Source organism: Motacilla alba, chromosome 1 (assembly GCF_015832195.1).
Source record: "Motacilla alba alba isolate MOTALB_02 chromosome 1, Motacilla_alba_V1.0_pri, whole genome shotgun sequence".
Classification (NCBI taxonomy): domain Eukaryota; kingdom Metazoa; phylum Chordata; class Aves; order Passeriformes; family Motacillidae; genus Motacilla; species Motacilla alba.
This window is the reverse complement of record NC_052016.1, coordinates 102344441-102405388: the sequence shown is the minus strand read 5'-3', so window position 1 is coordinate 102405388 and position 60948 is coordinate 102344441. Positions and strand designations below refer to the sequence as shown.

At 34.2% G+C, this 60948-nt stretch overlaps 1 long non-coding RNA gene across 1 annotated transcript; it reads left to right on the top strand.

Moving 5' to 3' along the window:
* Nucleotides 1-228: 228 nt before the first annotated feature.
* LOC119704520 lies at nucleotides 229-40673 on the top strand. Its single transcript, XR_005257985.1, has 3 exons — nucleotides 229-385; nucleotides 23712-23763; nucleotides 40262-40673. It is a non-coding gene; the product is annotated as an uncharacterized LOC119704520 (long non-coding RNA).
* The last annotated feature ends 20275 nt before the right edge of the window (nucleotides 40674-60948 follow it).

The window sequence follows — 60948 nt, the reverse complement described above, 5'->3', positions numbered from 1 at the left end:
ATTAAATTTCTTCTCAGTAGCTGGTATGTGTTTTGGATTCATAGTGATAATGATGCTGATAACACATTGTTGTTTGGGTTTTTTGCTAAGTTGGATTTATCCTAAGTCAAGGACTTTTTTGTTTGGTTGGGGTTTTTTTGTTTGTTTTGTTGTGCTGTTTTGTTTTAGTTTTTCTTTCTTTGGGTTTTTTTTTGTCTCATGCTCTGCCAGTCAAGAAGTACACAAAAGAAAAGTGGGAGAGAGCATAGCTGGGACAAGTAATCCAACTGGCCAAGGAGATATTCTACAACTGTAGAACATCTTGCCCCATACATAACTGGAGGAGTTCCCCAGAAGGAAGGCCCATCTGGGTTCAGGAACAGGGTCTGGCATAGGACAGCAGGTGGTAAGCTGTGAATTTTGATTTGAATCATTTGTTTGGTTTTCTTCCCCTTTCTTACTACTATTATTATTATTATTATTATTATTATTATTATTATTATTATTATTATTATTATTATTATTACTATTATTATTATGTCACTTTCTTTTTAATTAATAAGTTGTTCTTATTTCAACCTACAAGTTTTACTTTTGATTCCCCTCCTCATTCCTCCAGGGTGAGGGGGAGAAAAGGGGGCTGAGCGAGTGGCTCTGTGGTGCTTAATTTCCAGCTGGGAAAACATGACAGTATGTTGCTATGTTTATATTAACAACATATTTTTCTTTTAAGGTAAGAAGAAACAAGATAACATAGACTTGCTTTTCCAGAGGTTTTTTATGTGTCACCAATGGGATACATATTCTATTAAAACAAAACAAAACAAAACAAAACAAAACAAACCCCAAAAAACCAAACCAAAACCAACCAAATAAAAATCACCATTTCCTCATTATGATTGAGAAATGAGCAAAGATATAAAAACAACCAGTATGAGATGTCTGATTCCAGTAATGTAGTAACATCTAAACTGGAACTTGTACATGAATTAAAAATCCAAATACCAAATTTTCACTCCAAAATATTCTTAATTATTAACTAAATCCAGAAGTATTTAGACACTATATGCACTGTACCACCAATGTGTAGTGTAGTATACTTTGTTGAAGTTATTCCATCTTACTGCCAGCTTGGTACATAATTATCCTGCAAGAAAAAACATATTGTATTATAAGGACAAACATATGTTAACTGAAATGTTTTTGTAATATGTAGGTAAAATTTAAGGTGTATGAGGCCTGAAAAGTTCTTTAAAATGGACAAGACTGAGAAAGTGAATGGAAAAGGTAGTAATGGAAGTTATATGAGAATTACTACATCATAACAGCATCAAAACAGAATATGTAGTTCTGTGGTGGAAGATGTAATAATCAGCTAATATATCTTCTGAAAGATGTTAAACATGACACATCAGATCTGTAACAACTAATCTTATTAAGTCAGTCAAAGTAAAGATTACATTATAATAAATATATATAATAAATATATATAATAAATTATATATAATTGAAGAATATTAAAAAATAAGATATTTGAGAGCTTGCCTGGGTCTTGAAAAATGTATGAGCAAATAAGGGTGGGTGCATATGGGAAGGAGTCATATAAACAAAAGTCTATTATTCCAGATGAAATATTCCACTTCAAAACTAATTTTTAAAGAAAATTATGCAGGCAAAAAGGTAAGTGGGAGAAAAACCTTCAAACCTCATAAAATTCTCTGAGGGTTTCAAAGAGAAAGTTCATGCTAAATTTTAAAAGTTAGTTCATTTTTTAGAGAAGAATGAATAGCGCTAGTCAAATATTTAATCTCTTCATGGGAAATTTTAAGTAAAGTCTGTGAATATGGGTATTGACACCAGAATGTATAACACTATTGAAACTGAGGAACTGGAAATGACTGAGATTTCTGTTGGAATAGTACCAGACTAGGAGAAAATATCTACTGGAAGTTTTTATGTGTCTATTTTGGGGCACATCTTGCTTAATATTTTCTCACTGATTTAAGATCCACCAGAAAAGAATCAATTTTCTTGTTGGCATAAATTTAGGAGATATTACTAAAACAGAGGAAAATTCAAATGTTACACAGAAACATCACAATGAACTTAAAAACTGGAATCATAAAAATAACTATTTGAAAGCATACAGCTGTGGACTTAGAAGAGTTACACGGAAATTGTTAACACTGAATAATTTTTTGTGCAGATTCTCTCAAACTGGCCTTCAGAGAAAAAGAATTAACTGGGTCACATATCATCCTAACATCAGAAGCATTTTTTTTCTACCTAAGGCACCTCTTAACTGATAAGTTCTTAGGAGGACACAATTTTACATGTCTGATCTGTACGTACCTGCCAACATCAAGGGTTCATGTCTATAATATTTACATAAATGTCTAAAACCCTTTTGAATTATAGTCAAATTAAGCTGGGTATGACCCAGACCTGATGTGAATGCTGCACTTTATAACAGCATTCTAGGGCATGCAAATTGGAGGGGGAAATAGAAAGAGAGCAGATTCACACACCTTTCTCTTTGTGAATATTATTCTGTTTGTTGGACAGCAAGTTATCAGCACATCTCCCTCACACTCAGGGCTGCAGCGAATGAGCAGGCTTTGCTCTTTTTGCCCTGTTCCACAAACATTAGTAGCAGATGTGAAAGCTCCTGAAATTACATGATCCTTAATCATTGGTTATTTCTCAAATACATTTGTTTCCCCTCTAATATTACCTTGTGAATATACTGCTACTGAGGGTTCTAAAGAAAATATAGACTGATTTCATAGTAGACAAACATCTCTGCTACTGGTTTTCTTGACACTTTCCCAAGCAATAAGCTTTATGTTTAGAGTTTTTGAACTCTATTCATAAAATATTTTTATTGATCATGCCAGTCAACTGGGTGTTACTTTTTGGCACATTTTTACTATATTGTGGAATGAATCTGTAAAGTTAGCACTAGTTTTTCAGAATTAAGATTCTAAATTCAGATCTCTATATGTATCATGAGTAGATACATTTATTTATGTTAAAAATTATAGCTAAATATCTAGTTAAATTTTAACTAAAATAGGTGATAAAATGGTATCTTTTTTCTATAAAAAATCAAGTCTATTGATTTTATTAAAGGAAGAATATGATTTTTAAAATAGTGTTCCAACCTAATTTTAGTTCTAAAAGTTTTTTAGAATTGAATATATTATTAAATTGCTTGAACAGTCAGGGTTGGTAATTGGATGGGGGAGGGGGGATATCTATTCAGAGCAATTTAATATTTTATTTTAGGAGAGAAAATTATGAAACTTTGGTCTCTCATTCCTATGTTTTTGTATTCCCACTAAGTAAGTTTTCTTTTGAATTTAACTATATCATTTCAGAAAACTTCACTTATGCTTTCATATGCGTTGCATGTCTCTATACAAAATACCAATTCTCTATTGAATACAGACCACTGTGTCCCAAAATCCACTACCTACTGGAAAAGATAATGAAATAATGGTAATGTTCCATTTGAAGTACATGGGCTTCCACATTACCCATTCAATCAAAAACAAATAAAAAAAAATAACAGCTTTACTCTCACACAGTTTATTTTATTTTAAATCTAGCATTTTTTTTTACTTGGTCCATTGCAGTGCACTTGTCCCTTAAATGTTTCCCTCACACACACACACAAAAAAAAAAAGTTTAAAAAGTTATACACAATTCTTTTATAATTTTATTTCTTCAAGAGAGGAAGATATTTCTTACGGTGTTTTTTTTTTTTTTCCTGGCCTTGAAAAAACCTAAATAAAAAAAAGAAAAATAAATAGAAGAAATGAACAGGTATAATTCTCACTGAACCTCACAAATAATTTTGAAATCTTAAGCAAATCACTCAGTATCAGTTTTCTTTACCAGCTGGAGTTCTACTGCATTTTTCAAAATGCTAGGTTGAGGTTCATAACCATTTTGAAATCCTTGACCCTACCCTAGAAAATGCTTTTTTTTTTTTTTGCCAGGAAATGTGTTTACCTATGAAATATGAAAGAAAGAAGGCCTACCAACCCCTGCTCCTGAACCCTTTAATTGATTTCTGTCTTCCATCTTTCCTTTGGGAATGGGAAAATGCGCAGCATTTAACATCATACCAACACTGACTATGCTGTAAAGCCCTAGAAGGGTTCAGTGCAAGTCACTGGGGACAAGCAGTATTTCAAGCCTACATAATGTGCTCAGAATGCACCAAAATAAAGTGCAGGTGTGGGTTTCATGGATATTTACTTTAATGTGTGTGTGTGTGTGTGTGTTTAGGCTTGAGAGAGATGAGAGTAGAGGAGCTTTTTTTAACTCTGGAAATATTAATTGGGAATTTTTTATCAGTATTAAGGAAATAACTTCATATATAAATGCACCTTTTTCTAGGACCTAGCTTTTTGTATCTTCTGAACAACTATTAATAGCAACTATCATTGATAAGAGAGCAGCATTTTTTCCCTTCCTTTACTTCCTAATAATCCTAGAAAACCCATCAATCCAATATTTCCTATCGATCATTAATTAAAAACCATATAGCAATAAAACTGGGATCACATAGCAAAATGATTAATCTCTAGAACACAAAAGACATACTTTTTAGTGACTGACTGCTTCCCTGATTTCTGTTTGAGGAGTCCAGGTAAAAATCTGATTCAAAAGAAAATCCCTGACTAAGACAAATGCATAAACTGATTTACTAAATAAACTAATCAAAAAAGAAAGCATTGTAACTTCAAAAGTAAATCTTTTTCCCCATATGTGGTATCAGATGCTTTAAGTAAGAAAAGTGGGCTAGAATATGGAGTATGTAGAAAACAGCCTAAAGCTGCATTATTGTGTTGCTGTCTTTAACACCATCCACTTTCACTCATCATCTTAATGAATCTGGCAGCAGGCCAGCTAACCTGTTACAGCTGCTGTGAAGAGTTTGCAGTATCCCATGTAATGAATTGCATCCCTCCCCTATTCTTTCACCCTCATGGCAAAAGCAATAATGATGTTTTATTTTTCCCAGAGGTATCATCTACAGTTTTGTCAATTATAGATTACATGTAAGTGTTGTCAAAAACACAGAAATGAATAACAAGTTAATTGCAGTGATATCATATGCAAAAGCTAAGAATTTGTTTAAAATTTGGGGTAAATATGTCCTTTGAGACCTGATTCACTAACTTAAAAAGACCCAACTGAAAAAAAAAAAATAAAAGGCCAGATCTGCATTAGTTATTCTGACAAAGAGAAAGTTTGGAAACACGGTGAGCAGAGACTATTTCTTCACACCACAAAGCTAATATGAGGATCAAAATTTCATTTACTGTAGAGATTTTCATTATTGAAGTGCTTGTCTTTTTAATAAAAGAAAACTCTTCAGAATTTTCCTTCTTAGGGATGTGCAAATTGCCTGTTTAAAATAACAAGCTAAAATGTGTTATTAGAGGTCTTGCTTGAGTCTGGCTTTTTGTTTGTTTTTATATTTTTAAAAATTTTTTTGCTATGCTCCCAAAAGTTTTCTGGTATTTTCATTTCTCACAGACTCACCTCAAAAAGACTGTGGTAGAGTCTTTTGTTTTTGTGAGACAGATATAAATAAATCTTGCTCTCATTTTCTAGCAAAACCATTCCTTCTATCTGGTAGGAAGGTAGGACAGAAATTAAAGCAGATTCTTTTGCCTTTAATTAGATTACTATTACAACAGTAGATAGTGAATACATCTATTGACATGGTTTTTTAAATATTGGGTTTAGGAGTTTTTCTGGACTCCTAAATAAGAATAGTCCTCATTTTTCCGTATTGCCCACACTTATGACATTGAAGAGGAGTATTGTGATATTGATATGATTGTGAGGAACTCCCTTTCAATTCTTAACCTTTAAATCAGAATTCAGCCAAATGTTACAAAATCACTAGTATTATTAGCATAAGGAATAGTCAACATTATGGAATTTGACACTTGGTGTAGACAGACTTTAATGTAATAATCTTTAATTCAAATTACTTTCATTAATTTTTTCTAGACATTCTTTTTGGTTAAAATAGACAAGATTTGTATGGAAAAATTAAATTGTATATAAGTTGTTTTTAAATTATTTTTTTAAAATTAAATTGTTTGTAATGCTTCTGTAGTTTAAGCTGGAACACATAGGTTAGAAGTGGGAAGAGAGATCCTATTTTTTTGGACAGTATTTTAAAAATTAAAGGATGGAAAATGGGATAAATGCAAGCTCAAGTCTGTCTTAGTACACCAAATGTCCTTAGATTTCCTGTGTTGAGGTTACACATGCCTATTAGAAATTATAGAAGTATTGAAACATGGCAGTCTTGTAGGACTTTTGGTGTTGTAGCCAAAAGGATTAATCCATAATGGCTGCAGCAAAATTGTCTTTTCTTATGACATTCTACCTATTTAAAAGATGATTCCTACTACCATTTTCCCACATTTTTCTACCTTTTTCTACCTTTCATTTAGTTTACCTTAGACCATGAATGTCAGGATCTAGAAAGTGTGCTTCTCATTTTAGTTGTACATCACACTTCTGTCTCTGCTAAAAAAGTCTTTTTTATTGCAATGTTTCAACTACACATATTTTTCTTCCCCCATTCTCTGAATGTGTAGGGGCCTTCACATGAATCTCACAGCAGGCACAATCCACAGTTTATTTTTCACATATTTAGTATGTTGAAACTTACCACAATCTTCATGCATTCTCCAAGAATCCCGAGACTGTTCCAATATTTCTTCTACATCTCCTTTGTCTACAAGGCGTTACTTTATTGATTTTTAATTTAAAAAAAACCCAGTGAATAAAACTAGAGAAATATCGCTACTGCTTAAATTCTTTGAAAAATACCATATATTGAAGGGAGAATAGTCAAGGATTTAACTTTCTCACTGATTTTTTTTCAAACCAAGTTTTTTTATGTACTTACATCATCACGGCAATTGTGATATTATCAACCTACTGAAAAATATATTCAGAAACTTTTTTCACATTTATCGACAAATTGTGCCAATTCAATCCATTTATATTTCAGCTATTTATATATAAAAATTAGGATATTATCTTACCCATATAGCCCTCTTTTTAGAAGGTGTTATAGTGGAATACCACAGTGATCTGAAAATCTTCACAGCCAGATTAGGTGAATATTCACAGTGATCTATTCAGAGCATAGGATAAATCTTGAAAGTCAAGTTTAGTTGCCTTAAAGAACAGATGGAACTTTTCATAATCCTCATATAATATGATTTGTTGCCAGTAAATAATCATACTAAGCCACCGAGAAATCCCTTAAATGGGGAATTTTTTTTGTTTTCTATCATAAAGACATTTACTAATAAAATGAGTATAGTATTCTAATGAACTGTCCTTAATAAAATAATGCAAATGTTTTTTAAATGCCTTTTCTAAACAAAATATTTTTAGGATTTTTTTCCTCCTTTTTCAGTAGGAAATGGAAAATATTTTTGCTTTATTTCATAATATAGAAACAAGCAATTCTGTTACATGTTTATATAACCATTTAAAGTAGGCAAAAGTAAATTTTACCAGGCCATGTGTGGAAAAATGTTCTTTTTCTCCTTAGTACCTGAGTTACTACACATGAGTTCCACAATCTGAATATGGCTATATGGGTTTGCTGAACAAGACAAGGCACATTAGTAAAGTATGTGATAGGCACGACTAAATCCTAAAGTACGGTAAGATAAACCAATATCATACAAAGTCTGATGCTTGCTTTAGAGCAGCTACTCAATAAGTCCTTCTATTGTTTCCATTATTATGTTCCTTCTTCCTGGTCAAGCAATTAAGGCTCTCCTTTTCAATCAATGTGAAAGAAAAACATGTTTAGTTTTTCCAATCTCTATGCATTGCATATAAACTAATATTTTGCATGAATATTAAGTCTAGAACTCAAAATTATGGGTTGCCATTATAAGCTGATCTTTCTTCATTTTTGTGGCTCTTGCAGGCTCTCCTTATCCATCCTTTGTGGTAGTGACTATGCAATACCTCTTTCTGGACCCAGGAGGAAATTCTGAATTATGAAAAACTTTCTAAGTGTTATGAAAATTTTGCTTTTTTAAATAGCTCTTAGGAAAAATAACAGTTACATAAAATTGATGACACAAATTATCAGATCTCTGCTTTTTTTCTTAGTGATGACCAGACCTTATATAGTTTCCACATTAGGATGTTCAGTTATTTCCAGATATGTTAAAGTATCATGGCAACACTTATACGCTTAAGACGTCAGAAGTGAAAGTCCTGCAATTAGCAATAAGACAGGTAAAAGGCAAGGATAGCTAAAGTGTAGCTGAGAGAGGCTGATGATTACCCACTTCAATTTTCTGATGTAAGGGCCACCCCCTTAGGGACATTTTTTATTGCCAATGATGTCAACATGAAAGTCAATAAAATCTTTTGTGTTTTACAAAATAAATGTTTAAAGACAGTTGGAAATCTAACTAATAAGTAGTAAAATTTCTTTTTATTCATATCTGTGTATACACGTTACAAAAAATTAAAATAAGAAATGATTTCATAGTCGTTTTTGTCACAATTGTAATTATCTAATGAAGAAAAGAAAATTAAAAAGTAACTTAGGGAAGAATAATCCTTAGTCTGTCATCAGCATCAATCAACCATTACTACAGATTAATAATCTGTCTTCCCTTCCCCCCCAACACCTCATTCAGCAATTAATCATTTTCACACCTTCTTTCACATTCAGCCAGCTTCCTTTATTCAGTGTCCCAGAAGTAAGATCTTATACTGTATCCATCTGTTTTTCTCACTTTTATTCTCAATAACATTGAGAATAAGAGAGCAATGATGTCCTGTATTTCAATTCTGGTAACCACCCTGGCAATCTCTTGCTTGTCAGATATACATACTTCATGCAAAGTCTCATTCACTCTATTCAGCTCTGGACTGAAACATTGATGATGAAGTTTGTGTAAATAATTAATCTCCTAGAATGTACTGAAATTCCTTCTGCATTTCTGAATATTGAGATTTTATTAAGTTTCATGTCTTGGTTAAATGAGTGTGGAATTCCTGAAGAATAGTAAAATTATGTCAGGCTACCTTGACCATCTGTTAAACAATTAATAACAACAAATTTTTCTTCCATTGAAATTGGCAATTTTTTTTCAAATGTGCTAACCATTTATTTCCTACAATGTCAGGCTGCATTATTGTAATAAAATGGATATTGCAGAACAGAGTGGTGGGTTGAACCTGGATGAATACCAGACACTCACCCAAGCCACTCTGTCACTCCCCTCCACAACTGAATAAGGGAGAGAAAGAACTACAAAGGGTACGTGAGTTAAGGACTGGGAGAGATCACTCATCAAATACCAACATGTGCAAAACAGACTGAAGTTAAGAAAATCAACAGAACTTATTACCAACAAAATCAGAGCAGGATAATGAGAAGTAAGATAAATCTTAAAAATACGTTTAGCCCATCCCTCCCTCCTTCTGAGGTTCTGTCTTCTCCCCCCAACTCCCCCCTGTGGTGCAGGGAGACAGAGAATGCAGGGAATGGGGTCTATGCTCAGTTCATCACACATTATTCCTGCCTCTGCTCAGGAAGACAATTCCTTCCCCTGCTCCAGCATGGAGTACCTCCTATGGAAGACAGTACCCCATTAATTTTTCCAATGTGAATCCATCTCAAGGACTCCATGAATTTCTCCACTGTGAATCCATCCCAAGGAAGACAATTCTCCACGAACCTGCTCCAGCACAGGTCACTTTTTTCACAGGATCAAGTCCTTCCAGCACAACCTGCTCCTAATTGGATCCTACACAGGGTCACAAGTCCTGACAACAAATCTGCTCCCATGTGGGCTCCTCTCTCCATGGGTCTGCAAGTGCCTGCCAATAGCATCTTCCAGCACAGGTTTCCTGTATGTTCACAGGTTCTTTCAGGCATTCTCCTCCAGGAGGTATCCTTTGTAGGTTTCTCGTGCATCTCTGCACCTGTGTGGTTCTCCATGTGCTGCCAGGGCACAGCTGCCTCACCTGGGCTGCAGAGGAATCTCAGCTCCAGCACCTGGAGCACCCTCTACCTCTCCTCCACGACCTTGGTGTCTGCAGAGTTGTTCCTCTCACATATTCTCACTGCCCTCTCTTCTGGCCACAATTACATCTGCATGATAACTTTTTTTGCCTTCTTACATGTGTTATCACAGAGGCCTAGCTACTATCTCTGATTGCCTCGGCCTTGGCTGGCGGTGCGTCCCTCTTGGAGACAGCTGCCATTGGCTCTGCCAGACATGGAGGAAACTTCTGGCAGCTTCTCACAAAAGCTACCCCTGTATCTGCCCCCTACCAAAACCTGGCCACCCTAACCCAAAGAAAATCTTAAAAGAAAAGTGCACATTTTAGCAGTTAACTTATGACTGTTTCCTAATGCTAAAAATTATTCAAATTTTTAAAGAAAATGACAGCATAAATAATGAAAATTTGATCTTTTAATAGGAACTCAAAAGAATCATTAATAACAAGTAGTATTAGAGGTAATATTTTTTAGGTACTGCCTAAAATGTATATTTCAGTAGTTAAATTACAAAAACATAGATTTTTTTTATTCTGTACAGCTGGTATCCTGGGTTGAATTCACTTATTTCTAATGAAAAGAGACAGGATGGGAACTGAATATGAATATTGTGTGTGGATTAATGTAAAAAATTGGTAATAGAAGATAAATTAGAAAAGAAGGAAAATAAGATAAATAAGGAAGAAATATAATGATGCAAAGACAAAGTGGCAAAACAAAGTGGGAACTGAAAAGGTTGACATTTGCAGAAAAAAAATTATGTAGGATGTGATTTCATTATATAACTTTTTTTGTCAGTTGACAAAAAGCCCTGTCAGATCAGAAGACCTGTTGCTAAAATAAATAAGCCTCAGGGTATGATAGAAAATCAAAATCAAGATGAACAAGAGATGAAATATTGAAGGTATTTGTCCACAATTATGATGCAGTAATCATCTGTTCTGTCTTCCAGATTTGTCTTCAACGACAGTTCTCAGATTCTACACTATACACCCAGCTTTTGCCCCAGGCATAAAATTTTTACTTATTGGCACTTATTTTTTGAATTTACCTTTCTTTGATATGTATGATGTTTTTAGATTCTTTGAAACCAAATTCTATTTTACTAAGAGTTTGAATGGCATGTCTTGATAAAAAAATACCATATGCACTGTTAATTTTCTCCAAAGATCTCAGTATAACAGGTGAATCATTGTTAGCCAACAAGCATATTCAATTATTAGTACAGAAACTATGGTGACAATACAACTTTGGGGTTTTTTTGGGGTTGTTAATCCTAAAATGGGTAATGCTTGCATTGCATTAAGCAGTATTAATTCAGGGCTGCCACCAGAAGAATTAAAGAAAATTTTTAGAAGACCACTTTCCAACTAAATGCAGACAGGCTAACAGAAAATGAGACATAAGAAATTTGTTAATTGTAGTGTAACTACCAATGAATTGAAGAATGTTACCTCTCTGCTGCATTGTAGAACACAACTGTCCCTTCAGTACACACACGTTTAGAAGGGAAGAATAAATATCTGTTAAATATTGCTGATGGTGTGGTTTAAATACATTTATAATGCCAGGGCTTGTACACTTATATTTGTACTTGTATATCTTCAAAAGAAAGACCTATGCTTCATGATTAATGGTCTTCTATGATCTAGGAAACAGGAGAAAGGCAAAGAACAGGACATACCACAATCCCAGTGCTCTTTCTGTTAAATCAGTCTTCCTGGCTACTAAGGGCTCAACAGAAGTACTGATCGAACTACAATAATTACATTGTTGTGCATGCAAGTTTTTCATTAACTTCATGTTTTTAACAGTCTGAGATGACTATAAATTTTCCTTGTCAGTAGCTTAAAAATTTAACCTCCATAATTGATGCCATAAAAGTATTTTGAAAGATATTTGCATTTTCCAATGTGGACTCACATCAAGGAAATCCAGATGACATGGATTGAAGCAAGGCTATCCATCTTTTCCAATGCTTTATAAAGACAAACTGCAGAAGAAAAATATATTTCTTTGGTATGATATAGCTAGCAACCTATTTGAAAGGACATTAAGTGATCAGAGGAATTTTCTTTAGCCTGTATACCAGTGAAACATCTATTTCATGTTTCTGTTAAAGTTTTTATTTATTGTGTTTTTTATCTCATCATCTAGACCTTTATCTACACCAAATGACTTTCATTTTCAGTGTTTCACATCCTGAAGATGAAAATAAGATGAAAAAGAGTTATATTTAAGCAGCAAGTAGATTGATATTTCTTCTGGGACAAAAGCTATCACAGAATCACAGAATTGTTAGGTTGGAAGGGACCTTCAAGATCATCGAGTCCAACTCATGCCCTAACACCTCAATTAAACCAGGGCACTGAGTGCCACATCCAGTCTTTTTTAAACACATCCAGAGATGGTGACTCTACCACCTCCCCAGGCACACAATTCCGGTACTTTATCACTCTTTCCACAAAACACTTTTTTTCTAAATTATGTATATCTTTCAGGCAGAAAAGAAGGAATTTCAGTTGCTGCTGGATGCATGAAGTACTTTTTTGAACTTCAAAATTGTTCTTTTTTAGTAGTTTTATTCTTGGAGCACAGAGAGGAGTTAGTGCTCATCAAAAAACAAGGAGAGTTTATGCACAGTTTTTTAATTTGTGAAGAGTCCACAATAGCTACATAAAATCTTGTTCTGATATGTCCTTCAAGAAAACAGACACAAGTGCATTTCTGCCATGTTTCAAATCTCATTTGTTTGCATATAAAAGGATTTAAATTTCTACTCACTCATTTTATGTTTGCAATATTTTGTTCCTTTATAAGGAATAGAATACAAATCAACACTGGAAATAGATAGTCTGGATGGGAACATGCATGAAGTTTTATGAAGTGAAACAGAAAACAAATGTTCTCTGATCTAAATCTTAATCACAGCTATTTCACAAATATTAAAGTCATAGTTAGTAAAATGCACAATGTAAAAGCCTGGAAATAATCAATCTAAACACAATAGCCAAGTCTCTGAACTATTAACCAAAAAATCTTTACTCCCTTTACTTGTACTCATACATGATAATACACTTACAAAAATGTGTTGCTTTTAAAACACTTAGCATGTAACTATATTTTGATTGCCTCAATTCAAATTCTTAAAAAAACCCAAAAAACAAAAAATGTTTCTGACTAGGTCAGTCTTAAAATTTAAGCATCACATATTATGGGGATTGGATTTCATGACATCACTTTACCCCTTTACAATAATGCTGCTATCAGACAGTTTTCTTATTTTGCTTTTTAATAGATGTTCATTTCAACATGACAGAGGTTTTAACTTAAATTGTAAATCCTACAATAAATATGAATAGATATATGTTTTACGGTTTCTTAATCTGTTAAATTTCTGACAGGTTGGATTTTGAATTTTTATTTTCTGTATAATAAATTTAAGTAAAAAGTTCTCTTAGTTATTGACTCACTAATTTTCTGAACTCCAAACCTTATTTGAAACATATTTCTGCACTTGTTGTAAATAACTTTCCATTTATCCAAGTGCATTGAAAATATAAAAACATTAAAAACATAAAAACATTGAAAACGTCTACTGAAAGATTATTTTAAAAACAGTAAATAAAAGAGAACATCATAATTCAGTAAGTAAAATTTTCTTATCTAGGTTAGTTTCTTTACTAAATCCCTGGGTAATCAGTAGCAAAAATTGGAGATGACTCTTTTAATTAATGCTGAAATTCAAGTTTCGCAGTTCTTTAAAATAAACTAACAGAAATTCTTCATGGGCTAAACTCTTCAAAACCAGCCAATAGGTTTTAACCCTCCTCTCTAAGCAAACAGTTTTTAACAGAAAATGAATTGAACTAGATTTTTAAATTGCATCTCTCGAAGACATTCAGTCAGTTTGGAAATAAAGGAAGATTTCATTTATGACAGCTTTCTTCCTCCTTATTCTGTCCTTCAGAACAAACTAATGCTTTCATGTTCTATTTCATTAAATTGTGTAGTATTCTGAATGGCAGCAAATTCCCACACAATCATCTCCTAAGAATTTCTTAGGAAGGGACATCCTTCAATAGCATCCAAGACACAGCTTTTTGTTTTTTACAGATTTCAGCAATCTCTTAATTCATGAGCAAAAATTTTCAGCTCTTTCCTCTGATTTTCTCTGTTCTTTTCTACATTTGGAAGGGAAACCAAATTGCTTCATTGGCATTCTCCAAGGGCCATCTTTCAAAACTAAAGAATTACTTGGCATACAGATTGCCACTTGAATGTCTATTCATGTTAGCTGAAACTTGCAAATGTATTGCTCTAAAACCCAGAAGATTTGTTTCCCAGGATTTTTTTTTCTCAGTGTCCTATTTGAAATTGATAAAACAGCCCTTGCTTTACTTAAGTTTCATACGTGTTCATGATAATATATTTACAGGGTTATCAATTGGTACAAGTCTGTAATGAATTATAATAATTAAATCTAGTAATCAAACATCTTGTCTCCTCTCTTCATCTTTCTACAATAAGGAAGGCATTTGACCCCAAAGTCTAAGTACCACTTGCATACGCCCTAAATGGCTTAACATAAAACTGAAACATGTTGTCTTGCCTAAGCTGAAGGATTTAGATCCACTGTGGTGTAAGAGAATGAAAAAGTCTTGCTTATGACAAGGAATTTTTCTTCTGGTGAAATATTTCCACCATATGTAGTGTAAGACTCTTAATAGTACGAGGTGCAAGTCTCTCAAAGCCAAAAAAATCCCAAGACCTAGTCCTTGTGGAAAACAGTCCATCATTACTATAACTGTCACTGAAATTATGTCAATATCCATTGAATTCATAACAAATGAATAAAAGTTAAGTACTGACACTAATTTAGATAAAATCTAGAAAATGCATTATACATGCTACAAACTGTCTTTTGAGGTGTCTACCTGCAGCTAGACTATGCATCATATAAGACCCAAAAAAAAAATTCTTACTTTTTCAAAGTAATTCCCCATAAACAAAAAAAAATTACATACTATATTATAACATTATTCATTAAAGATAAGAGAATGATGTATTCTTTTTTCATATTTTCATTTCTTGTAAACCATGAGACTATTTTAATGTGAAAAAATCAATATCAAAGTTTCATTTAATACATGAACATAAAAATATTATTTTATTTGTTGTCTTTTCCCCACCATATTCTAAGATATTCAGTGAGGCTGAAATTCCCTTTTTAAATGTCAGATAAAGAAAATACCTTTTCTTTTCCTTTTTAAAAATTATTTTGCAGTGAGAGTTAATGATGTATATTCCACACGCTGGTGTTTGTCACATTCGCTCTAATACATTAATTTAGTGCAAATCTTTAAGCCTAGTCTCCATCTTTCACAAATATTCAAGTACAGAACAAAAAATCTATTTTTTTATTGCAAAAGTGAATTTTGCATTTCTACTAAAGAAATTTGATGCTGCATAACTTAAGGCATTAATGAAAATACATGAAAGAAAGAAAAAGCTATGAATATGCCTATCTTCCTAAGAAATGCTCAGACAAATACTCTTCAGGGCAATTAAATCATTCACATGGTTGAAACACATATTCAAACAAAAACTGAAAGAGTTGCAGATGATGTCTATACGTTACACCAAGAACAAACAAACTTGATGTCAGATTGTTTCCCCATTATCTTTAGCCTCTTGACGAGGGTCCTGACTAATACTAGCCAAAAGGCGCAGAGCCTTGTAAATTGGCAGCTTGTGACAATGGTTGGGCAGAATCACAGTGATTTCCTAGACCTTCAGACAGAAACACTGGAAATAGATTGATATTTTTTGGAGGAAAACCAAACAATGAGAAACAGAATGTCCTTGGGAAAGGAAAGTACAAAGATTGTTCAGTACCTCAGAGTCATCTTTACTAAAAAAAAAAAACCAAAACAAAACCAAAAAAAACCCCAGAATTTTTTTAGCTGGGAAATGCTAACTTTAATCAGATGATGGGGCAAAGTTCTAAAATGACAAAACAAAACCTCATTAGATTTAATATAACTGGGTTTTTTTATTTCTCCTATTTTTTGTGCACTTCAGATGGCTTATGAGTTTCTCTAGTTAACAAATTCAAGGTGAGGAGGGGAGTTTTCAGGGGGTTGTCTTGGTTATTCTTAGTCATATCTTTAGCTGTAAATTGGCCAATGGAAAAACAAGAACATGATGATCTAGATCATCTTTAGTTGAAGTAAAACCAAGCTATTCCTTTCCATCCTCTGTGTTTATCTTATCTTGAAGTTCAAGCAATGGAATACTTCACCAAAATTTAGGAAATAATGGTTTACTTTTCCCTGGTGTAGAGTTTAATTCAGATTGCTCTGGAGTGGAGCCTCATGAAAAAAAGATATTGTATAGTTTATATTATTAACCATTTTATGGCTTCAGAATTATAGAATTTTAGCTGCAAAACTTTCTCCATGGTTCATGTGAGCTTTAAGAACAAAAACATCTCTGACTATGGGAGTTCAAAGAGTATACTTTTTTATTAGAACAGGGTAAGAGTCCTTGCAGCTCTGCAAATAAATGTGAAAGCTCAGAAATCAACAGTTAAGCATTGCTTTCCTTGTTTGAATATGTCCAAATATTTCTTCAACTAGAACAAACAGATTCACCTGCCGAAATGGGCATTTTCTTTGCAATTACAGATTAAATCTGTGAGAATGTGCAGAACAGCCTCAAATTTCATTTCCCAAGTTAACAGTAAAAGGGGGATGTCTTTAAGTAAAGTCAAATATATTATGTAATAAATAAAAAAAAGCTTTATCACATACCTTGTTTAGTGTACTTATCTAAAAAAAAACCAGCTGGATGCATTGAGAAAAAAAAAAAAATTATTTTGTTTTTCCAGTGTAGAGTGAAGTGGCAGATTGGTAAGATGGATGACTAAGAGTGACAGAGTAAGTCTTGGTGCCAAAATGTATATACTATGGAAATAAATGAAGAGAATTGTAGATCACTGTAGTGGGAATAAAGTGCACCAGGACTGCTGCCTACAGTTAGTCATAGCACAGTCCTCCAGACTGCAGTAATGCAGATGTTGTTTCTCCCTCTACATCTTGTAGCTTGGGCTTTTGACAGGATCCTGAGATCCTTAGAGCTTTGAGGTGGCTGTGCTGGGGCATCTCCTCACAGGACACCAAAAGAGGTTTAAAATAAGGACAGCCAAATTTTATTGGGATAAGAATGAGAAACGTGACTCTTAATGTAGAAAAATCTCAGGGGAATTAGGCCAAGAAAGCCAGAAAATAATATGAAAATGCCCTATACACAGCTGTGTCCTATGGGGGCAGTAATTTCTCCCACCTCAATGCCCCCTGTGCCTCCTCTGCCAGCCCTACCTGCACCAACACCTGTACCTCTGTGGCAGTGCCCGTGACAGCTCCCTCAGGGAAGGGCCAGTCTCCCTTTTCATCCCTTTTCATCTCTGTTTGTCCACATAGTCCATTTGAGCTTCCTGGTCCTTTCAATGAGCAGAGAAATATACAGAACAAGGAAGCAGATAGCAAAATATGGTCCATTACCACTGGAAATTACTAATGCACAACTAAAGGAGAACAGCTAGAATCGACTTCAACATAAGTCATGGATATTAAGGAATTTAAATAATCTGTCACCCTTTTTTCAAAAGAAGCTACTTAATGTTTTTTGAGTTAACACCTTTCTGTACTAAGATAGTCAATTTGGCTGCACATATTTCAGGCTGTATAATTCTTATAAAATATTTTGTCTATGAAAGATTTGTTTTGTTTTGTTTTGTTTTTTGCTAGAGTGTATGTATAAAATTCATATTAGGAAAAGAAATTTCATTATGCATATAAACAAGTTTACTTGCAGAACAAGTGTTCCTGACCCTCTCTGTTGGTATTGATTTGAGCTTGCTGGTTGTATAATGCATTAAATGTAAGCAAAGTAAGCAAATTATGTGCCATAAATAACTTGTCATATCATATACTATATTACCAAGTATTTCCAAGCAATTTGGACACAAAATGATGAGTCAACAAAAATTTTATATGGAAAACTAGATTCTATTTACTTATGCTAAAGAAATTACTGGATAAAATAGAAAATAAAAGATAAACCCCTAAATGAATGTTTTTCCTTGCACAGAACAGAGATTTGATTAACTCTAACTTTCACTCAAAGCTGAGTGTGTTTTTTATAGCTAAAAAAATATATATATTTAAACTGTACCACTTTTTAGTGATAGAAATCATAGAAAACATCAAATGTATAGAAAATATCAAAACCCCTAAATATATTTTATTAAATATTTATATTTTTCTTTCAGAACTGAAAGTGTTAGATGCAATTTTGTAATACAAGAAAACTTAAAAATGTCATATACATAATTAAAAAAAAAAAGAAGAAAATTTTAAATTTGTTAGCTGTACTTTACCTAAAACCTGTAGTCTGGGAACATGCAAAGATCTCTAGGACTGATTTTTCTGTATTTTATCATTTTGGTTTATAATAAAAATTATTCTGCTTGATCTGAAACTGGGTGAGGTTAACTTGCCTCCATATTTATTATGTATTGGATTACGCCTTTTAAGGAAGATTTGAAAAAAAATACAAATAAACTTCATCATAGTATTTCATATTCCAATAGAATAGCAATAGTAACTGAAAGCTGAAGGAAAGATAAATGAAAGTAATAAAGTGAGACAATAAATTCAGGCTTATTATTGTCCATGTTTTCTGGATGTTTTGAGCAGAGCTTTGTTAATTCAAAATCACTCTAGATAAAAATCATTGTTTGGCCTTTTGAATGTGAATTGGGAGGTTGCCTACAGGAGGTTGTTTCTGTTAATCAAACCAGAAAGTCATAGCTAGACATACAATGTGATCTGGAGTAAATTCTTAGGCCATTTTTTTTAAACCAATTTTTAGCATTGAAACATTTCTTTGGGCAATTGTGCCAGCATGGCAGATATCTTAGGGCTGTCAGGATTCAGGTATGCTCCCTGATATCTCAGTACACACCAAAACATACCCGTAGCTGTATACCATCAGAGGCCTATAGACATGCTATACCACCACCATCCCCTCACTTGTGGTGGCAGCTTTCTTCTTGATGCATGTAGGTAAAATGAGAGCCTGCTGTGTTAAACTTTATGAGACCAAGAAAAGTGTGATGGGACTGACACAGATTTTAAGGTATCCTGTACTCTTGGATTTACCACCCCACTTGGCATTATCCATCTGTTTCTTAGTTGCAAAAAAACTACACTTAATTAATAATTAGTCTTTACTTTTTCTTTGATTTGGTGTGTTTTGTGAATAGTCATTGGAGACTTCTCAGCCCAGCTACTGCTGGATGCATTTGTCTGCATACCTAATATTTCCTGGTAACAAAATTACTCCAAATTGATTTGACTATACTGGGGTTAAGACCAAAATTTGTTTGTTTATTTATTCTGTTTATCTGTGTTTTGTCCTAGAAGGGCAATATAGGTGAGGAACACATTTTGTTTTTGACTAACCAAATGAAACTGCTATAGATTCCTACATACTTCATCCAGCCCCACACACACCATCAAAAATATGCTGATTTATCAACAGAAATTTCCTTTAGCTGTCATGAAGAAATATTATGGTGTAATCAATCACCAAAATCCTATAATGAAAGAAGGATCAGAGAAGATGATCACAGACAATGTGCTAGTGATACTCAGGGGAAAGTACAGGGAGTGACAAGAGCTGTTTTAAGGAAAGCTGAATGTAAACCAAAAAAAAGAACAGATGGACACCTTTGTTTTAGTAAAACGTTTGAGCTGGTCAACTCACTGTGTAAATGACCTTAATGGTTTAATGTCTTTCTGAGCCAGCTGGACCAGCATGGGGGAAGTGTCTTTGTGGCTCAGCCCAACACAGACTATAAAAGCTGAGCAGCCAACAGGATAAACTTTGGAAACAGCAAGAGACTTGAGCTTCCACATTCCCTTTCCAGTGACTGAGGGTGCTGAGCACTGCCACAGCACATGTATAGGGGTTGATGATGGGAGTTATGGTTATGATGGGATCCAGGTGAATACTGCAATCGCTATCGATGTACTTGTTTAGAACCTCAGTATGCTGCTGCATGCCATGCTAAATCAAAGTCCCACGTAACGTCCAGTATCTTCAAATAAGTAATTTGGTATTAAAACTTTAAACCTTCCTTGTGCAGAGTATCTGAAACAGCCTAGTCAGAGTGTGTTGGATTCGGACACAAGAGCGAAACCATTGACATATTTGTCAGCTGTAGTGCAGGAGGTCTACTTACAGGAATGATCTTCTTATGAGGTTGCTGAGAATTAGCCTACTTTGAAAAGGTCAGAAGATGTATTTAGTTGGCAGAGACAGAATGATATTTTCAATGATTGTCTCATGAAACTCCCGCTGTGAATTTGTTAAAGTTCTGGATTTTGCTATGCCACATCAGGTTGGATTAAACCATATCTGAATTTCCATTTCTCATTTTCACAGTTTCTTAAAAGCTACTGAACTGATCTTGCTCATCTGATTTTTGACAGCATTCACATCTACATGCTAGCATTTATTTCTCATGTTAAGAATAATGGGGGGGGGGGGGGGGGGTGGGGGGCAAGCTGGAAAGCAGGTTATCCTCTTTGGATTAAAAAAAAAAATTAAAATGTATTGCATATATGATTTGGTTTTTACATTTTCAAATCAGCAAATCTCCTACCTGAGACTCACTTTCTGAATGGACAGAAGTCATAATGATTTCATTGACTTTGTTGGCGCTGAATGCAGCTTAATTTCCTGTCCACAAGTAGTATTAATGTCTTGGCACCAATGACTTGGCCAGCTCTGCAAATCAGAGCCAATGCATTAATATTCAGCGTGATGCTGTGCCAGTTAGAAAATGCAGTACAGCATCTGAGCCCAGGTGGACAGTGCCCAAAAATGCCACCTGTTGGTGTCCTAATTCTTGGCTATTCATGAACTGGAACACACTGCTGGTCCCTTCATTGCCAGTGTTCTACCTCAACATATTCCCACTACTGAGAATAGGACAGGAGTCTTGGTCTTGTCTACATCAGCTTAGTTCTCTCTGTCAGTGGGTCAAATTCTGTGGAATGTTGCCCTGCAGAAAAAGGAATAGAGCAGACTATACACATTACAAAATTGATTTGTGTGATAGAAAAATTTTGAGTTTTGTCAAGATTTGATTTGATCAAATTTAATTTTTCTTGTTACCACCCATCCCCACCTCTGAAAACCTCCAAATAGTAGAAGACTGTTTTTTTAGTATAACGGTTGTTTATGTTTTTATGTCCTGATGATCTTTTGACTTTTTTAATAAGAAAATTCTTCCTTTTTTGTTTGCATCCCATGTGGTACACAGAGATGTTACTAATATGACCTAGTTCCATACTTTTAAGTTTTTTAAAGTCCATTGGTTTTTGGGGGATTTTTTAGGCAGTAGGAGTAATCATAACTTGGCCAAAAAAAAAAAAAAGGGAAAGAAGAAAATATTTATTAAAAAAGACATATGAGTGATTAAAACAAAGTCACTTAAATTAAAACAAGAGCTAAAATATCTGTGCCTATAATGCAAACAATTAATCCCAGTATAGCTAGCCATTCTATCAGAACAAACTAATTTTACAAGAAAATTTCTCTAACCATACTATATTATCTAATCTGAAATATGTAGGAAGCAAAAATCATACAGTTCACAGATAGGATTATTTATTCTTCCAATTCTGAAACAAAAATAGGCCATAAAAACAGTTTTAAAAGAATCAGGATACATAGAGATTTTTGTTAATGATGGAATTTAGAAACTCTTTTAGGTCTCAAAGAACATATTTTCTTTTATAGACACTTCTTTGAAGAAAGTTACCTATTAGCTCTTCATGCAGATATAGATCTGTAGGCATCAGAATGAATGCAAATACATAAATTATAGACTGACAGACATTCTGTGTTCTGGGATACATGTGCATAGCAAGATACTTATACAAGTTTAATTGCCTAGAGACACCTGAAAGACACCTGTGGTTTTCAAAGTAGGAGGAAGATGATGCAACTGGAGTTTTATTGCAGGAAGTAGAGTCATAAATTACCATAAAAAATTCCTCCACCACCACCACCATCATTTGAGAACTTCTGTTAATCCAGACATAGTGTTGGACCACAGTACTGTATATTACATACTTCTAATGTCTCTCTTGCAAAACAGGCAGTTGCCACAAATTGCAGTTTGAATACTAAACTAGTTTGAGCAGGAGTAGACCATGATGATACACACAGAGAAACATGAAATTCTGAGATCTTTTTCCCTATGCAGGACTTTATTTTTTACATGTTTCATGAGGTGCATGCCATTCATTCTGCCAATTTTGATCAGATTTCCTATTAACTGGAAGCTGAAGAGGTGATTACTTGGCCCTGGCTCTAGAGCTGTTGATGATGACTCGTATTTTCAGCATCCATTCTTTGCTTGGTCTGTGTAGCATATACAATGCACATGCAGTCCCAATGCGACTTTTCAGAACCCCATAGTTGATTGTGAAATTATAAAGCACTTGTGAATCTATGACTTTCTCATAAAGGGACGATTTTTTAAAGTAAGACACTGCTAAAATAGTCATGTAATAAATAATTAAAGATCCATCTTGATATTCTACTAAATCTTGCTTATATACATATTCAAGGAAATAAAAAATACATGACTTTGTCCCACAGCAGTTTGCAGAAAGAGATAAGATCCTGTCTCTGCTTCACAGTAAAGCACAGAAGTAGTTCAAAAGGAAGTGTGTTACTTGCATGTAAAACACATATAAAATATGAAAACTAAGCCCTTTGAATAAAGATCTTTGAAAGTCAGTGTCAGTTTTGTGTGAAGTTAATGAGTAAAAACAGCTGATTGGCTGCAGTTGAGGAGATATGAGGGATTAAGTCCTTTCTTGAACCAGTACACATTCACAGATGACCAGCAAAACTCCTGACTCAGAAGTAATAGAGATCAGAGTCAGAGAGAACTCATTATAAAATGAGAGTAGAGGAAGGCAGACTTTGTTGTGTATTTTGCAGACTAAAGTAAATTAAATACATTGAATAAATAAGGAGTAAACAATGGCTGTAACTTTACAGAACTTTTCTTTCTAACAATGAGCTAGAGATGACAAAGAAATCATTAGGTCATGAAGAAAAGGATACCAAATTACATTCCTTTCCTTTCCGTTCCATCAATGTTTTTAAAGCAAACAAAAAATCCTGAGAGCTACATCTGGTGAGCATCCAAAGTCTGCAGACACTAAACTGATGGCAAAAGAAAAAAAATGTGCTAGTTGTGCCTTGCTCATTTTTTGAGGTAATCCGGTCAATGAAAGAATGTTACTAAAGTGCTATGTAGAAATCAGCACTTCTTGCAGTGGAAATGACCTTTAACATATATTTTGTCTTGAGGAGAAATGCTTCATTTAATAGAGGAACATTTTAGTAACAAGAAACGCTATGACTAGAAATAGATGTGTTTGTGTTGTGTTTGGTATAATTACTGTGATATGCTTGCAGAGCAAATTTGAGAACAAAGCATGCACTCAGGCATTCTAATGAGGATGTTGATCTTTTTGTTTAGGTACTGTAAAAACATCTAGCCAGAGTCATCTAGAGAACAGAGTTTGTATCAGGTAAATCTGATTTTTTTTCCCTTCTGTTTTATGTCGAGGATTTTCTTTCCTATTTAGATTTTGCTTCAGTTTCAAAGTTATTTTTCCATAACAAGACAAAAATCAGAGCAAGGATGGCAACAGGTAAACTTGACATAGTGTTACCTCTTGCAACAAGAAGCTTTGGTCAAAACAAAAATTGTTACAAAAACAATTGTATTTTGTCTAAGACTATCTTATTGTCTATTTTTTCCCTTAGCATCAGAAATTATGCTTGTCGCTTTATATATTAAAGAAACTGTAGGGATTATGTGCCCTACATGCCAAGGTGCTTCATCTCAGTTAATAATTTCTATATTCTCTCTTTCAATCTTTGCTGCATCACAATTTGTGTTGTAGTCAGGAAACCCAGATCTCTTAGTTTTGTATTCAAAATATTGTTATGGAAAAAAAAATATATATATATTGTCAATAACAAAGCCAGTTAAAAACATTATGCATACATGTTTATGTGTACCCTTGCAAAGCCATGTTCCATCTTTATCTGCTATGTATTTTTCATGTACATCAGAAAATTGTTCTTTGTTTCTTGCCCGAGTCCCAAGGTTGCATTTCTCTAACCGAGCAGTTGGGAGCTATTTATAGTACCAAGGTTGCCTGTGACAACCTGTGCCTTTGTTTGGTGTTTTTTTTTGTTGTTTGCTGTTTGTCAGTTTTCTTCTTTATTCATCCTGTGTTTACAGTTCTCTGCAGTATGCAGAGAAACATATCTGTCTGTATATGTAATAAAAGCTGAGATACCTTCTCTACAACCAGGTCACTTGAAGGAGCAATTAGTAGATGAAAATATAACAATATATTTTACGGTCTCTCAGGACATCAGGGAAACTTCCACTGCAGCTTAAATACTGTCACAGCAAAGCTGGTATAACCTTTAGAGTGACCTTTCTCTGTTGTTTAATAAAAAGCAACTATAACTGGATAGAAAACAACATTAGCATGCACATAATAATAAGCAGTATAATGACTCTTTAGTGCATAAGCTACATTAATATCTTGCAAGAAGATTTAACTTACATTTAAATTTCACAACTGCTGCATAAGCCAATATCATTACCACAAAGCCAGACACAAGGAAGCACAAACATATTGGAGTTTATGTTTTCAGTATAGCCCACCGGCATACATTGAACAGGAGTTCATAGCAGTCTATTGGAGGGTTATGGAAGAGTATCTATGCAAATACCACGTATTTTCTCTTGAATTTAAGGTATGTGTTTTCACAAAAAATACCTTTTATACATCGATTTGTAATTTTATTTTTGAGGAATACAGAATGTCTTCTCACTAAAGGGAAAAAATAGGTCTCGTTGATGAGAGTGAGATGAGTACTTATATATTTGTGTGACAAGTACAAATAAGCCTGTAATATTTCTCTTATTCATGGGACTCAATGCATCTGAAACTAAACTAGATATTTATTAATGGAAGAGTCTACAGAGACATCATAACTTGAGATAGTATTTAGTTTATTTATACAGATTTACTTTTCAATTCTTTTATTTCTACTCTTCCTCACAGTCTTCTCTATTCAAATTGCATGCCATAGAGCCAATGGGAAAAATCAAAATACAACACCTTCATAATTTTCACTAACAGTAAGTCAGTAAGCACTAAGTCCTGTGTCTCAGTACTTAGAAACAAACTTTTGCAAAATTTGGGGCCTTGTAGTGGTACTCAGGTGTCCAATATCTAGTAACATTGCAGTCAAGTGCATGGTAACAAGTAACCAGACAGATTTTCTTTGGAAGTTCTTCCGCCAGTATTTGAGATTTATCCAGAAAGAAAAAGAAGAGATTTTTTTCTTCTGGATGACAAAAGTGCCTATTTCACTGTTCATGACACCTTGTTCCAGAGGTAATTAAGCCTGACCAGTCAAGTCAACTTTTCATCTTCAAGTAAAAAATTGCAACAGACTCACAGCTGTTCAGACATTTATTTGCTAATATTTTGGACAAAAGATCAGCTGAGGAAACTAACATTTGTCATCATAAGCTATAATAATACATTATAGGTTCTGTATTAAAGGAAAATATTTCCTTGTTTGGTTTCTGAACATATATTAGTATTCAAAAAGTCAGCAAAATTCTTTAAGTTCATCAGAGAGAACCTGATCCTCCCACACTCACTAGGCAGACTTCCTGCTGTCCTTTTGTTCCACTTGCCTCTACAACTCTTTTGGGGGATGAGACCATCTTGCTACAAAGACATTAGTTCTTCAAGTTAAAATTATCACTGAGGAGATGGAAATTCAGTTTTTCTGACAGAGATCATAACGATTGAATTTTTAAGATGATGGGCTTGTCATAAATGGGACAGAAGACATGAAAAATTGCCAAGGTTTAACTGATAAGGCAATGTTAGGTCACAGGTTGGACTCAATCATTTCAAAGGTCTTTTCCAACCTAGTCTATTCTGTGATTATGTAAAAATGAAAACAAAGAGGAAACCTTTCTTGAAACTTTTAGATCAGAAGAAGGTAATGGTGTTTTGGAGAAAAAATGACCAAAAAAGGAAGGACACTTCAAGAAAAAGGAATTTAGAAGGGAGACATAATCTTGTACGTATATTTGAGGCAGATTTTGATGTACATAATATCATCAGAAATATTGCCAAGGAATCATCTTGCATCAGAACCAAACAGGTAAGGTAGCCTTTATCAATTTCAGCTTCATAGCTTGTTATCTGGTACAGGGACAAAATCTGCTCCTGCGTATGACCTATGGTCTGCAATAAAATGGCATAACTGTACAATGCCTCCACATTGATATTTCTCATTGGCAATTCTTATTTAAGAAAAATAGTATTTACTCCACTTCTATCTCTAGTTTGTTTCTGACTTATGTTCCCCACTAAGTTGCTTTGACTTGATCATTTGCAAGATGCATTAGATTAACAAAAGAAAATAATAGAATGGAATGAAATAGAATAGAAACTTTCAGTTGGAAGTGATGTTATAATGATCATCTTGTCCAGCTGCTTGACTAATTTGGGGTTGACCATAAGTTAAAGTATGTTGTTATGGGACTTATTCAAATAATAACTCAGACACTGATAGGTTTGAGACACTGACTACCACTCTTAGGAAGTCTGAAACCAGTATTTGAACACCGTCTCGGTAAAGAAATATTTCAAAATGTCAACTCTGAGCCTCCCTCAAAGCATTTTTGAGCCACTGCCATGAGTCCTTGATCTGAAATAGAAGAGTTCAGCACCTCCTTCTCCACCTCCCCTTCTCAGAAATTTGTACAGAGCAATGATGTTTCTAGAAAAACATTTCCATATGAAATTGTTCTGCATCTGGAAACTTGCATTTTATGGCAACCTACATGCAGTAGAGTATTTCTGAGAGACTATGGTCAGAGATCCTGACCTGCAATTAAATGCAGAGGGAAGCAACACATGGTTTGAGTGATATGGAGATGAGAGAAGTTTGTTTTTATAGACACTGCCACACTGTTATTTTTACAATTTGAGCCTAATTTTATCATAGGGTAGCTAACAAAAGGTTGCTGTAGAGAATCATTACTATCCCAGCTGTGTTGCAGAACAGTATTCTATGCCAGCTTTGCACTAGCTTACACAGGAATCTATCTTTCATAACCTAAAAGTGGTCTTGTTGCCTTGTCTTGTCACAGATTGCATGAAATCTTATAAACCAATACTAATATAACTGGAGGCAGAAAATGAAATTTTCCCATACATAATTGCAGAAGGGTTTGAGGAGTTGCAGTGTTGTTCAAAATTTCATATACTATCCACTGCCTTCGCAGCGGTAATATGTGGACCAGAAACCGTTCTATAATATATTTGAGTGATTTTAGACACAATTATCTTTAATCCCCCTCTTCCCCAGCACTATGAAAAAACCCCAAAATGAAAAAAAATCTCAGCAATTGTGTTACTGCCAAGCATATAGTGTAATCTGCAGGCTCATTTACTGTAACCAATACTTTTACACTGTCTAGCTAGAAAAGTCACAGGTGCAGTGATTTAATTACTGGTCAGTCATTTTGCATTGATTCAGTCAGCAACAACATGTCCTTTCCAGGAACTGCTTCAGAATGATTTTAAAGCCATTGTTCCAGCTGCCATAGGTCAAGTGCTGAGAATCAGATTCAAAATTGCAAAGGCAGACACTCACATAGAGAAGAAAATTTGCATGAGAGAAGTTGATGAATTTGTTTCTTTGGCAAAAAATTGAGTGTGGCAGGGCATAGTGGATAAAAAAAAAAAAAAGAGTTAAGGATGTCAATTATTTAAGTAGATTCTGATAAATATATTTTTAAAATATTTTCTATTTTCCATGAAAAGAACAATGAAAAAAAATATACTATGAATTGATCTTGCCTCAAACCTGAGAGAAACAGATCAGTGTCATACCCTGAAAACATCAGTCTGGTTGGCAGCAACACATCATGGGATTCTTTCAGAAACTTCATCTGTAACTACGTCCTCCACATGCACACAAAAGAGAGATTAGGAATTTTAGAGGCACAGCACCTTTTGGGGTCAGAGAGAATATAAAGCTAAATTCTAGACAGAATTGCTAGATAGAGCTAATAATAAGTTGCATCAGTTTTCTAATTCATTGTTTTAGTGTCATCTGAGTATTTCTGATCCTTTCAGATTGATTGGTTTGTTCATTGGTTTGGGTGTGGTTTTTTGGGTTTTTATTGCTGTTTTTGTTTTTTCTTTCATTTCTTTTCCATTTAGGAACATCAGTCTGTCTTGAGAGTTTATATCATTGAGTTCATAATGAAAACAATTATCTTCTCTTCAACCCTCTTCCATATTTCTGAGTGATACCTTCAACGGGTTCTCCCCAGCTCATAGCATGCAAATTCCTTTTATGCTAAAATGTACTTTTGTGCACTTCTGTTAAATTTTTGGGTTATGACGTGGAGCTCCTAAGCATTTGAATTGACTCTGGAGCAATCAGCCTTAAATTAAAAAAGGTCTTTATGTTACTTCAAAATTTGCATCACTTTCTATTGTTTATTGCTGATATTTTTACACTGTATTTAATGAGTCTATTTTAAGAGTTTCCAGGTTAAGCAAAACTTCCCAGGCTGGTATCAGGCTGAACTTTATCCATAATTTTCCTATCTGTGTGCAAAGAGTTCTTCTGCACACAGGTTTTTGTGGTTTTGTTTGTTTGTCTTTTGTTTGTTTGTTTGTTTTTTGGTTTTGGGTTTTTTTTTACCAGCAAGAGTGGAATATGATGTAAGACACAAACTACAAAGACAAAAGTAAAGCAAGATTTTCTGTCCTTTTTGTCACCATTCAATATAGGTCACCTTACAAACATGACAAGAGATTCTGGCCAGGCTACCCAGAAACAGTCTGTGTGTAACAATATCTGATACCTCATCAGACACTCCAGCTGTCCCTCCCTTTACTCTACTCCTAAGACTTAAAACTAAAAAGTTTTACCTCCCTTATGGTAAAACCTTATTTCACACCTGCTTTTCAGCTTTATTAATAGAGCTGCATCCCATCCTGTTAGAGTATGATGAGATTATTGAGTGAGAAAAATTCCTGCAAAAAAGCTGCAGTGACATAGTAAATAGTAATCTTTATAAATGACTAAATTCTGCCTTATGGTCATTGCATGTGCACTTAATATACTGGCAAAATATTAAAAGAAATAAGCTTGTTTGAGGTAAGAAAGCTGCTGAGCTTCTTTTTGTAGCTGTATTGTTGAAACCTGATTTGTTCTTGAGCCAGAACTCAAAGCAGATTAACTACCATACTAGAGTAAATTTTCAGGAGATGTACTCGTAATTGGCTTTAGAAGTTATGATGAGGACATAAACAGACTTTTTATTACTAAAGTAAAATATGCACTAGATGGAATTGGTATATATAAACTTCATGGGTGAATAGCGTGCTTGGGGTAATTATAGAAATTCAAAAGGTGAATAAAGTGTATGTGACTGTATATTATATAACATAGGAATGTTTATATGGTACAGAGATTTTTTTTTTTTTAAAGCATTGGGGTTTTTAAACTTAATGCCTAAATAAAAAGACCTTTTATGACCTTGTGTAGATTTTAGAAATCATTTTGGAAAATGCTTTACATATACACATAATTAACTTAATGAATCAAATTTACTGCTCCATCTCAGAGGGACACTGAAAATTCACCTCTGAGTAAGTGAAGTGTTTTAAATGCTGTTCCATTTATAATTTCTTTATGGATTTAAGGCCAATGAATGAGGCACCGTGACACAAAATAGCCATTTGACTAACTGCCAATATTTGAGGCTGGAAATGTACAGTAATTTCACTAGGAAAAAAATACATTTAAAACAGAATGGATCTTTAAGTTGATTATATTTTAAACTAGAAAATGTTGTCCATTCTTTTCCTTGACAATTTTATGCTTATTTCAGCTGGGTTATAGCAATGATAGGTGTTAACAATAACCTAAAAGTTGCCCTTAAAATTCAGCTTGTCTGTTGCTGAGTTGATATGAGGGTCTGGAGACAAGAGGTAGCTCTGGGAATACTGAACATAAAGTAACCTACTTTCGGGCTCTAAATGTCCTTCCACAATGTGTTATTTTTCAAATTTTGTCTGCTTGTTAGTTACAAGTCAGAAGAGGAAAAATGTGTGACTTCAACAGAAACGATTGGGTGTTTCAAATGTGTATAGTTTATACAAAAAGATTTTCTTTTTAAAGGTTTATGTAGAATGGATACTCTGCTTTCAGTAAATGGGAGTTTTTGTCTGACCTACCACAAAAAAAATCTGTGTTATCTACAGATGGCCAGTTTTCATTAAAATAAAAATAACTGGAGGCAAACAATTTTATGATAAAGGTTGATGAGAGTGACCATACTGCTTTTTGAAAAGCTAAAATAGGTCAGGAATTTTAAAAATACTTTTGCAAATATTTTAAGTTCATTTACAAATATTTTAGTAATTATGTAAAAAAACCCTGGTTTGTTTTGTCAAAGGTTTTTCTTTGAATGATATTGAAAATATTACATGGAAAATAAAAGTAAATTCAGATTGCAGTATAAAAAATTTTTAAAAAATCAGAATTAAAAATTGTTGCCCAGTCAGCTCTGTTTCTAGTTACAACTTAGCTAGTTATAAGATGCATAAGGTAAGTAATCTAATAGTGACACTGATTTTGCCATCTTAATGAGATCCATCAAGTTTTTGTTTCTTTTGCTTGCTCTTTTTAAACAATTTTTAGGCTTATTTTGACTGCTTTTCCCATATACTTCCCCCAGATTTACACTCAGTTCTAATTCTTAGATTTTGCCTGTTGTCTGTCACATCTACTTAGCTGGAAAATTTCTGCTAAAAATGCTTTAAAATGCTTTTTATTAGATACTCTTTCCTGCTATGTGCATGAATGTGTTCTACAGCATGATTCAACCCTGTGCCTCCTGTAGAATCATCAGCTCACATCTTACACTGAGCTCACTTTTTGTATAATGTATAAGTAGTTTATAGTCAAAACACATTCTCCAAAGCCACTCATTCAACTCTCAAGACTGGCTAAAACATATTTATTCAAAAGCAAAAAAAAAAAATGTATTATATTATTGAAATTTTGTAAATCTACCAATAGCTTTAAATACTATTTTTTTCTCACAAATAGATCTAGGAATTAATTTTCAGAAATTTTAATTTAGATTGCTTCTATTCATTCAAGTCTCAGCATTTTTAAAATTTTACTGCTTAATGCAATGTGAGCTGGCAAAAGCTATATTTTGCATTTTCAAAAATCATGCTTTTTCCTAATGTGTTTTGCTGCTTGGATTTTCTTCTTTCCTTCTGTACAAAAATAACATTTAGAAACAACTCATAGCAAATTAATCCCCAGGCTTAAATTGAATCAGAGGAATACAAATTAATATATTTTTACTTCTGTTTTAAACAGAAAGGTCAGTTCCTTTGCTCCCATTTCCCTTACAGAGTTGTAGACATGCATTTAGCTGTGGGTAACATCACAGCACAAGGGCAGCAGCACAACGTGACATTGCAACACAGCTTGCTGCAAACCTTTCATTCCAACAGGAGCCAGCTGCTTGATTATTCATGTTCTTCCAATTCAGAAGCCAAGAGGAATTATATTCGGAGGGTTGGGCACTACCAGAAGAGCTCTCATGGAGAGATGGGTGTTTACTGACAATATTGCCTCAGTAAGTGTTGTCCTGCTTTGATTAGACACAAACAGAAGGAGTTAAAAAATGGACTTTAAAGCCTAACATATGAAGCAGAAAATGAAATATAGAAATACAATGAAAGAGCCAAGGCACTTAGTTTTTAGGCCATCTAAGGAAGTTGAGATTAACAATAGATGTGAATTCATGGTCTCTTCATTTTTTTCATAATAGTCAAAGTTTTGGATTACAAGAGACCAATTAATGTTATTTTTCACCTCATAACACTATTATTTTTCACCTATGTAGGACTTAACTTTCAAGTGCTTCATTATTACAGTCTCATGGCATATCTGATATTCAGACAAATAATCTTATTTTGTAGAACTTGAGTAATCTAAGGAAGGATTTAATTTGAGGTAAAAAAATACATGAGAGAGATGTGAAAGGGTCATAGAAGTAGTAGAGTCTTCATATTTAATAATACATTTAGTGAATAAATTATAGTTTTAATGTATTCTTCTGCTCCATCCATTGCATTCCATCTTATAGTGAGAAGTTGTATACATATACAAACCCTAAAAAAATGAACAAAAAGGAAAACAAAAAGAGGGTTACCCTAATTATGCATTACATTCCCAAGTATTAACACATATATAATATGCAAGGTAAGACTAGCCATGCAAACATACTGCCAAATTAGACCATTTATCAAAGATAATGTCTTAAAAATAAGAAAAAAAAAAGGGGGGGGAAAAAGCGTCACTACTTCTAAACTGAAAAGAAATTAAAAAAGAAATTATCTGTCAAAGGAAATGAGTGTGAAAGCAAACCTGAGAAACAAATCTAAATGAATGTGTATCTGCAGCTTCCTCTAATCTCTTCATAAATGGGCACAATAATTAATACCTGTAAAACGAGATTGAATGATCCTTCTCTGCTGTGTAGAGCACTTTGGTACCTACTTGGTGAAGAATATTCTTGAACCCCAAGATTTCATTGTGTCCAAAATAACAGTAGTGACCAAATGTGAGTGCTTTGTCTTTTTGCCCCAAAAAGTGTCTGAACCATAGTTTGTAAGAAAATGGTTATTTGTATGAATATTTTACAGCAAATTTGTTATAAAAACCAGCGAAAAACTGACACACAACAGAAGAATGGAAAGTAATTATTGTAATGTAGGAACAGTAGAGATAAACATAAAAATATGTCAGAAATAGACATTATATTTTAAAATGTAATTTAAAATTGTTAACATGATTCATGACATTTTGAAGGTGAAGAAGTCCAATGTAGAGATAAAGATGAGATGTCTGAAATTAGAAACTCAAAGCTTCAGATCCAGTTTCACAGCACAATATCAGATCTGCAGTAAAATTCTACAATTCAGCTTCATATTATTAAACTGGGTTCTTCCATGTTCTTTTTGACCTTACAACTCAGGATTCTTTTATTTCATCATACTAACATTGTCAAATGAAAGCAAAATTCAATTAGTTTAAGTAAGTACTGAGGAAGTACTGTAGCAAAGTGTACTGTTTTACTGGGTAAATTAAGTAATAAAAATCTCTGTTAGTCCCAAACAAAGTGATTTTTTTTCCTTATTTTTCTCCTCTTGTCTTCAGTAAGCTCAATAATGAAGCTATAACTGCTATGGTGTGTTGATCTTGGCCAACCGCCAGATACTCACCCAGCCATTCTTTCATTTCCCCTACTCAAAATAGAAAATAGGGTGAAAAACTCATAGTTCTAGGTAAAGACAGAGAGTTATATTCCAATTACCATCACAGCCAAAACATAGTTGATTTTGGGAAAGCTAGCTCCTCTCAAATCATTTTCAGTGTCACTTCTGTGTGTAATTTTCTTGTGTAGTATGCATCAATATATGTGGAATATCTATTGAAAAATTGTGGAAAACTGACACAGGTCTTAGAGTAAAGGGATATAAATGAAATATTCAGAGTGATAAATTATAGAAAGATAACTTAGTGCCTAAATTTGAAAATTAATGCCACAATGGAAATTTCATGGAAAGAAAGGTATTTCCAGATGGCTGGTCATACTCACTTCTGTTTGCAGCAGGGAGAAAGGCTTAATGAGTAGATCTTATAAGGAAAGTATGTAGACATCCTGTGGCAATTTCAATATATAGGACAATTATCAGAAATAAATTTGTAGTAATTTCTAAGGCACAAATGTATATTTTGTTCAGAAGGAGCCTTAAGAAGATTTTTTTTTTCAATTTACTTACATACATAAGTAAGGACAGAGATTCCAATGAAAATTATTGAATATGAAGCAGAAGGTATTTGGTGATAATTGATAGAAGAAGAAAAGAAGGTTTTACAGATTTCATGAATTCACATGTATATATCAAAGTGCATACATTATATTGTGTTTTAACTTGGGGTCCTTTCCATCTTGAGACATTTTATGACTCTAGGATTTGAATATGTATGGATTGCAAAAAGAGGGAAAAATTATATTAACAAAAGTATGAGGAAAAATAATAAATAAAAATAGATAATATAGAAAATAATGAAAAAGAGATATAGAGCTTTAAACATGAAAGAAAGCATTTTTTAAGAAACATCATAAAAGCTGCAAAAAGTTAAAAGACACATAGGAAATATTCAGAAAGGATGCAAACTGGGCTGGAAAGTAAAATAAAACTCAGAAGGAAAGGGACAAGAAAGGGGAAAATATAAAGTGGAAACAGAACTAAACAGGGAACAAAGGCAGAAAATAATAAAAGCATGATCCTTCAGAAAGGTTCATAAAGACAACAAAACCAATGAAAGTTCTTCCATGGATGATTATATATGCTTAGAGATAAAAAAGACAGCAAAATAAAGAAAAAATATACAGAAATGACTATTTGTATTCTTCATTGCTAAGAGCTAACTCTAGGGGTCCCAGAAGGGTCTGTGCAGTAACTTATGGTATTCACTGTATTTATATAAGTGATATAAGAGAGTGAATAGTGACCTGCCAAATACTACAGTTGAGAAACACTTTTCAAAGTGAAAAATGGAGGTGAATGCAAAATATTGCATAAGGAACTCATTGTATTCAGTGATTAAAAAGTATCAATGATAATTCAGTGCTTATAAATTTAGCGTGAAGCACACATGGAACTATCACCCTAACTGAAGAGACAGAATGATGGTCTTTGAATTAGGGACTACCATTCTCAAAAATTGTCTTAAAATAATTCTACATATGGAAATATCTTTTCAAAAAATAAGAGTGAAGAAGTATAGAATTAAAATAAACAAAGAAAAAAATACTGATATAGAAATGGGTATATACTACATGCTGAATAAAATGTGCTAATTGGCACATTTAGGAAAAAAAAACCCAAAAAACCCCCCAGGTTTAGATAAAGTTCTGAGAAGGATGAAAAGGATGATCAGAAGCATGAAATAACTTACCTATAAACTGTCATTGTGGAAAAACTATTTCGGAGTTTAAAAAGAAGCAATCCGTGGAAGATAAGATGGAGGTCCATAAAATTGTGAATGGTTCGAAGAAAGTAAATAAAAAAGTTGATACTCACTTTTTATCATACATGAAAAAAAGAGAAAAAACTACAGAAATCAATTGGTGTTGCAGTGATGGTATAGGGATTTAGCAGAAAATAACCCCCCTTGTGTTCCAGCTGTTCCTCAGAGATCGGAGGGGCTGGCCGTGGCTGGGTTTAATTGCTGGTTATAGCCAATTTAGAATTATAATAAGAACAGATGCACAAATAATGCATTTTTAAAATCTAATACGATGGGTCTGATTGCATTCAAATAAAGACTTACACAACCCAGATTTGTGGATTCAGATTTGTTTATCGAAACAATAGGAGAACAGGTTCAGGATTGCTGGAGATAAATCCACTTACTGCAGAGTACTAGTATGTGCTGCAACAGAAAGTATAGTAAGAAGGATCTCTAATAGTTCTACATATATATATATATTTATATGTAAAAAGCAATTTTTAATGTATCATGAAAAATTGGAATGCAGTGGGGAAAAAAAGAGTTGGAAGAAAGCAGAAGAAATTGGGCAATCCTAGTAAGCTTCATATAGTTTCTTTTCAGCGTTTTTAAATGATAGGAAAATTAACCTAAGGTAGATGGACACTATAGCAAACATTTCATTAATTCTTCAGAAATAATAAAATTACATAGACAATGAAAGTAATCTGATTGCAACAGATCAATGTTTTGATTGCGTTTTAAAAACTTACCTTTAGTCTTTCTTAATAAATTAAATACTGTGGCAATGATGGAGAGAAATCTCATCTTAGCCATTTTAAATATCCAGGAAGATTAAGCCATTATTATAAACACTTAAAAACTTATCCATATAAAAATCAAGCTTTTTCATCACATAACATAACTTTACATCCATCATGCCATAAAAGCCAAAGTTATTGGGTTGGTTAAAACATGCAATTACAACAGCTTGACCTTCAGATATTGACTCTTAATGTGATGAACTAAACAGTGCTTTGCCATTTAAAAGCTTATAAAAAAGCATAAGAAAGTACCAAATTATTAAAAAATTATCCTCCATTGGATTTTGTACTGATCTTCCTTTACTTGAACAGTTTATTTCATCTGATTAATTTAATAACAATATGTCAGATGAATTTCTGCTGCTGAAGGTCATCCAATCAAGCAATACCCACCTCAGTGGTAAAAATGTCTTGGAAAATAAGATTTCATTAGTACAGTCAATAAACAAGCTGCCATCAATAAAAACAAAATACACTCTAATCAAAGAGAGACATGTGTTTATGACTATGCTTCCAAAAACTGTGGGTTGTGCTCCTCTGGATGAGACATAAAAACTACCAGATGGTCAGGGGTGGCATGGGAAGAAGCGGGTTTGTTTCTTCTGTTCGTAATACCAAAATTTGATCATTATGCTAAGAAAAATAGATACTTAGGTTTTTCTAATTCACTTTGTAACACAGGGAGGCATACAACAGTTTGCAAGTTCCTGCTCTAAGGATCTGCCATTAGATAAGATTATTTTACCAGAATATAAAACATTTAGTCACCCCTCGCATTTAAAGGAAAACAGTCAGATTCTATGTTAGAAACAACACTGAACACTTTATTTTTTTCCCTTTTGCTTCCATTCCTGGATGCTTACAAGCCTGTCCAGAAACAGAGTATTTACACTCTCGGCATTATGCCATGTACATTTTTCTTGAGGCTTTTATGCCTTCAAATTAATGACAGTACAATTAAAATTCCATTACACAGTTAAGAAAGAAGTAAAACAAGGCAGCACATAAAAACAAAAATGAAGCAAAGAAAAAAATTATTTAAACATTTCTATCCCTTTCCTTTGCTTACACTTGACAGAAAACTGAGATCTGTCTCTCTGAGACATTCTTATGGAAGGAATTCTTAGGAATAGCCATGCTACTTCAGTGTTTATATTTGATGACAAAATTATATTGATTTTCATACCTGATTCACTTGCTCACAGTTATTTAGACCCATCTGAGATGCTCCTGGGTATCCTGTCTTGTCTCCATTTTTCTCCATGTCACATGCTACACATGGCTTTACATTCTTCTATGTGGGCAGCTGAACAGAAGCCCCCTACAGAGATTTACTCTGGTCAGAATATTTTTTTATTCTTCATAATTCTCTAGAATCCAGTGTATATACTGACTAGAAGTCTGTTGAGTATGATTGCAGTTTAGATGAGTCTCACATTTGCATGCATACGCATTTGCATCTTAAATGAGGTATATAACAGAATTTCAGATTTTGTACCATGGTTTGTAAGGCTTTCACCACAAGAAACTACTGCAGTGAAAGACAGAAACTACTTTCTTTGTGCAAGAAATTGCTAATGTATGTTTAGACAACTGCCTTTTTTTATCAGTTCTGCCTAGCACAGGAGTTAGAACATTAGTGTTCCCTTTTAAGGGAAAATCCAAGATAGACTATTTTTTTAATCCAAATAAACCATAGGGTGAAACACACCTCAGGTGTAGAAATCAGAAATTTATCCAAATATCTTTAAATTGTTCTTTCTTCCTGTGAGAATGAAGTCTCTCATCTTTCCATTGGAATTAGTTGTTGCTAGAAACTTAATTAAAACTGAAATAGTTTCACTAAGACCATTCTTCTGCTTTATTTTTAAAAGGAAAAGAGTATTACTTTTTTAGATCCAGTAATTGTAAATGGAACATTGTTAATATTTGGACAAATCCATCATCTGCAAATCCATCATAACTTCATTATCAGGATGCAGTTATATAAATTGAAAAATAATTATACAAATATTTTATTTACAGTTTTTAGCATTGTATCTTCTTTACAGTCATTTAATAATAATGAAATTTTTTCAGTTCTTCTTCCTCTTAAAGCACCAATTAAACCCTCAAAACATGAAACCTTCTTGAAAAAGCAAAACAAAACACCAACAAAAAACTCTACCAAAAAGAAAATCTCAAAAAAAAAAAAATCCAAATCATAAAATGAATGAACCCTATAAATAGAAGAATTTAACAGATAACTATTTTTAATATAAAATTTTCCTTTTTTTTTTTAAGTAAAATCATATTTAAAAGTACTGATGTGAGAAATTTTGAACCAAATAAATATATTTCTGCAAATCTGCTCCTTTTGGTCAAAGCAGTTTTTTACAGTTTAACTGTGGGAAAAATTTTAATTAACTCCATTGGCTTCAAATTTTCTTAAAAATTAAACAATGAAGAATATCTCTCAACAAGTTTATACTTCAGTAAACTCTCCAGACAAAATTGACCTGAAAAATGAACAAGATCAGACAGGAATAAAAACATCATTTATTACTTAAGTAGGCATCCATGACCTGAAATAATTTGATACAGTGCTGGAACCAAAGAACAGTATAATAATAATAATAAATTTACATATAATTGCAAGAAAAATTTCTTAAGTTAACCCCTTAATAATTTAGTAAGTTAACTCTCCTCCCCCCAAAAAAAAAAAAAGGATGATATAATGGGTTTATATGTATTATAAAAATGTATAATTTTTTTTCTTTTCTGGCCACAGTCTTCACACTTTTCGTCACCCAGGGGAGCAACATCAAAACCATCTGAATAAGCAGTTTGGATAAATTTGAGGGATGAGGTTTCTGATTGTGTGAATTGCTTGTATTTGTTTGTTTTATAGTATGAATTGTCTATGTCTATAGTAGATTGTTTTCAGCTAATTTCTTGCAGCTGTTACTAAATTACAGGCTCGGCTTTCCAAGGCCACTTAGGGAAAGGAAAACCAGTGCTATTTAACCACTAATCAGACTATGTAATGCTCTGAATGAAGAGAGGAAAAACATTTTCTATTTCTAGCTGTACAACATAGAGTCTTTGCCAACTACTCATGTGACTGAATGGCTGACATTTATTTACTGATAAGTTTGAAGGATAACGTTTATATTTCTTTGAAAATAGCACGTCAAGAAGGACAAATGATGTCTGATTAACCCAAGTGTCATTAGCCCAGTATTGTAGTAGCCAATAGTAGCTAAAGCATAGTAACTTTGGTAGTATGAGAGGATGTGAAGGTCCAATTTTAGTAACTAGATTTAGTGCAGAAACTAACATACCAGACAAACAAAATTCATCTGAATATCCTCATATTATTTCTGCCCCATTAGCCATGTCTTTTCTAATATCCAATTGTATGCAGTAATAGATGATTTTTAGAAGAGTGTCCAGAATGAAAGGAAATATCAGTCAAATCCTCCAAGAGTGAATGTTTAGTTTTTTAACCTGATAATCCAATCTATAGAAATATGACTGCATTATTATTCTGAACCAGAGGATTTTGTATTCTCAAGATATTTGTTCCATGTTATTGACTGAAAACATCAAAAATCACCATGTTTACTAGTTTGACACATATTTTGTCTGCTAAGAAGAAAAAGGATGTTATAAATATCTGTGAGTATTAGTTTAAAAAAGTATTTCTGTGTTTAATTCTTATGAAGTGATAGTTAACAATGCTGCCCTGTTTTTCTCTTACATAGCAATGTTGCTGAATCTATTACTGCAATTAAAGTGTTACTTTTTTCTCCTTTTTTTTACTTTTTTTCTTTCTTTTTCTTTTTTTAAATTTTTTTTTCTTTGGCACACTAAATTTAAAGCGCTTTAAATAGAATTTGAATACTTTATTCTAGATTATTTTGAGCCTAAGAGATATGGATAAAGGTTTTTAGAACAGCTCTATTGAGTCTAAGTTGTATTGAGTTTCAAAGGAAATGAGTTTTTCAACATCTGTTTTTTCATCAGTTTCCTCATCTTTCCTCCTTTTGATCTACAGATCCCAAATGAGAATGGAAATACTTCCTTTATGTAAGGACAGAAGTGAGGAAGGAAAAGGCAGAGAAAAATTAAAGAAGATAGTGCACCTGTCTCAGGACTCTGTGTCATTTTGGACCATCACGCACAGTAAATATTATTGCACATCTTGTTTTTCTCAATCAAAAATCAAGAAAGAAAACCAGAACTAACCCACCTTACTCACTGTATTACAAAATACAGCTATTACACAGCCTTCATTATAGTGAAGTTGGTAAGTACGAGTTTAAATCCTGTATTTCACAGTACATTGGACCTGGCTTATTGGTGGTTTTGAGGATTGAAATTATTTTTCGCTTTACACTGCAGTGTACAAGAAAACGACTTCATTTATGTATTAATTTCTCTTTAGCATTCTGTAGGCTGAAACTTAGGTTAAGAGATAGCTCTGGACAGACTAGATGTAAGAAGTAATCAAAATTATATTGCTGTATCTTCTGACTAGGACTTACTAACAGTCAAAGACTCACAGGTAATATTATTGAGAAGGCCCATAACACAATGACTGTCCATGAATACTCTTTAATATAAGGCTCAGGCAATGTCTTGCAGATGGCACCTTAATTTCAGGATTTCACTCAAGTATTTCTGATAAATTATGTTCATTATCACTTATAATTAATAAAACTACATTCTGTAATTTTACAGACCATTGCTTCCTCTTGTTTAAGCTCTTACCTCTGTCAAAAAAAATAATTAGGGAGCAAATACAAAATAGGGACAATACAGCATAGATATTACAGTGAAAATTAGCATGCATCTGTAGGCAAGGTTAGAACTCTTTTAGCGAGAAACCTTAATTTAATTCTTTATACAGGAGGTTTTCCTTTCTGGCACATAAAATGCCTTTCAGCTCTCTATGCTAGAAAAACTTTCTGTACAAATAGTACAAATACTTTTTTGACTATCTTTTTTTGCCTACTCTCCTCTAGTAGATCTACCTTTGCACTTTTTGTAATTAGACAAACTTATTTCAAACTCGCTTCATCAATGTTAAAAAACTTTGTTGAAGACTCTGCCCTAAATCTAATGCAAATGGCAATAATCCTTGATGTGTCCAGATAATTCTAGAAAATTATGTTTTTATAAAGTTGTTGCATTGAATACATTTCTATAGAATTCATTTGTTCCTGCAGCCTGTTATATGGCAAATTATGTACAAACATTAAAGCCTATGTGAATGTTTATAAGTGTTTCCCAACTAGAAGCACCAGTGATAAATATTTAAGTCATATAAGTTTATCAAAAGAACAGCTTAAAGTGCAAGAAATAGTGAGCAGTTATAGTTGCCTGCCCTGCGATTTCCTCTTCCACATGATTTGGCAACCATGTATTGTGCCTGACAGAGCACAGCTTCCAACACGGCTGTGAGACAAGATTCATAGAATTATACCTTTCAATTTTATAAGCTAAGCACTTGGCCTTTTATTTATTAGCAAAGGTAAACTGTAAACAGATGACAGTGTTTTGTATCAAAGCCCTAATTTTGGCTTCTCCAGTCTGATAAGCAGCCCTAGCTGGTGGACTGGAATATTGAAGAAATGCATTCATGGGGCTTGGAACTAGATGATCTTTATGGTCTCTTCCAAAACAAGATATTCTATGATTCTGTGGTATGCTCTTCCTTCTTTGCTTCACAGGGAGACCTTGATTCTCTTGGAATGATCGTAACGATGAACATAGAAGCAATCTGTTTCTAATTTCAAGGTACATGACATCAGTAGCTATAGTTTTAAAGCTTATGCTTTAAATGAAAATATCTCGTGGGAAAGATTTGGAAGTTGTAAGAAATATACCTTTTATGAGTATATAATTACAAAACTACATTACATGAATTACTTTCCCTAAGAGCTGTCAGATATCTGTTTATTTGGTATGATTGGTACCGGCCATTCAGATGTTCCAGTCAAAGGAAGATAATAGCTGCTTAAGGTTTCATTTTACAGTATTTATCCCTTATTAAGAAATAGAAAAAAGTGATCAAAGAAAGGAGTGAAAATAAAAGTTGCGCAACACATCCATAGTCCCCATTTATACTAAGCAAGTCCAATTCATTACTACACTTAGGGGGATGTTGGGGAGGAAAGAGAGAGAAAAGAGACACATATTTCTCTTCTTTGTCTATTGCTCATCTTATTTTAATAATTGAGATTTTTTTTTTCCTAAATTATTTTAAAACAGATTCTGGTCAGAACTAGAATTGTCACCCATCTTCTCTTGACCTATATAACAGGCTGAGAGAAGACTGAATAATATTAGACAACATTAACAAAATCTGATAGTAATATTAAAATATAGTATATATTTCGTTACAAACTGCAGGAAGTATGAGAAGAACAAGTTCACCACAGAGCATTGTACTTTGAGAGCAAAATAAATCTCTATAAAATATTGACAGTTTGTTTGAGCATGTTTCATTGAGACACATTATTCAAAGACGTAATAAATGGTAATGAAAAAGTGCTATAAAAACTGAAATGCTGAATCAGCTGACAGGTAATGAAATGTCAGTCCAATAATGTATCCAGCAGAGCTGCTGAACTCATACCACAAAACATCTTTTCTCTGTTGGCCACAGTGGCAAAAATTCATACCATTCCACACAATGGACAAATTTAACTTTTCAGGAAATATTTAGGTGATATAAATGTGGCAAGGGAAAAACCAAACAACATTTACCTCAGGTGCTGCTGATTTCCTTTTTAACTATATTGGTGCAGACTTATTCTAAAATTAAACTTTTTTTTTATATTGTCTTTTTACAGGATTCTAAATTCTTTTGTTCGTTTGTTATTATACCCACACATTGTCTATCATCAGTGTGCAAAATTTATTCTCCATTATTTATATTCTAGATATCCTGTATAATGGTTTATATCCTGCCAAATACTGGATGAAATGAGGCTGTATGTTCTCTAGCAGTTTTGCATGTTAGTCTTCCCAGAACCCTCTCCTATTAGTTCTTGCACACCTTGTTACCGATTTACCTGACCACATAAATCTTTAGAGGTATTCTTCATTTTTTAAATGTGAGAAATGTGTTCCTTTGTTTTCCTCTGAAATTCTGCTGCAAGTACTTTAATGAGCAATGAAAATTCTAATTATAAAATGAAAATTAATTCCATTTTTAAAAAATTAATTTTTGATCCTGTATTGTTGAAGAAAATTATTGTAGTTTGATTTAATATAGCAGGTTTTTAAATGCCCCAACTGTGTCCCAATTTCTAGCTTGCATATCTGTTTAAAATGTAATCTTACATTTCATCTTTTCATTTAAGTTGCTGTCTTCTGTAAAACCTGTTCTTTGTCTTACTAAATACATTAAGATCTGTTTCCACCTTCATTAACATTTGGAATTTTTTTTTTTTAAGTAGAAAGAAAAATATAGTAGAACTTTTTTCATTGACAAACAAGATTTCCACTAAGTGTCTGCAATGCAAATAACACCCTTTGTAATTCAGCTCCTTTTCCAAATATATTTTTAAAATTCCTTGTCACAACATCCTGACTTTGTCAACAGATATACAGGAAGGACTAGATTTACAAGCCCTTAGTCGGTTCATTTGCTGTTTATCTCAGATGCTTTGGATTGCAGCCTCTCAGCACTCATGCATGACCTTTTCCCAAAGCTGCTGTTTTTGTCAGAGTTGATTTAATTGCAGAGATGAACTTTAACTTTTGAAGAGTCGTAATCCACTCATTTGATGCACATAGAGTTATCTTTCTTGTACTCTACCAGAAAAATGTCCTAATAAAGTTCAAAAATGATTGGTCAAGTTTCTGAGCTAAAAGAATGCAAAATATTGTTTATTACAATGCTGTCTTACCTTCTGTACTTCCGACAGCATGAGGTGACAATATTATGGATGTCATCTTCTTGTATTGTATACATGTATGCTGGTAACAGAAAATTTAAAACTAAACAGAGAGGTCTTGGTGTGTGATAAGGTCACTTTTCCAATGTCTTCTATTTTAGTAAGTAAACACAAATCACATAAATTCAATAAACCAGAAGATGTCCTTTACTGGGGTGAAAGAAGAGAGAGACGATGTAGGTTTCTTTTTGGCTCTGAGTATGAAAAGGCCAGACAACAAAAGGCATAATAAAATAGTTGTTTAACTAAGATGGTGAAAAGAGAAGAATATAGGTAGCAAGTAATTGTCACTATCCTTTCAGATGCTGGACATGCCACTTTCGTGCAGAACTGAACGGCCCTCAGATGGATTTTTTAAACAACACTGTGTAGATTCTGTCTGTGGAGAGTTCCCCTCCAGTGGAGAACACAAATTCATCACTTTTATGTGAGTATGCAAGTTCTAAGGTATTCAACAACCAAAATATGTATCATATCAATCAATGGAATAAGAAAGCAAAAGAATAGTTGTATCATATTTAAAAATGTCAGCTCTAGACAGTAAGCACATTCAGTGTCTGCAGAGGACTTTTAATCATATATAGTGGGAGCATTTTAATTGAATTGACTGGCCTAAAGTACCAGAACATAAGTTGCTGAGTATTAGGAGTTTGATCCAATACGTTGATCCAGTGCTAAGGGTTTCACCAACAAACAGATGCAATTATTTTAATAAGAAGAAGTACCACTTCAAATAATTGTGTGATTACTTGGTGACTCACATCCATGCTTCTCATCCAAATAGTGCTATAACATTTAATTTAAAATATAACAAAATGCAAGCAACTTTGGGAAATGGAAAAGGAGCACTTACTTTTCTCTGTTAGGCACTCTGGAAGTCAGACACTCAGGAATGATTTAGTAGCATAAATATTGGTATCTTTTGCTGTTAAAGTTATGGAGGCATGGAGCTGCAACAGAAGAATGCAGCAGATGACCTATAAATAGTCTTTAGCATTCTAGAGGGGGCAGTTGCTGATGTTCCTGGGTACCACACTGTTGTGATTTAGGAATAATATTCTCCAGTTTAGTATTTCCTCTAAAACCACGCATTGCTCCTCACTCTCCCCTCCCTGTGAGTGCACTGGAGAGGGGAATTGAAGGCACAAAAGGCAAAGATCATGGGTTTGGATAAGAACAATTTACAGGAAACAGCAATGTGATAAGGAAACAAACAGCAACAGCAACAATACTAATGACAGAAGGTATATAAAAAAAGAACTAATTACATGAAATGTCTTCAGAAAAAAGACAATAGCAGATGCCTCCCTCTGCTCACTCATTCAACCAGAAAGAACCTCTTGTCCTCAGAAGAAAATCTGCTCTCCCTACCCCATGACATGAGGTGGTATGGAATAAGCTCTGGGTCATAACCGTGCCCTCTCCCCACTACTGCAAAAATTAACCCTGGCTTGGACAGAACCAGGACACACACTAAATATAAATTTGTATCATGTGTTTCTGCTTAGAATGAGTCTTTATTACGAATACAATTTAAACTTGTTTGAAATTAAGGAAGTCTTGCTGGTCACCTCAATAATATTTTAAGGAACACTCAGTGAAGGAAGCAATTAGTACAAGTCTTTCATTAACTGATGCATTTTCCAAGACACTGCCTGTCGCATAATTTTTAAGGTGTTCTGACAACATAATGTGGGCTTTAATTATGTATTTTGATTATAATCAGCCTTTACTGTACTATAAAGTACTATAAGTGTAACTAACTATAAGAGAACAGCATAAAGTTTTTATGCTTGACTGAAAGCATTAAGGCAGACATACCTGTTGAAATAATTCTCTTGGTTTTTTCTCTATGTAAAGTGCCTGATTCTTGTCATCATAGGTGAAAAGCACTTCCTGATGCCAGTTCATCTACTGGAAATTTGCTGTAATTCCCATCAGGTTGCTCCTAGTATAATCTATTGACTTTGCATAATAAGCAGTCTTTCAGAAAGTTAAATGCAAAATAATAATATTTGTCTCAGGAATTCCAGTTCCATTATGCAGAAAGTGTTGTTATGAGGAAAAAGAAAGTATAGGTTATATGTAACCCAAAATATCTGACTTTTTAGCATTACGTAAATCTTACTCAAAGAAATTTTGTTAGTTCAGATTTCAATCTGGAGTATAATTCTATTAGAGAAAAAACAAAACGTAGCCTTAATAATTGTAACAATAATAATAGTAATAATAGTAATACAGTTCAAATTATTATATGTAATGGTTCCCTTTTTCAACACCCCTTTGTACTCTGGGATTGTGAGCACCCATGTTCCTCAAGCAAGCATGGGCACAGGGAGCCATGGCTGGATATAAATAATGGTTGAAGCAGGTCATCTATGCTCCAGGTCCTTCACTTGCACTGCAAAGAGAGAAATTAAGATCTATTTCTTCTTCTGCCTTTTTGGTTGTTGTTGTTGTTGTTTTCTCATTTCTTATTTGTTTTTACTGGAGTCTCTTTTCAAACAAAATTCTACAATGTATTTTCTCTTCAGTGATTTTCAACACCACTGCTTGAATTTACAATATTTATGGTTCATTTGATGAACTGACACTTTATTGTCTTTTTTATTTTCAAACTTGTTTTGTCAATCTTCTAGATCTGCATTTCTTTAACCAAACACCTCCAGTGTCAGCCTGTGTTCCTTATCACCCTCTGTTTTACTTTGCTATGCTGTATCCCGTTTCCACATTTTTCAAATTCTCTATTGTAAAGCTAGGCCTGTTTTCCTCTCTAATACTGTCTCTAATAGTGCTTTTGTCTCTAACATCATTATCATATGAGTAAATATTTCATTGGCACAGACTAACTCCTTATTGTTATTACTACACTTTTTCTATGTAAATATAATGAAAAATAAAACAAATGGTAGTCATAGCTACCCAATCTTTAAAAAGAAAAATCTGTTGAAGGTAAACCAAATGAGATCAAAGCTCCAGAAACATCAAGGAAAGTTCAAGCAAACCAAGTCTGACAAGTTTCACTCCTGAGGCCTTGCAAATTTTGTTAGTAGCCTGTTATTAGCTATGGCAATACAATCTTACTTGGCTAAAATGCCACAGATGGTCTCCTTCAAACTCAGTTTTGCTGATCATTGCAATCTGCTCCACATAAGATAATCTTATTTAGCATTCTGTAAGAGTGAATTGAGAACTCTCCTAGAGTTCAGACTTTAATATTTTGATGAATACTTCCATCTGTGGACTGTTAACAATTATATAATACATCTGCCCTTTTTTTCTGATAAATTTAGTTTCCAGGGCTACCTATGTGCTTATGCATATATTTGTATGAATTTATATATAGTCTTGTAAGATAATATTTGATTTTGCATAGATTTGGTCTTGAAATGTACTGCACACTGTAGTGAGAGCCAGGCAAGTTACAAGAGTATTTTCTGACACCAACAAATGTGAATATGTAAAAATAGGTAGAAATATACCCTGATATTTTATTTCATGTAACTAGGTTGAAACTAGTTTTAACATTATCTTTAAACATGCTCTTAAGTTTGCGGTGTATTTCTTTTGGCCTCCCCACACGGGCAGTTGTCATTTTACATCACTGAAGTGTCTTTGTGAATAAAAGTAAGCATCGGATGTCCTTTAGAAAGGATATTCAGCTTAAACTTTTGACCTCTGTGAGTGGATGGCCATAAGAGAAATTAACCTAAAGGTCAAGGAAAGAACTTAATGTGTCTACTTCAAAATGTGTGAAAGTTAACTGAAGTGAGTGGGTCTGAGTAGATGTTTTTTGCAAAGATGAGGTAGAACATTATTTATTACTACACAATCAAATTCAGATCTTGGCAAATGAATGAAACTGTGTGGGTTTTACAGAAAATTGTTAGACCTCTTAAAAATATCTGTGTTGTTTGTACAACTCATTGATACATTTAAACAAATGCATATGCATTTATACACTTAAACATGTGCATAAACATTTATCTCTATATATGTATGTATATAAAATCTGAAATCATGATTCCCTTACAATAAAATTTAATGTGTATTCAACATTAACGAAATAAAAAGATGATTCATTTTACAATGGGCATATTATTCACAAGAGTCACAAAAATATTCTGTGGAACACAGAATCAATTTATGCAAAGTGTTCTGAAGCTTGTACATGTCAATAAGCTCCTAAGGAAGCCAGCCCTAAACTAGGCCTAAAAATTGCCTCTGTAGCACTCAAAACACTAATAACCAGGGTTATCTTCTTATGATTTGACATGTAAATAGAACTGCTGTTTATTTTGTAGAAGTAAGCAGATCCTCTCTTCTGTAATAATGAAAGTAGCTGAATTTTAAAAGAGTCTCCCTCTGAGGAAAGTTCTTTAATATATTCTCTTATATAAATACATCAATATAAAATATTCCCAAGCATCCTCTTTGAAAGTAATCTAACAATCAAATTTTATTCTATTTTCTTCTCTTTTATGGTGGCAGGGCAATAATAGGTTTGAATCTACTCAGATGATGCCTGAGGTGACAGAAGAGCAAGGCAGCAGTTGTGTGCAGTTCAAGGTGCAGAAATAAAAATCCACAACAATCCACATCAAAATCCACAACTCTGCACACACACAATAAGCGATAGACATCCTCTATCACAGTGACACACTCCAGTTGTTCATTCCCATATTCAGTTTCACTTACAGCTAAACAACTTGTCCAATGAGGAAAAAGATGAAGAAATTTAAGATTAGTTGACTAGAAAATACCAAAAAGAAAAACCTGATCCAAAGTTCTTTAAGCTTGTACTAAATCAGAGGAAATTTGAAAATCTGATGCCACAAAAAAGTAGGTCAGGACTAGATTCTTCAGAGCATACTTTGCTCCCAGAATTTCGTTGCAGAAGAGAAATAAAGGGAGTAGAATCTTACATAATGTCTATACTTAGTACATGTAGGCAAAGCAAGGATGCAATGGTAGCAAGAGGAAATAGAAACAGCAACAATCAAGGGGTTTTTTCATTTTATTGGGATAGAGCTTAGGCAACCATGACTTATCTTTCAATTGACAAAATCCTTCAGAAGATTTGTTTATGTGAAGAACAGAAATGCATAGACAGAATTATTTTTGAATTAAAACTTTACTGGCAGTGTAATATATACTGTGTTCTCAGTTGCAAAACAAAAATATTTTAACCAGTTGAAACTTTATTGTTCAGGTCCATGGTATTCTGTGATAAACTAAAAGCTCTTGTTTAAAATGTGCATTTTTCCTAACCTTTAGAATATAATGTTTGTCTTAAATTAACTGAATTGGGGTTTTAGGGATAACATTACCCTTTAAAACCTATGATAGAACAGGTTCTTCTCTGACCTATGGATCATCAGTCACCTGTGAAAAATTTTCAAAGGACAGTGACCTGAAATTATTGATCTCTTTCCAGCTAATAACTCCATTTTGAAGATCAGCCTGAAAAAGGGAATAGACATTTTATAGCCTGTGATGGAAATTAATTTCTTATGTATTCAAAATGATGATCCAAAAAATGATGGGGCTTTACAAGAAAGGGTTAGTTAAGAAACAATAAGCAAAATTTTTTTTACCCTAGATGCTATTTCTAGATGCATTACAATGGCAGTAAAAATTTTGTCAAATAAAAGTTCATAAGGATGAAAGAAGTTTCATAAATACATCACAAAAATTTGTGAATTTTTTTGGCTGAATATGTTCTCCATTATTTTCATGCAACAATATTAAGGACAGTGTAATTTTTTTTCTCTTTCATTTTCTCTTTCCTTAGTCTCATTTGCTTCTTTTGGAGGGCAGGGAAAAAACAGAGTATAGAAGAGAAGTATTGCACTCCTCATATCTTTCAAGCAGGGATTTTAACTTCCTTTTTTCTCTGAATAAAACTCCAACAACAATTTTTCAATCAAAGTAATTTTTTTATTTTTATTAAATATTTAAAAATATAATTATCTATAATTTACATAATATAACAAATAATAAAATATTACTTTCTCTGAAAATAAGGAAAAGTTTATAATACCACAATTACTTTCCTTTCAATCTTCTGTAGAGATATGATTTTCAAGATTACCATGTTAGAATACTTGTTAGGGAATTTTGTTAGGGATTCTGTTAGTTTACTATTTTTTAATTTACTATTTTACTATAATGTTTAATTCTTTTTATGTTAGAAACATCCTGGTTTATTTTTTTTACTATTTTACTTTTTTATTTTGTTATGTTTTATACTATTTTACTATTTTATTATGTCTAATTCCTTTTATGTTAGAAACATCCTGGTTTATGTAGTTTGTGTTGTATGAAGAGATTTGAGATGTTTTCAGGTCTGTGCAATAACTACTGATAAGTAATTTATACTTTTAAAGAAAAATAAACACATCTTGGAAAAAAAGACCCTTGCATTCAACTTGGAAAAAAAATACAAAAGGAAAGAGAGGGACAGAAATAGAAACACTAAGAGACAACATGAGAGAGAAAGAGAGAAAGAAAAAGAAAGAAAGAAAAAGAAGAGGGAAGGAAGGAAGTGGCGGAAGGAAGTGGCGGAAGGAAGGAAGGAAGGAAGGAAGGAAGGAAGGAAGGAAGGAAGGAAGGAAGGAAGGAAGGAAGTGGCGGAAGGAAGTGGCGGAAGGAAGGAAGGAAGGAAGTGGCGGAAGGAAGGAAGTGGCGGAAGGAAGGAAGGAAGGAAGGAAGGAAGGAAGGAAGGAAGGAAGGAAGGAAGGAAGGAAGGAAGGAAGGAAGGAAGGAAGGAAGGAAGGAAGGAAGGAAGTGGCGGAAGGAAGTGGCGGAAGGAAGGAAGGAAGGAAGGAAGGAAGTGGCGGAAGGAAGGAAGGAAGGAAGGAAGGAAGGAAGGAAGGAAGGAAGGAAGGAAGGAAGGAAGGAAGGAAGGAAGGAAGGAAGGAAGGAAGGAAGGAAGGAAGGAAGGAAGGAAGTGGCGGAAGGAAGTGGCGGAAGGAAGTGGCGGAAGGAAGGAAGTGGCGGAAGGAAGGAAGTGGCGGAAGGAAGGAAGGAAGGAAGGAAGGAAGGAAGGAAGGAAGTGGCGGAAGGAAGGAAGGAAGGAAGTGGCGGAAGGAAGGAAGGAAGGAAGGAAGGAAGGAAGGAAGGAAGGAAGGAAGGAAGGAAGGAAGGAAGGAAGGAAGTGGCGGAAGGAAGTGGCGGAAGGAAGTGGCGGAAGGAAGGAAGGAAGGAAGGAAGGAAGGAAGGAAGGAAGGAAGGAAGGAAGGAAGGAAGGAAGGAAGGAAGGAAGGAAGTGGCGGAAGGAAGGAAGGAAGTGGCGGAAGGAAGGAAGGAAGGAAGGAAGGAAGGAAGGAAGGAAGTGGCGGAAGGAAGGAAGGAAGTGGCGGAAGGAAGGAAGGAAGGAAGGAAGGAAGGAAGGAAGGAAGGAAGGAAGGAAGGAAGGAAGGAAGGAAGGAAGTGGCGGAAGGAAGGAAGGAAGGAAGGAAGGAAGTGGCGGAAGGAAGGAAGTGGCGGAAGGAAGGAAGGAAGGAAGGAAGGAAGGAAGGAAGGAAGGAAGGAAGGAAGGAAGGAAGGAAGGAAGGAAGGAAGGACAAGCTGTCAATTTGAAACATTTCTCATTTCTGCTTGGGATAGAAGATATCAGTCTAAAGATCTTTTATATATATATAATTTCTTAAACTTCATCCTAACAGTCTTTAAACTTTTATTTGTCTATCCATCTACTGTAAAAGAACCAACCAAAAAAAACCAAGAAGTTTCATATCTGTCACAAGACAGTTTCTCATCCTGCTTGTGAAGAAAGAGTTTGTTATGGCTACATATTGAGATGCAATGATTTCTTCATGCATTTTTTGCTGATATGGTAACTTAGGCCTCATTGCCTCTGCAAGACACTGTTCTCCAAAAGAGCCTTAAACCTCTTCTCCAAATGTCCATGGAGCTTGGCTATCTTTCACATTATTTCCTCTAACCATCTGTGAAATCTATTAATTTGTCTTAGCCCTATCTATAATTTTGTATGTACTTGCTCTATTATTTGGCGTGTCAAATAATTCTGCATGTTCTGCCCAGACATTCATGGCAGTTCAAATAGCCAAATCTCAGGTCACGGCTCCGTTTTCCATCTGCAGACCTTCACAGAGAAAGCATGGTGTTCCTAGTAACAGCTCTCAGAAAATATGCTTCCAGCGTGCCACTGTCTCATAGTCTTATCTAGTGATAGAGCAAAGAAAATTTATTAAACATGTCCAAATTTGTTTAGCAGTTCCATAGTTACTCTGTTTTCCAGATTTCCTGATTTTTTTCTTATAGCTTCTTTTTTCAAATCACCCTTACTTCTGACTTCTAGTGATTTCTCCCTTACAACAATACCTTCTATTATTATAAATGTGGCTTAGAGAGCAAGGCTCAAAGCAGCTCACAGCAGCAGGCAAAGTAAGCAGGAGGTCACAGTAGCAAGCTACAGTGTAGACAGGCTGTCAAATAAGACACAAGATATAAAAGAAGAGGGCAAGACTGACAAAGAGAAGCTCACCCTGCTAACTAAAGGCTCCTATGGGTCAGGAAGTTACATCAACTCATCCTAATTTTTTCAGTCACCCAACACTTCTTCAGGTGCACTGTCCCTAATATCTTAACACCTGCAAAACTGCCACTGACTCCTTTCTAACTGTATCTGCATTTGCCTCCAGAGCACTCCCACTCACTCTTCCCAGACTACTGCAGCACTGCCACTCTGCATTAACTCCCTCCCCGTGACCTCTCTTACCCTAATGTAGAAATATAGAACCATTGTGATCTTACCATAAAAGTAAATTTTACCAACACAGACACACAACCTTTAAGTGTCTCTGAAACCAGGGATTAAGAGCATGGATTGTCCCGTAGGGGTATTTTCACATACTGAAAACCTATGCCCCTGGTTGTGGGAGCAAAATACCCCTGATTCAATACATTTCATTAATTCTCTCATGACACAAGAGCTCTCTTCTTGGACCTTTGCACAAAAACTGATACATAAGGACAAAATCTGCTGCTACTGAGATATTAGGAAGACCATCTTAGTGTATATGCAGAGTTTAACGTAATATACACTTAATAGTGTGTCTTCTGTATTTTCTTTTCCTTTTTATTTTGAAAATAATGATTAATTATCCAGATGGACAGTTCAAGGTGCAGTAATATAAGACTTTAAAGGAGACTGTGCAACAGTTTCTTATCTGTACGGGATGTAATACTGAAAAACAATAATCCATGTTGATGGTATCTTGCCTTTGATGTTCCCCAGCAGATTGAAAACAGAGTAATTCTACTGCTGGTCACTTTGCAGTGACAGCTGGGTGAAGTCATTGTAAACACTGGAGGTAACTTTCCATATGGCAAGAATTCCTAACATTATTTGGTAATCACCAGTGTATGCTCACTAAGAGCCAGGGCAGCATCACCTTATTGAATATGACTGTCTACTTAGAAATTCTGTTGTGTTGAATTTGTTTGCAATACGTTAGTCATTAAAAGTGCCTGAGTCCTACCTATTGGATTCAGATGTAGATTCTGGTTACCAAAGGGGAGTATTTATGTATATAATATGATGTTTATTATATAATGTAATATTTATGTATATCTTCTTCTCCACCACCCCCTGTCCTGTTCCCCTATTCTGTTTCAGAAATGGAATAGGAAAAAATATTTGGATACAAATGAATTTAATTTTTCAGTCAAACTCATCTTCAGCCCATAGTCAGAGTCTTTCCACACTTTCTGTTGCTTTCTGCCTCTCTGAAGCTTTCCAGCACAGGATTACCAATGGAAAATTTATTAATTGAAATTTCACATTTTCCACCTTCTCTCAGCCACTTTCCCTGGATGATCCTAAATATCTATATTTAGATAGGCTAAATCAAGTCCTAGATTTCCATTTTTAAATATTTCATAACAAGAAGTGATTGAAGAGATAGAAATATCTATCTCTAAAGACATTATAATATTTAATCAGGATGCAGCTTATCATCATTGTTTTTTACTGTCTTAAACTAGGTTATAATATTTAATAACATAATCCATTCAAAATGTGTAACTTTCTGATAAAAAATTCAGAAACAAGATGTGAATATTTTGGAAATGTAAGTGAAAATTGAAAATTTTAAGATCTACAATCTCTTTTACAGAATCTCAACATATGCTGATTTGGAAGGGATCCTCAGGGATCATCAAGTCCAGTTCCTGGCTCTGCACAGCACCATCCCCCACATCATGTGCCCCAGAATATTGTCCCAATGTTTTTTGAACTCTGTTAGGCTTGATGCTGTGACCACTTTCCTGGGGATCCTGTTCCAGTGCCCAACCACCTGGGTGAAGAACATTTGTCTAATATCCAACCTAAACCTCCTCTGGCATAACTTCAGGCCATTTCCTCTAGACCTGTCACTGATCACCAAACAGAAGAGATCAGTGCCTACCCCTCCTGCACCCATCACAAGGAAGCTGTAACTGCAATGAGGTCTTCCCCTCCTCTCCTCTTTTCCAGGCTGAATACATCAAGTGACCTCAGCCTATACAGCTTCCCTCCAGACCCTTCACCATCTTTGTTGCTCTCCTTTGGACACTCTCTAATAGTGTAATGTCTTCCTTATATTGTGGCACCCAAAACTGTCCCCAGCACTCGAGGTGAGGCCGCCCCAGTGGAGAGCAGAGCAGAGCAAGACAATCCCCTCCCTTCCCTGGCTGGCCATGCTGTGCCTGATGCCCCCCAGGACAGGGTTGGCCCTCCTGGCTGCCAGGGCACTGCTGACTCATGTTCAACTTGCCATCAGCAAGGACCCCTGGGTTCTATTCCATTCCATGGCACTGCTTCCCAGCCTCTCCTTTCCCAGTCTGTCCATACATCCAGGATTGCCCCCCCTCCCCAGGTGCAGAATCTGGGACTTTCCCTTGTTGAACTTCATACAGTTGGTGTTTGCTCTAATTTGTCAAAATCTCTCTGCAGGACCTCTCAGCCTTTGAGAGAGTCAACAGCTCCTCCCAGTTTTATATTGCCTATGAACTTCCTTCGTGTCCCTTTCAGTCCTGTGTCCACATTATTTTTGAAGATGTTGAAGAGCACAGGGCTGAGGATGGAGCCCTGAGGAACCCCACTAGTGACGGGTCACGAGTCTGATGTCACCCTTCACTGTAACCCTCTGTGCCTGACCCATGAGCCAGCTTCTCTCCCATCACATGACGTGTTCATCCAGCTGTATGCTGGACAGTTTTTCCAGAAAGATCCTTTGGGAGACAGTATCAAAACCTTTATTGGAATCCAAAAAAGTTACATCAACTGGCATCCCTTGATGAAGAAGCTGTGTTACCCTGTCATAAATGGAAATCAGGTTTGACAAACAGGACTGTCCTGTCATGAGTCCATGCTGGCTGTGACAAATGACTGCATTGTTTTTCATGTGTTTTCCAATGCCTCCCAGAATAACCTTTTCCCTGATTTTACCAGGCACTGAAGAGAGATTGACAGGCTTGTAGATGCCACACTCCTCCTTCTTGACCTTCTTGAAAATTGGGATGTTTGCCAACTTCCAGTCAGCTGGGATGCCTCTTGCTTCCCACGATAGCTCAAAAATCATCAAAAGAGGTTTTGTGATGACATCAACCAGCTCTTTGAGGGTTCTTGGATGAATCCCATCAGGTCCCATAGATTTGTAGGGATCCAGCTGGAGCAGCAGATCCCCACAATTTCAGGGTCAGTTAAGAGTTTATCATTCTGCAGTCATGGTCCTCCAGCTCAGGGCACTGAGACCCTTTTGGTCTATCATCCATCTTGAAGACAGAGGCAAAAAAAGTGGTTTTCACTTCTGCTTTGTCTCTTTCAAAATAATTAGAACTTTTTATTATGAGTGTATTCCTGATGTTTCAGAAATATGAAAGAACATTAAATATTAATTGTCTAATATTCTTTTAGAGATTGGGAATAAAATACTTTTTAATATAAAATATCTTGAAATTGTAATACTACATTGTAAAATATGGAAATTTCACCAATCCTACAATCTTCAACCAAATTCTTCCCTTTCTTCTCCCCCTAAAAGAATAAAAATCTGTATGAAAATCATTTCTTCTTTTCATGAGGGCTCATAGAAAAGAACAAAGGCCAAAAGTTTTCTTTTCAAATTACATTCAACACAATGTAGAAAGCCTTTGAAGAAAATTGACTTAATTAGCATATGTCTAATCTCATTCTATGCCACACTCTGTACATAATATCATGGATTTATCAGTTTCTGGTTTCGCTAAGAGTAGAATGTTTCATACACTAAGGAAACTGAAATATACATAAATATTCTGCTTTGTAAAAATATTTATGCAGAAAAACTCATGTCTTCTATTTCAGCCTTTTTGCTCTGCATTTATCAAACACCCATGGGTTCTTTTTACTGTAGCTGACATTATTATTCTGAGAACTATAGAAAGTCTTTGTTTGGAGTGATCTTTGAAGGTCATCTAATCTGACCTCCTGCTCAAATCAGTGTAAATGTCAAAGCTCAGCTCAAGTTGCCGAAGATTTCATGTGGTTTCAGTTCTAAAAATCTCCAGGGCCAAATGGTCCACAACCTTACTGGGAAACCTGTTTTCAAGAGTAGAAGTTTATTTCAGAAATTTTCCTATCTGCATAGTCAGAATTTACAAGCTAACAGTTCATATTTTTTCCTTTTAGTAAAAAGAAACTGTGGCAATTTATAAGTATAAAGGCTGGCAGTCCACTTAGATTAGGCACCTTTTAAGCCTGATGATTATGTGTTATTTTAAATGCTAGTGGAAAGAAGAAGACATTTCTAGGATTCAGTTGGTCTGATCTTCAAGTGCCAGCATCAAACCAGTCAGGTACTTCTAAAAGATTCCAACAGAGCCTATTTTTTAGCTCTGATTGTAACAAAAAGACTGAAAATTACTTGCTTAGAGATATGGACACATCCTAGTGTCATGTTAGACATCACAAATCTTAATCTTGGTCTTTCAGGGTATTTTATAAAGGACTTCTGTACACCAAGTTTTACTTAATCCTTAAAATCAGTCAGGCAGTGGAGTCTCATTTTGAACCTCAAAGCATGCTCAGCACTTAGGTATTGGCTTCCAGTATGATCACAGAATCTCTTTAAGCTTTGTCCTAATTCACAGATGTTTAAATCCCCAAACCAATTTTTATTTTAATCCTTCAAATGTGTTTGAATTGGACTATATCCAGTATGGGTACAGATCACTGAATGCAATAAAGAAAAGGTTTGGGTTAATTTCAGTTAGACCTTTTGGAAGAAAAGATTATCACATTCAAAGAAAATGTATACAATATTGCTTAAAAATTAGAATGCATGTTTTCTTTTAATCAAAGAAGTTTTTATAAATATATCAGTGATGTTTATAAAATAGACTAGATCTAGACTTTTTTAACTCTGCTATTAAGCATGAATTACTAAAGGAAAAAAATGTATAAGAAAATGACTGGGATAAAGCCAATTAGCCAACTACCCATTGCTCACCTAGAGCTGTGCATTAGTCTCTGAAAACCAAGCACTTTTCTTTTCTATGCCTTGTTCTAACTAGTTAGGCTCTGCTCTTGGCAAGGTTATGCAACATAGGTTGCCTTTTTTCAGAGAGTTCACTGTTAGAGGGGAAAGGGGGACACCCATCACACAGAATGGAAGCTAATCTGAGACATGCAGCCTGTACCTGTAATGTGAATAGGATCATTTCTGGGAAATAAAATTTGTTATGTTTTCTACATTGATTTCACCATAATCCTTACACTTGGGCTGGCTCAAAAAGCAACACCTTTCTTTGCTCTTTTTTTTTCTGCAGCTTTTTCACAGCTTTAATAACTCTGTCTTTCCTTGTTATCAAAACAGAAATTGAACATATGCAAATATAAAAGATATATGGTGCCATCTGTATAGTACTACATCAGTGGTTTATGTTATAGTAAAAAATTTCTGTTAGAAATCTAGTATCATTTGCAAGAAGGAGACAGGTATATTCACATAGAGTGATGGAGATGTAATGAAAGACAAAACCTAACTGAAAAGAAAAAAAAAAGACCCTTTCTTTCTCTTTCTTTTTTGGATATTGCTTCAAGATTCTCTGGCTCAGAAGCCTACTTTCTCTGTTTTCCTTCTGTAAAGACATTGTTTATTTATTGGCACAACTCTTGACTCTTTAAAAAGAACATTGATGCCTTAGCAGGAGTCATCTCAGGTAACCAGGGAGCACATGTGTTCTGTGTTTTTTGTTCCTCACCTGGAGGAACACAGTTTGCATAGTAATGTACTCTATTTATTGAATGATATTTGAACAAGATACTTCCTTGAAAAAAAAAAAAGCATGCTACTTGAACAAAAAAAAAAAATACTAAGCAGCCTGTTCTGTGTTACTCTTTGTATGTGCTTGTACAATATATTGATTCTGTAAATACATAGATATGAAACCACAAATAGACTTCCCATTCAAAATTATATTTCAAAACCTGCCAATTTTGTGCATGTGATTTGTATCATAATATGTTGCACTAACATGAATTGGTTTCTAATAACTACTAATTAAAGCAATAAAGAAAGGTAACGCTACCCTTTTAAAAAAGCATTAATTTAGAAGGCTTTCTAAAAAATAAAACAGAAAGAGATAAAAAGTTTCCTGGGGTTTTTTCCATCTTCACTTGTAGTTTTTACACACACAAGAATTCACAGTATTTTGTTTTATTTTATTGCCTGTAAATGTATGAATATATGATACCATGTTTATAACCACTGTACTTATTGGAAACAGGAATGTCTTATTTCCTATACTGTTTTTGTAAACTACTGTTTCTACCCTATTTATATCTCTGACAGAACATTCCTTTGAAATATTGGCTATTTCTTTATTTTCAGTCATACTTACCCTAGTACATTTATGGGTTTCTCAAAGGCTGGTCATTCTTCACCAAGTTCTTGGTACTATTGTGTCATGTAGGATATGCATAGGTAATGGTCCTTATCTCCCTTTATATCACCTTCATTACAAACTGTGATTTGAATCAGTTCTGAAGAGTAAAACAATGGTATAATTTGTAGATTGTGTTACCTAAAGGAGAGACAGATGTTTAAATTTAAATTATATAAACTATACTCTCCATATATATTAAGAATCAAAATATTATGCAGAATTCATATTGCACAAGTCCTTTTCAATGAGGTCTCTGAAAGGAGGAATTATTCTAATATAATTTACTAACTATCTTTTAAATAGCATTGCGACACTTTTCCTGGATGTGTGAAAATAGAGAAGAAGAATTTATTTATTTATATTTACATTTATTTATAAAAATATTAAATTTATATCAATATTTTTGCAACATTTTGCAATTAGTATATTCTTATGCTAATTTATGTCACAATATTATACTTTTTCTTTTTATCTAAAGCTTGGGTTCTAAAATATGTCACCAAATTCAGTACAACTGCATTATGAGAAAATGTCTTTATTATTCTTTCAGTTAGGGAGTGTGAGTTGTGGATCTATATATATCTCTTAATTTGATATTTTCATCCTTATTACATAGGTACAATACAATACGTTGTGTAAGCAATATTTTTTGTGTATTTTAATAATAATTTCTTTAGTGAAGTTGATATAACACAATAAGTGATACATTTTCAGCTTCAGCAGCAGATTTTATGATAATGTCCAAGTATAAAAAGCACAAGAATGTTAAATTTTTAATGCAACTTTAACTTGAAATAAATTTTACTTTAGTGCAAGATATTCTTTTAATAAATATCTTTAAAAGAAAGTAGTACTAGGGATCAACTCTTTTTCTTTGAAGAGACAATAATAAAACCAAGCTCTAGATAGTTTTGAAGTTCTGTGTACTAACAAATTTGACATAACCTGTCATCACAGAGTAGTAGTACTTTTTTCTTGTTTTTTCCCTCAACCAGGAAGGATATCTCTTCATCAAATAAAGTAGCATTTGTCTTCTGAGACCTGATGGATGCTGGGCATGTGACAGAGAAGCTCCAGGAGGGCTCCATGAATGGGTTGGACATGAAAATATTGAATATTACCACACCTGTTATTAGGGGAAAAAATTATTTACAGCTGAAATCAATGTACAGAAGGGCAGGGCTATGGGGAAGTTTGGCATTTCTGGGGCAGGACCTAGTGGTCACTGGGGGTTGATGTGCAGTCCTAGGCCCAGGGCAGGGTGAGGGGAGTTCTGGAGATCTGGGCAAGAACATCTCCGACTGTTGATGTCCTCAGGGACATCACAGTTTCACAGTGCTTTCACAGCAATGAAGTAAATAGGGCATTTAACATGTGGATTCTCAATATTTTTAAAGTAGGAAACAGAACTCTTCAAAGCATTAATTTACTTCAAGTCCTCAAGCCTTTGCAGAGACAGAGGTTTATCAGAAAGGAAAGGCTTCAGCTCTATAGCTGGACATTTAAATTCTGATTGCTACTAATAAACTTAACATCTAGCCTGCAATAACAGTGCCTAGTCAATAGTGGGATAAGAAAGCTGGTCAGCTTAATCCAAAGTAGGCATCTTGATAAGATCATCTAAATATTGTTAAATCCTTGTAATTGTACTGCCAGAGTATGACAGACAATTAAATTCATTCCTCTCTCATAATAATTGATAAAGCCCTGAGGTGAATCAAAGTTTCCAAACAAATAAAAACTCAGTCTTAGTATTCATAGAAGTCAAAAGGTACTTTTCTAGGCAAGATATAATGTACATATAATAGCTCAAACATACATAAATGGGTATTTTAGA